General features: G+C 42.7%; 1 protein-coding gene across 2 annotated transcripts; it reads right to left on the bottom strand.

The window, feature by feature from the left end:
- Positions 1-20,635: 20,635 nt before the first annotated feature.
- Positions 20,636-69,169, bottom strand: PLPP4 (phospholipid phosphatase 4). 2 transcript variants are annotated; one of them, XM_069863800.1, is made up of 7 exons: positions 69,048-69,169; positions 47,944-48,052; positions 44,136-44,226; positions 41,318-41,381; positions 39,093-39,217; positions 23,784-23,954; positions 20,636-23,343 (listed from the first exon to the last, which is right to left on the bottom strand). In XM_069863800.1, exons 1-7 carry the CDS (start codon positions 69,101-69,103, stop codon positions 23,144-23,146), a joined length of 816 nt encoding a protein of 271 aa, XP_069719901.1. In that variant the 5' UTR covers positions 69,104-69,169; the 3' UTR covers positions 20,636-23,143. The 2 variants fall into 2 exon arrangements, with proteins under 2 accessions (XP_069719901.1, XP_069719900.1); XM_069863799.1 differs by lacking the exon at positions 69,048-69,169 and adding an exon at positions 67,320-67,466.
- Positions 69,170-72,089: the final 2,920 nt, after the last annotated feature.

The raw sequence follows: 72,089 nt of genomic DNA, 5'->3' as shown, positions 1-72,089 counted from the left end.
ATCTCATCTCAATCTCCCCTCTTTCAGGTGAAAACCATTCCTCTCATCCTGTCACTCCAGGCCCTTTTAACAAGCCCCTCTCCAGGTTTCCTGGAGCCCTTTTCAGCATTGGAAGCTGCTCTAAGATCTCCCTGAAGCCTTCTCTTCTCCAGGCTGAACCACTCCAACTCTTTCTGCCTGTCCTTATATGAAGATGCTCCAGCCCTCATCATCTTCATTGCCACTCTCTGGGTGGGGTCTCATGAGAGTGGAGCAGAGGGGCAGAATCCCCTCCCTCGCCCTGCTGGCTGCGCTGCTTTGGATGCAGCCAGGACAGGGTCGGCTTTGTGGATTGTGAGCCCATGTTGCTGGCTCATGTTGAGCTTCTCATCTACCAGCACCCCCAGCTCCTTCTCTTTAAGGCTACTCTCAGTTATCCAGCCTTTCCAGCAGGGATCATGACTTGCACAGGCAATGGAAGAGCCTGGCACATTCAGCTGGTGTTGGAACCTGCTGTTCCAGGAAAGGGACTTGGCAGCTCCATCTTATCTCACCCAGCACTGCTGCCAGGCTCTGGCTGCAGCCTCGACAAGATATCTGGAGTTAGTCAGGGGTTTTTATTTCATTTGTAAGCTATGGTTTCAGAGAGATGAAATTGAGATGCTAGTGCTAAACATGTCAAACCTCCCAGCTGTGGGTTGTTGTTAGGAAAGAACCAAGAAAAAGAGGATGAGAGAGATCATAAGCAAGGGAATCCTGTTGCGAGAAGAAAGATGCTGTCATATCCCATTTGCTGTTACATGCCTATTCCTGTTAATGCGTTTCCATCGCCTTCAGAGATCAAAGAAATCGTTGCAGGGACTGGGGCAGAAAAATATTGAGCAGGACCTCATCTGTATGCTGCTGTAGTGCCCATGCTTGTGTGGCAAAGTCATGTCTGTACGTAAATGCCTTTTTAGCAATGTATTTTGGGAAAATCTAGGTAGCTTTCCCATATTGCTTCAATGGGAAAGTGAGAGAGAAAATCATGTGTATCCAGAGAACATGCAGAGGGAGCTGCAGCACCCAAGGGTCCCTGCCACAGGACCAGGCAGATTTGTGGGTGTGTTATGGGCTCTTTGAGTTTTCTGAAGGTGAAATTCTCAGCCAACCATATTATATTTTGGTGATCCCTGCTAGGCTATGGAGAAGTGTGTCACAACATACCTCAGCATCCAAGCTAGACAGGATGACTTGTGATTTCTTCATGCTGAGGGCAGGGAGGCCCTGGCCCAGGTTGCTCAGAGCAGTGGTGGCTGCCCCATCCCTGGAGGTGTTCAAGGCCAGGCTGGATGGGGCTTGGAGCCCCTGATCCAGTGGGAGGTGTCCCTGCTCATGGCAGGGGCAGAGTGAATCTGGGTTATCTTTAAGGTCCCTTCCAACCCAAACCATTCTATAATTGTCTGATTAGCTGCCATATTTCCTCCTATAAACCATGTTGTGCATGAGCTTAAACTGCCTGGGTCCTCTTCTCTCAGTCCGGTGCCTTATTGTTTGTGAGTATGGACAGGGACATCCTTCAGTTAACTTTAGCCTTCACAATCCCAAGGCTTGTCCTAATATTTGAGTCTTCTCCAGTGAACAAAAGCTTCTCTTCTGGAGTTAGAGGGCCAGCAGACATTTTGTCAGGTTAATTAAATCCAGCAGTGCTGCCACTGTCAGAAATTACAAAGAACCAGGCTTGCGTCAGCCTGGGGAATCAGTAAGGTATTTTATAGCTTATACAAATTGTTCTAAGGAAAAAGAAAAAGCAAGAGGCCAAAATGCCTAAATGAAAGAACTTTTTCTGGCTGAATCAAACATCTTGCTGTGAGCTTGGTGAACATCCTTTATAAAATCATAGAATGGTTTGGAAGGGACCTCAAAGCCCATCCAGTTTCGCCTCCTGCCAAGGGCAGGGACACCTTCCACTGGATCAGGGGCTCCAAGCCCCATCCAGCCTGGCCTTGAACACCTCCAGGGATGGGGCAACCACCACTGCTCTGGGCAACCTGGGCCAGGGCCTCCCCACCCTCACTGCTTGAAAACACAGGGACACTAGAGCATCACCTTGTAATGTGAATGCATTAATCTATGTCAGTGAACTTCGTCTAAATGAAGCACCCTCATTTCCATAGCCCTTATTGGAGATGGTTACTTAACATTTTAGTTAATATTCCATGTAAATTAAATAGGCTGACAGGCTCAACATCTTTTGCCTCTCCTCTCTCCTTTATTAAAGCAACTTTGGCCTCAAGACAGCAAAGGATTTTGATACTCAACACAAGCATCATTACGTATATTAAGCCTTATCTCATCAAAGAGACTGTGAATATGCAAATGGTTTTATATGAGGTTTCCTCATTCAGCTCCTAAGCAATGCAATTTATTTCATTATGTTCAGTGCAGTTAATCTGGGGAGAAGGATAGGTGGTAGATTTTGGATGAGAAGCTCAACAAGAACCAGCAATGTGCACTTGCAGCCTGCAAAGTCAACCGTGTCCTGGGCTGCATCCACAGCAGTGGGACCAGCAGGGAGAGGATGGGATTCTCCCACTCTGCTTCGCTCTGATGAGACCAAACCTGGAGTCCTATGTCCAGTTTTGGAGTCTTCAACACAGAAGGGACGTGGATTTGTTGGAGTGAGTCCAGAGGAGGCCACAAAGATGATCCCAAGGCTGGTGCCCCTCTGCTATGAGAAGAGGCTGAGAGTTGGGTTTGTTCAGCCTGGAGAAGAGAAAGTTCCAGGGAGAACTTAAAGCAGTTTCCAGTACTGAAAGGGGCTCCAGGAAAGCTGGGGAGGAGCTCTTTATGAGGGAGTGCAGGTACAGGAGAAGGGAGAATGGTTTTCAGCTGAAAGAGGGGAGATTGAGATGAGATCTTAGGCAGAAATGTTTTCCTGTGGGAGACCCTGCCCATTGCAGTGGGTGAGACTGGATGGGCTTTGAGGTCCCTTCTCACACAAATCATTCTGTGAGTCTGTAAACTGATGATCTATTTTCTTCCATAAATCACTACAGCATCTTTGCCTATGGGTAACACACACATTTATAAATCCATGGAAAACAAAGCAGAACCTGTCTGTGAGCAGCAGTGCAAGAAAATCCAAATATCATTAAAAACCCAATTTTCACTCACTCTGTTTTTTTAACTGATTGTGTTACAAGCTTTTAAGGAAAAAAGTTTTAAAAGCCCCCCTCCCAAAGCCATTCCCAACACCTGGAAAAGAGCGGGATATTTAGCAAGGATAAAATTAATACCAATAGCTTTGTTTAACACTGTCACTTCCCACGATTGAGGCTTTCCTGGCCAGTGCACATTCATTTCCCTTCACAACCAGTACAACCAGCACAGACTTTACAAGCAGGGCTGAATAAACACAGACTTTATAACCCAATGCCATATCATGCAGCCCTTGAAATACTTTTCTTCCATGAGCAGCAGCTCCGGCTGTTCTTTTCCTGCTGTACACACATGGGCTCCCGCCAGCAGCCACGGGTGCTCGGCGCTGGCCACAACAGCACAGTCTCCCCGATGCTGGTTGCATGCTGGGCATGTAATATCAGCCCAGCAGGTCCTCCATACCTTAGGCTTTTCCATTTCCAGCCTCAGTAGGTTCCCCAGAATAATTACGTGCTTGAAATGCTCGATACGATTCCCATACTGGGGTTGCCAGAGGTAAAGGCAGAAATCCATAGGCATGGCTACTCGATTGGCAAAGACATGGAAAACACCAACTGTTCTGGACCTGCTTCTGAACAGTGGGAATCATCACATGATGCAAAGGCTGAGTGAAACCAGTCCCACCCCCAGCTATGGGCAGGGACCCCTCCCACTGGATCAGGGGCTCCAAGCCCCATCCAACCTGGCCTTGAACACCTCCAGGGATGGGGCAGCCACCGCTTCCCCTGGAAGAACGCAGCAGCTCTGGTCACAATCCTTATTTTGGCAAGCGCATTACAGCAGATTTAAAAGTTAATTCTATTGAGCGAATTCAACCAGTATATCCGATTTATTCATTAATAAACCTCAAAATGAATAATTCCACATCTTACTCAAAAACAGCCTCCAGACATCACTAATAAAAAGTAAACCTGAGAATTGCACAAGCAGTTTACCAAATATAAGGAAAAGCAAGGCTCAGCTCTAATTGTATGATTGACAGCAAATTCCTAGATCCTCAGTTCTGTGGAATAACAGGGAACATTACAAAATCAGCAATTAACAACTGGGTTTGAGTATCAAGTGGCTAAAACTGAAGTGCTCATTTCCTTCCAAATGAAAAGTACTCCCCACCGAGTTTTTGGCAACCAGAGCTCTGAAGCAGCCCCTATCAATTATCGCAGCCTACCTGACACGTTTCTGTTAAATCAAATACCCAGAGAGACATTCTGGCTGTAAAAATGGTGTCTTATATAAGTTGCTGCAATTTTAAAAGTATACTTAATAGCTACCATATAAAAATCTTGTAAGGTATATTCAAATTAATAAGTGTAAATAAGCAGAGAATTTTTTTCTTTAACATATTTGGTTGTAAACTGGATTTCTTTAGCTTCTGGTACAATGCCTCTTTTTTTAATTGCCTTGCAGACAATTACATTTTTTCTATTATTCATCAAAGATTCTGTAATAAGAATTTAATGCTTTCAATGAAACTGTATAGGACAGGAAAATAAACAAGCTTATCTTTGCATGAACATTTAAATTCTGCAAGGATGAAGGGCACTAGGACATCTTACCCTGTGATATGAACCAGAGAATTGAGTAATTGAGACACTAACATGTTTTTGGTAACTCCAAGCTGCACATTTGGACTACTTAGTAGTATTAATATTGAGATATTAACTTAAACATGCAAAGAAATCTCACCTTTGCATAGTATTAATTCATTAAATGAGCCTTATTCAACCTTATTGGATGTACATAAGGTGGTATTTTCCCCACAGACAAAACATAATTATATGCTTGCAGTGGGAATAATGCTCTATGGTTTGAAAGGAAAGTCATCACCAAGAACAAGCCCAGGTTCTCCAAGACAAATTACACACTATATGACTGCTGAAAACCCGTGAAGTTGACATGAAATGACATGCAGGTCTGCATCTGCTCAGAGCCGTGGTACATTTTTATCTGGGTGAAACCTTTGCTTGGTTTAAAATTGTGCTCACTCAGAGGGTCCTGTCACCACTGCCTGCCTTCCTGTCCATCCTGTAAATTATTGCTGCTGTTCAGCACTTCTGCTTAATAGGTTCAGGTTAGAAGTACAGATTGCATCCTATCGACTGCACTGGTGGAGCAAACACTGAAATGTCAAGCAAAGAGTTCAGTGAGAGAGGCAACGAATGGAGTGAGGGAACTGACTAATCAGACCTGATTTACCTGGGCTGCCTGTACTCACACTGGATGTTCCTGAAAACACCTATAAAGACTCAACAGCTCTGAGCTATTCTGCTAGGCAATGTGCCCGCTTGCAGACCTTACTCAAAAGAGCTCTGTGGCCAGGCTTAAAGAATGTAGCTTCTGTATGTTTGCTTTACAATTATGCTTTAATGTATTTGAAAGCTTAAATGTGCTAAAGAGATAAAAAAGCAGTGGCTGGGCTATATTTTAATATTAATTGTGAAAGTTAGTGTCCAGCTGCCAAATAGAATATGATCTTTCCCTTCAAGTTTGTAACAGTATCAGGTGTGGTTTGGTCTTTTCAGGTCCAGATTTCTTGCATGGCTGCAGAGTGAATTGTTGCTGTTATTTGAAACATATGATCATAGAACCATAGAATCCCTAGGTTGGAAAAGACCTTTGGGATCATCAGGTCCAACCATACCTATCCACTACTAAATCATATCCATCTACCCACCTTTTAAACACCTCCAGGTATGGTGCTTCAATCACATCCCTCAGCAGCCTGTTCCACTGCTTGAGAACCCTTTCCATGAAGAAGTATTTCCTGATGTCCAAGATGTGTGAGGAGATCTGTTCAGATGACCTACAGAGTTCTTTCAGCCTTTGATTCCCTGGAACACCAAACGTGAGGTAGACAATGCATTGCCTGGGGTAGTGGGGATGGGGCGGATGGAAATAAAAAAGACAAAATAAATCAAGGCGGGATCTGTATTGCTTAAAGATGATGAATCAATGGTCAGGTAGTTTAGATGGAGAAGATGGGAATAGCTATCTATTAGCACGTGACCTTTGTCGATGATTTCAGAATAACACAGTATGAACACAACAAAACAGGTATTTAGGAGATTCTTCTTTGAGAAGAGTTAGGAGCTCTGAAAAGTTAAAGTTTTTTTCTGGTTTCTATGTATTCTGCCTGCTGTCTCACATTTTTATACTGTTCCTCATCCGAGAGTTTTCCATAGTATACAATTACTCTGATAAAGGGGACTCTGAAGAAGCTGGTCAAACCCTCGTTTCCCATAAACTTACAGCAGCTCTTGACTCTTAAGAATTAAAAAAGAGTAATCTGGCACTCAAAGCAGAGCTGAAAATAATCTGAGCAATGTTATCTGAAGGCAAAAGCATTTTTTAATCTTTCCAATTAAAGCAAAGCTGAAGAAGAAAGTCAAGTGTTCCCGACCTATATCTGGTCATCATTTTTCAGTGTCAATGTAACAGAGTTCTGATTAGTACATTGCCCTCATTTCTTCAAACACTATTTTAGTCACTGCCATATCGTTGATTCATTATTAATATGATAATTGCTTGAAAGGGACTGACAAGAAACAAGAAAAATCAAGACGCATTAATATCACAGTCTAATTATTTCTTAACACAGTAAATACTTAGCAAGTCACAGGCCAGCTCCTCTTATCTAGGTCTGAAGATATGTGGGGTGTCCTGACTTTACAGGAGCTGAGAAGGAGGCATGGAGGTAGCAGTAGGGAAGGTAGGTATGAGACCTTGCTCTTTGTCCTGGCTGAAGAGAAGAACTGCTCTTCCAGGGTGTCACCAGCCCAGAGATTGTTCACTTCTAGTATAATTTCTTCTCTTTTCATGTTTGGTCCCGACTTCTCAGCTTCCCCTACAGGCTTTTTGGCTGATCTTTCTCCCTCTGTGGACATGACAGCTCAAGTAATTGGTATTTCCAGACAGCATCATAGATCACTGCTAGATACAGCTTTTGCGACCTAAACTCTTTGACATCTGTTCAAAGACCTGTGCAGGATGAATCACAGTTCTTAGTGTCTAGTAAATAAGCCTGCACCTTTCATCACTGCTAAAGTGGTGGTGTTAACCTGTTACTCCAGGTTAGCAGGATACGCTGATGAAGAAACTATTCATGGTCACTCTGACTCTCCTGGGGTCACATAGTCTCCTTCCTCTGCCGTTGTTCTTTTTCATTAAATACACATGGTATTATAACTCCAGTATTGTGAGAAGGCACAAAGAGAAGCAAGGAGGCTCCCAGTCAATCCCCTAACATCACTGTGAAGCAATCCTGCAACGTTTGATGAAAGATTATATGCTCGCCGAAGGGGACAGTGGAAGAGATGGATCAGAGGAGATGCAGAAGGCAAAGCTTGATTCCTCCATTCACTTCCTAGAGCTGAAGCTTCCTTTCTTTTATCCTACTTAAATATACTATTACCTATCAACCCAAATCTACAGGGGAATAATCTCTGTTGTTTATCCTTTTCTTATTTACTTGGCCAAACAAAACTTTCCTCACTACCAGTTTGTTGAACTGGTGCAGTTGCACAGCAGTTTTAAAGAGAGCTTAGCACTGTGCACGGCTGAGGTCACATCACATTTGAACCATTTTTTGTTTCCACTTGATAATTGTTTATAGTTGACTTTTAAGGTCTGTCAGATGTACACAGGACAGCTGTGAAATCCATTGTGAAGACTAACACATGGGGCTGATACATCTGTTTCGGTATCATCACTTCAACCTGAACTGGTGTGTTTAAACCTGTGGCTTTAATGGACATGTAGAGGGAGGAAAGTGCAAAATAAGGTTCTTTCTAATTAGCAACACGTCAGAGCCAGTAAGAAGGAAGAAGAAACTAGTTTGGCCAAGCAATGGATGAAATGGCTCCTCTTGTTCCCAAATACAAACCCTGCACTGCCTGAGATTTGATCAAGTATTTTCTAGTTTCCCTTGGAGTCCTAGAATCATGGAATGGTTTGGGTCCAAGGGACCTCAAAGCCCATCCATGGGCAGGGACACCTCCCACTGGATTGGGTTGCTCAAAGCCCCATCCAACCCGGCCTTGAACACCTCCAGGGATGGGGCAGCCCCCACTGCTCTGGGCAACTTGGGCCAGGGCGTCCCCACCCTCATTGCAAAGAATGTCTTCCTAAGATCTCATCTAAATCTTCCCCCTCCAATTTAAAGCCATTCCCCCTCATCCCATCACTCCATGCTCTTTTAAAAAGCCCCTCCCCAGCTTTTCTGGAGCCCCTTTCAGTACTAGAAGCAGCTCTAAGGTCTCCTCAGAGCCTTCTCTTCTCCAGGCTGAACAACCCAAAATCTTTCAACCTGTCCTATCAGCAGGACTATAGATTGAGATATCCTGGCACTGTTCTTGTGAAACTAAAGGAAAAGCTCTAGAAATACCGGAGAAAGCTTTCATTATTTCCCAACTATATTTTAGACTGTTGAATATCAGATTTAAGATGTGCTTAAGGTTTCTACAGAAAGTAATTCAAGAGTTCCAGGTGGGAATTTGAACCTGATATAACGGTCTATAAAAGTCAGAGATGTTCACATCCTTGGTTATGCATAATTCCCCTCTGAAGTCTCTGTTAACTGATTGTATCATACGTTTTTATTCACTGGCTATCAAACTGGATTTACTTTTTTCTACTTCAGAGATGAAAAGAGTGAATGTAAACATGATAGATTTTCACCTATATAAAACATTATTGAAAGAAGAAGAGGTGATTCTTCCCAAGTACCTTATAACATAAGAAGTAGTAGCTTTAAATCATGATGAGGAAATTCAAGGCAAGGTAAAAGGAAAAGACTAATAATAGCGAAGCATGTGAATAGATTGCCAGGGTGGTTGTGGTGTCTTTGTCACTGATGGCTTCCAAGAAGGTGATGGTCTGACAGGGAAGTTTTATATAATAGTCAGTTCTGCTTTGGTAGGGAATCACAGAAAGTTTGGGTTGGAAGGGACCTCAAAGCCCATCCAGTCCCATCCCCCTGCCATGGGCAGGGACACCACCCACTGGATAAGGTTGCTCCAAGCCCCATTCAACCTGGCCTTGAACATCTCCAGGGATGGGGCAGCCACCACTGCTCAGGGCAACCTGGGCCAGGGCCTCCCCACCCTCATCATGCAGAATTTCTTGCTAATGTCCAATCTCAATCTTCCTCCTTCCAATTTAAAGCCTTTTTCCTTCTTCCTCTCACTATGTGCCCTTGTAAAAAGCCCATCCCCAGCTTTCCTGGAGCCCCTTTCCATACTGGAATCTGCTCTAGGGTCTCCTCTAGACCTATTGCAACTGTTCCACGTCCTTCTGATGTTGAAGATTCCAGAGCTAGACACAGCGCTCCAGGTGGAGTCTCACCAGAGCAGAGGGGGAAGATCTAGTCCATCTGCTATGATTGTAGTAATGTCAATGTGGTTCCTCTTTCAAGGGCTGAAGACAAAGAGGTCCATGTTGCCACATGGACCAGCACTGAAACTCCCAGTAGCTGCACTCATTATCGCAGCATCCCTGAGCTGTGCACCCAGACCACCTCTTGGGTTCCTTGACTTCAGTGGGGTGGTCTTATCTCCGTTGGCTGACACACACGCTAGGATGTGATGTTTACAAAAGTGCTACCGCTTCTGCGAGTGGAATGAGTAATTGCTGAAGGCAGCTGCTCTCTGCACCACAACAGCAGCAGCAGCCGGTGCAGTTTCACATTTGATGTCATACCATGATGACCATCTGACAGAAATGTCTTCTAATCCTAAATAGGAGTGCAAATAATGAGGTTAGAATCTCTTACGGAGTCATAAGAAAATACAATCCTCTGTGGTTCCATCATGGAATGAGAAAGTAAATAAGTAATTATACATCACATTTGTTTGTGCTTGTTAGTATTCATTTTCATATCTACAACTGGTTTTTATTGAATTTGTTTGCCATTGAAATTGAAGTTATACCTGATGGGTTATAAATCAAGGGATAATGATTTAATGTCCCTTTTTAAGAAAATAAAACTGGTAGCTGGAAGTACTGATATCTTACAACATCTAGTAAAATGGATCAGACATGGACCAGCATTTTCAGAAGTGATTGCAGACTCCGAGCATCTCATTAGGGAAATCACACCTAGCGTTTTATGAATTGCATGCTGCTTCATGGCTGAGGTTGGGTATTTAAAAGTAAGATATATAAAAATACCAGTTGCTTGGGAACTGTATCATGACCCCCAGACCTCAGGGGAGCAAACACAATCGATCTGCAAATCCATATCTCATTTGAAAGAAATGATCCCACAGAAATTTTTGCAAGCGAGGGCCTCTAGGCAGGCACAATAATATATCATGCTGAATGGATACCTAATTATGTAATTATGGTATTTATCTACTCTCGAAGTATCTTTCATTTCTAAAAGCAACATTGTTGAGCAAGACATGATACAGCAGAGCTCTCTGCTTTGGAAATGGTTCACATCTGCTGTGGACCTTTGATTTTTCTCTACTGTGGTGGAATATTAATAGCTAAATTAAAAGGTAAGCATTTTGAGTGTAAACAATTCATAGAATGGTTTGGGGCAGAAGGGACCTTAAATTTTGCCCATTTCCAACCCCCCTGCCATGATCTTGTTTTGAAAGGGATTAAAAATGGCAGAAAAAGGCAGACTCTTTGGAATCACCAAACTTTCTTTGCAAAAATATCCATGTCTGCTCTTGTCTCACTTTCGATTTCTGTTTGGACAACAGCAACTGTACCTGTCCGCTACTAAATCATCTGCTTAAGCAATTCATCTCCCCATCTTTTAAACACCTCCAAGGATGGTGACTCAACCACCTTCCTGGGCAGCCTCTGCCAGTGCTTGAGAACCGTTTCCATGGAGAACTTTTTTCCTAATGTCCAATCTGAACCTCCTCTGGCACAGCCTGAGTCCATTTCCTCTTGTCCTATCATCTCTCACTTGGGAGAAGAGACCAACACCCACCTTTCTACACCCTCCTTTCAGGCAGTTGTAGACAGTGACGAGGTCTCCCTTTAGCATCCTCTTCTCCAGGCCAAACAACCCCAGTTCCCTCAGCTGCTCCTCATCAGACTTGCTCTCCAGCCCCTTCCCCAGCTCCGTTCCCTTCTCCAGACATGCTCCAGGACCTCAATGTCTTTCTTGTATAGAGGGGCTCAAAAACTGAAACCAGGATTCGAGGTGTGGCCTCACCAGTGCTGAGTACAGGGGCACAAACCCTTCCCTGGCCCTGCTGGCCACTCTCTTTCTGAGACAAGCCAAGATGCTATGGGCCTCCTCGGCCACCTGGGCCACTGCTGGCTCATGTTCAAACTCTCCCCCAAGTAAGACTTTTAATTATCAACAGATTAAATTTATAACTGATAAAACGTAAAGCTGGAAACATTTGTGTACAGACTCTGGCTTAAAGCATACATAAAGGTAACAGCTTGTATAAATAAACAAGCTAGTATGGTAACTGCAGCTGAGGTAAAGCAACACATGTGATATATCTACATCTTACTGAATCCAGGCACTGGAAAATCCTTCTTCCTTTTAGAAACAGTACTTCAGTTGAAATTTCAACATTTCAAGACGTTGCTCTTGCTTCAAGATATTTAACCTGCACTGCCTGCATCAAATGAGCAACTACTTTTTTAGATAGCATTGCCTTCGATTGGTACTCTCTGGCCTTTTAATTAGATGCTTTCAAGTATTTTTAATTAAACAGAGAAACCTAGGTAATGCTTGGCAATGCAAGTTCCTCATGGTTTGGTTAATTCAGTCTGAGACTAGTTGTTGACTATAACTAAAAATAGCACAGATTATAAAACCATGGGAGAAGAGACATGAGGGGAAACAAGCCAAGCAAAAGTGTCCCTGAACATTAACAACAAATGTTTTGTTGATAAGGACACATGATTAATGATGTTTTGTTAGTCTATCAATTCACAAGGAATAACTGTGCTTTAGGAAAAAAATAACCTGCTACTTCTTAAAACCATCTTCTGCCTGTGCAGAGTCTCCATAATAATCCTGTACTGATTTGTGTCTTTCTACAGGTGATTGTAGGCACATGAAGTGAGGAACTGATCTGTTCCTCTCCTCCCGAAAAGAAGCAGAATTGGAAAATGCCGTTCAGGTATTTCCCAGGAAGAGGAGGGAGACAAGGAAGGGCTGCTTAATTGTAAATAACTAGATACAGAAGATCTGAAAGAGTGGAGCAAGAACATCTTTGCTAACATAACTATTAAAGTAATAAGGAGTGTCTTAAACAAGGTCTGTGGGTGATGGAGACCAAAGGCTGAAGAGAAATGGAGCAATGGGGTCAAGAGGCAACTTGTGTTGGAAAACAGAGCCAGATGAGGTGAGAGATGACAGTAAAATGACCTGACTCTATGGACATGTGGTGAAGCAAGGGATGTAGTTTCAGACATTGGGATAAAGCACTTTGGTGTGTTTTAGCACTGGAATGGAGCCCAGACAGGCTGTAAAATCTCCAGCCTTTAAATACTGAAAGCTTGGCTGGACAAGGACCTGAGCTACCAGATCAAGCTTGAAAATTGATCCAGCTTCAAAACTGACTCTGTCCTGGGTAGCTGGGACTTGGACACATCCTCTGGGTGTTTATTCTAATGATTCTGTGACAGAGATCTGAAATTGCAGCATTGAATCTGGACAATGTGTCTACACATGGAATAAAATCCTCAAACATTTACTTCAGTGATTGTAAGTGTGGCCTCTAAGAAGGATTGGTGTCTGAAAACAAACCCTCTCACATCAAACTAGGTTTGCATTTGATGGAACAAGCCACACAAGTCAATAGCTTATGATATTACATCTGTAAGGACCATTCAGACACCTTGTTACTGTGACCCTGGAAAGGGTTAATGGGTGAGATGCTTTTGCTTTGGCAATCACACTGCTGCAGATGAAGAGCCCAGGCTCAGATATCACAGAGCCACCAGGGACCTCCAAGTATCAAGGTGGCAACTTTCTTGTGCAGCATCAAAGGCTTCTGTTGTAACAAGCACTGAACAAAGAAGGAAGAGGAAAACAGCTTCTGTGGAGTTTACAGGCAGAAGAGCAAAAGGAAAGATGAGAGCGATTTTTATCCCTCAAGCCCTTTCATGTCCTTCATTGGATGTTATCAGGAATAAGACAAAATAAAATACCCTTTATGGGTGATTAGAAGTGATTGAACCCCCTGCGCCCCAGTGATCCCTGCCTCCTGCTACCACTATCTGAGTTTGCTGTGTGGCAGGAAAGAGCAAGAGATTGTACCAGAGCTCGAGTATCCGTGTGAATAATTGATACCAGGAGTTGTTGGAATGGAACAGTTTGACTGACTCACTTCTAGATTTTAGGGAAGTTTATCTCCTGTAAAGAGCAAATTTGAGTTCAGGATGACTTGTTTGAGAGCATAAGCACACTGACCAGCTCACCTTACACAGACAACTTTAATGATAGAATTCCCCAGCTGGATTTGGTCTCTATTGGTTTCAGCAGTGACCAAAGGAAGTTATTTTTCTCTGTGACCAGTAGTGACATTAATTTTGGTATAAACTTTTCTTTATCAAGTGCACAGCCTGTATTCACTCTAAACAGGGATTCACCTGCAGTTGGAGTTGGAACAGCCTAAGTACAGAATGGTCTGTTGGCTACAGAGAAAAGCCGGAGCCACTAAGCCTCCACCGGTATTAGGAGGACCCTGACTCAAAGTCGCTTTCTATGACCTAGTTCCAGCTTCTCTGGATAAAATCTGAGCTGCTCATCTCTGTGCCCAGCACCGCTGAAAGCAAGAAAAAAATATCTGTCATTTAACTGAAGTAGAAAGAACCAGTGCTTTGCAGAAGAACCTCAGTTTCTTAACTAGACACCTTTGGGAACACTGTTTAATAAAAGCAAGCAATCAGTGCACCCAAAAGATACCGAGAGCCCATTAAAAGAGAAAAACTCTGAACAAAATAAACACCCACAACTAAAAACTCAGCTTTTAGCCATTTTTTCCTCTGTACTAGCATTAACTCTAATTACTAGCATTAACTTTTGATAGGAATGGTTGGACTCGATGATCCGGTGGGTCTCTTCCAACCTGGTTATTCTATGATTCTATCTCACTAAAGTTCATGGTAGTGCTAATATAAGTATTTAGAAATGACCCAAAACATAAACACACAATTTAGCCTGAAGGAAGAACGTGGTGTTCTATATGAAAACACATCTCTGGACTAGAGAATATCAGTTGTGATACTCCATAGAGAAGAGGAAAGCATCTGTGACTCTTTTTCTACTTAGCTAAACGTTGTGTGATCAGCTTCCCCCTCTGACTCCAACCTTTGTTCCTTTAACATACTAAGAAGAGTCAATTATACCTCTTGCCCTTCTTTGAAACTAAGTGAAAATCCAGCCTGATGGGGACGTGACGGGAAAGCTTTTAGGCAAGTTCAGCTGACAAGATGATGGATTTTTGTCCTGGTCTCTCCTAGCAAAGCCATTGCATTTCAGGTCACAGGATTGGTTTAGACCAGATTGCGCCTGCTAGTTCTGGTGTTTAAACAAATTCTTCACAATCTCGATGTAACTGAGTGACAGCAGCAGTGCTACCAGAGAAGATTTAGGAAAGGAAAAGCAAGCTTATAGTCCTTACTGGAAGATTGACTTCACTGGGTTCTGAGGGTGTTACACCTCAGGTACAATTCTGAACAGTAACACTAATCGTGGCAGCGACTCTAGCTACTTAGTGGATTACCGCAACATAGTGGGGCAGTTTCACTTATAAGCGCCTTATTTCATAGCTACATTAATGACATCACACAATCAGAAGCATTTATAGCCCTCATTAGTGCCATTAAACTCAATAAACCACCCTGCCTAGACTACAGTTTCACAAGAAAACAGCAGTAGAAATAATGTAAGTTTTCCTCTTGCTTTTAGCAAGGACAATGTAATAGCAAAATACATATGTACCTGCATAAGAGTTTTGTAAAATCCTTTAGAAACTACTATCAGCATTAAAGAGAAAGCAGTTCAAAAATAAGTTGACGCCTTCAGAATAATCATTCCATAAAAGTAAAGATCAATAGCCTTGATGGGCGATAAGCTGGTACACTTTGAGTTAGCAGCTACCCTTTATTTAATGGCAGAGAGGGATACGCTTAACAACACAGTAAATGGAGAAGTACCAAGGTTTAAGAGCTAGGAAAAAAACACAAGGCTGAAAAAGTTCACTAGGTAATAAGCTCCAATCTTCCCTCCTGCAGAAGCCTTCCACCTCTTTCTTATTCAGGTTGCCCAAAGCCAAAGAAGTTGTGGCTGCCCCACCCCTGGAGGTGTTCAAGGCCAGGTTGGATGGGGCTTGGAACAACCTGATCCAGTGAGAGATGCCCATGCTTATGCCTATGGCAGGGGGTGGAACTGGATGGGCTTTGAGGTCCCTTCCAGCCCAACCCAACCCATTCTATGATTCTATAACTAAGGGCCATCAAGAAACTAAGTCAAATCTTCTACACCCCCCCCACCCTTGTCCATAACAAGAAGCTGTTCCACAATTTCACTGTGTTAAACCATGCAGGGGTTAAGCTTTGCAAATTCTCAGCTAAAATGCACTCACAACAAACTGATTTCCACTTACCTTGGAAATTCCCAAAGAGAACAGAGACTGTTTTCCTCTCTTCACAGGAAACGTAAACCTCCTTACCAGTCAAGAGTTTCTGTAGCACCTTCTCTTTCACCACAAGCCAAAGCCCCATCCTTTGCCTACACTTGCCAGCTCTTACCTAAAATGTTGGTGCAGGAGGCTGGGTTTGTCTGGGATTGTGCTTGTTCAGAATTGAATACTCAGATCAGCTGTGCTCGACTCTCTAAGGGCTTGTAGCACAGGAGTTTTCTTTTAGTATTAAAGGAGATACAGCAGATGCATAAAAAATAAATCGGTCAAAAATTAAAATGGAACAATTTCCCATCAGAACAATTCACAGAAACAGAAGAGTTGTATTTTGGGGAGGTTTCTCAGACCAGGATGGAATTTATGGTCAGATTAGGAAGGAACAAATGGCACACTTGAGAATAAACCAGCTATTACAAGCATTTGCTTGATATGAGTGGGTTTGAAGCCTCAAAAGAATCACAGTATCACTAGGTTGTAAAAGAGCCACAGGATCATTGAGTCCAGCCATAAAGAGAAAGGGTGGAAATCTTTCTCTCCATATGCTGGCAGAGAGCTTTACACACAGAGCTGCATCAAAAGCACAGTAACCAGAAGGTTAAGGGCGATGTTTCTGCCCCTCTTCTCTGCTCTCATGAGACCCCAACTGGAGTCCTGCATTCAGTTCTGGAGTCCTCAGCACAGGAAGGACACGGAGGTGTTGGACTGACTCCAGAGGAGGCCACGGAGATGATCCTTTATGAAGAGAGGCTGAGGGAGTTGAGGTTGTTCAGCCTGGAGAAGAAGAGGTTGTTCAGCCTGGAGAAGAAAAGGCTCCAAGGAGACCTTAGAGCAGCTTCCAGTACTGAAATGGCTCCAGGAAAGCTGGGGAGGGGCTCTTGATCAGGGAGTGCAAGAACAGGATGAAGGGGAATGGTTTTCAGCTGAAAGAAGGGAGATTGGGATGAGGTCTTAGGCAGAAATGTTTTGCTGTGAGGGTGGGGAGGCCCTGGCCAAGGTTGCCCAAGCAAGTTGTGGCTGCCCCATCCCTGAAGGTGTTCAATGCCAGGTTGGATGGGGCTTGGAGCCCCTGATCCAGTGGAAGGTGTCCCTGCCCATGGCAGGAGGTGAAACTGGATGGGCTTTGAGGTGCCTTCTGACCCAAACCATGCTCTGATTCCATGATCATAAGCTTTTTCCATTGAAATAGTCCTAAAATTCTGAGGTTTATTAACATGTGGAATTTAAATTATTTTCTCACCCATCATGTGCTTGTGAAATGGAATTCGTATTTTCCAAGAAAGCCTGGGAAACACGATTTCTAGTCCTTTGTTTTGTGAAACGATTCATTTGAAGAGGGCATCTCCACTCTTTTCCACACTCACTGATACAGGGAATGGTTTAAGTTGCTTTGTCTTTGTTGGATAATGCAGCAGGGATTAATTCCGCCACATTCACTCCATAGACAAGCTTACACCTCTTAAATTAGCGACATTGCCATAATATTCTTTTCTCCTTCCTTTTTTTTAGAGTGTTATATTGGTTTCAGTAAGAACTTGCATCTGAATCTCTTATTGTGGCTTCAAGCTGTTGGACTGGAAATGAGGATGCGATGCAGTTTTGTATAGACAAATGCTGTTATGCTGATAGGAAATGATGTGCACAGAATAGAGACTGATACAATAGTGTTGTGTATTCAGCCTGTCTGGTAAAGGAGATAATTATTGAACGAGCTGTTGAGTAACACTAAATCATCTGTAAACATCATGCGCAATAAAGTAGGGCCTCTTGCCTCCTAATGACCCCGATACGGGGAATAAATCCAAAGCTCAAGGAGATTTTTGACAATAACATCACTCCTGGGAGCCTTCAGCGAGAGTCACCTACTGTGTGTGCAACCAGGGGAATGGGCAAAGCTCTTGGAACTGATAAAACCAACATTCCTTTGTTTAGATCTCTTCCGGGAATTAAGTAATGGGCAAGTATCTTAACTGGCATCTCTCGACTCTTCTTCCTCTGCCTGCGGTCAGAGGCATTTTGAGAGGGTGATGCTGACTAGAAGAGTGGCAGAATCATAGAGTGGTTTGATCTTTAAGTGACCTTAAGAATCATCTAATTCCAACCTCCTGCCATGGGCAGGGACACCTCCCACTGGATCAGGTTGCTCCAGCCCCATCCAACCTGGCCCTGAACACCTCCAGGGATGGGGCAGCCACCACTGCTGTGCGCAACCTGGGCCAGGGCCTCCCGACCCTCATAGGGAGAATTTCCTCCTTCTGTCTAGTCTAGATCAGTCCCTCTCCAATTTATAGCCATTCCCCCTAGTCCTATCGCTAGAACTGGCCTTGGCTATGGTTCTCATGCAAATGGTTCCCAGGACAGCAGACCAGCATTGTCTTTATTTCACAGATTGGTTCCATTCTGCTGCTGTGGCCATGCATCCAAAAACTGGAAGATAGAAACAAGCTACTGGCAGCAGGAACGTCACAGTGCTGGAACTGCAGAATAAGGGGGATCACAACTCATTTTTCAAATCGTCTGTTTTACTGAATAATGCACAGCTTAGTTTCTTCAGGCAGCGGTCTGAAGAAGAGCAGCTTTATCAGCATGCTCTTGTCTTCTGTTGAGGTGGCCACCTCAGGTTTCATGCTGTCATAAATGGATGATAAACCAACACCTGTGCCAGGCTGAGGGTGTTTGATATGGGATAGACTAAGCTTTCTGTATCTCAAAAGGTTCTTAGAAGTGAACCCGTAGCCTGCTGTGAGTGTAACTGTGTTGGCTGGCTGCCTTCTGAAGGTATCACAGAGTAACCCCACCTATTCCTGGAAACTGGCTTGTTTCAGACCATGTGAATGGAGTCTTCATATCAAGTGTTAAATTCAAGTTGGTCGCAGCTGTGAAGCTGCCAAGGAAATTAAGAGGTTTTTTGGCAAACTAACAGGGAAACTCAGTACAAAGGTTGAGGGTTTATGGAGCTAGTTGAATTGTGTTTCATGCTTGACATTCTACAATACTCACGAACTGGTCGACGCATTGCTGTGTTGTTTTGATCAAGTCAAAGCACTGAGTGAGGATTTTCCATTTCACGCCCCATTCAGACCCTGCTACGCAGATTGCATAATATGTGCAATCCCCAAAGGCTTTTGCCTTTCCCTTTGGAAAGTTTCCTCAGAAGCTGGCAGCAAAATAATAACAGGCAGATCTTTACTTCTATAACTTCACCATAAATCTAGAAGGCTCCGAAGTGACCTTAGAGCAGCTTCCAGTGCTGAAAGGGGCTCCAGGAAAGCTGGGGAGGGGCTCTTGATCAGGGAGTGCAGGGATAGGCCGAGGGGGAATGGTTTTCAGCTCAAAGAGGGGAGATTGAGATGAGATCTTAGGAAGAAATGTTTTGCTGTGAGGGTGGGGAGGCCCTGGCTCAGGTTGCCCAGAGCAGTGGTGGCTGCCACATCCCTGAGGCCCCCTCCAATCTAAACCATTCTATGATTCTATGTTTTTATGACAGTCATCTAGGTTCAAACCAGATCCAAATCTGACCGGAATGGTGATTTCTTTGCTCTCTGACAGTTTAAGCAAAACCGTGTATCACTCAGCCAATGAACCAAGCATCTGTACAATGAATCCCTGTTCAGTTCAGTTCAGGGTATCTGGAATTATCTGCCCTTTGCTGTTATTTTGATTTTATACATCTTAAGCAAGTTTAAACTTAATGGCAAAATGATGTCTTCTCTCTGTTCAGAGCATGTTCCTGAGCAGGGAATGACTTGTGCACTTGTAAAACAAGAGTTCTCCATATAGTAAGCTGTATGAAATGGAGTGTATCCTACTGGAAATTTAGGTTTACCCTCTTAGGAGAGAAAAATAGAAATTCTGCTTACCAGATGAGCATGGAGCATGCTCTAGGACAGTCAATGAGATCATGTATTACACCTTGTGAGGACAGGAGAGAGTAATACGGAAAATATGCTTGCAAATAATTCCTTTGTGTGTTAATCTGAACTGTACAACAATATGGTCCCACTTAGCAATTTTAAGACATGCTTTAAACTGTGTGATTTAATATTGTGTTTAAAATAGTCTCAATTACCTGAGATGTGGGACTCGACGGAGGAAAGGGATCTGTTGCAGCATAGCTGGTTGAATACCTCAAAATCTCATTCTGCAGACTTACACTGCATGTTTTCCTGGAGAAAAGTTGGATATTCTGGTTAAAGGGGGAAGGCTGCTCCATTTCAGTAATGACTTTTGGAATTGCTGTTGTTCATAAATAATGCAGTTACATTAGGGCTTGTTTTTTTGCAGTTCTCCGTGTGGTTCATTAATGAAACCAACCTCGGAACTTTCACAGAATCAGAGAATTATCAAGGTTGGAAAAGACCTTTCAGATCATCCAGTCCAACCATCAGCCCAACCCCACTGTGGCAACTAAACCATGTCCCAAAGTCCCACATCTATACACTTTCTGAACCCTTCCAGGGGTGAAGACTCCACCACTACCTTAGGCAGCCTCTGCCAGGGCTTCACCACTCAGTAAATAAACCTTTTCTAATATCCAATCTAAAATCATAAAAAAATGATAACACACAGATGTACAAACCCACATTCATGTGTTGTTTTATTGGTGTGTAACAACATTACATCTCCTTCACATTGAGAAAGCATGAGATTAAAATACATAGATCCACAAAAATGCCTTCCCTACGCCGACTCTGCACTGGCAATTACAGCGCCTACAGATCACTCCACAAGTTTCACTTCATTAAGTCTTTCATAATTCTAATTACACTTTAATCAACGCTTTTACATTGTCTATTTTATGACTTTCAATTTAATTATTCCCATTAAAATATGTTATTCTTTACTGCTTTGTGAAGTTCACAAATTACTCCTGTAATGTAAGAATCTATTCTGCATTACACTTTATATTCCAACCTTTTAACAGCCACTACTCGCTCAGGAGCTGTGTAAGGATTCCCCAGCCCAAAGAAGATCGCTTGTTTGTATCAAAAGCCATTAAAATACCAGGAATGTGTACAGCACAGTTCGGAGGCCTTGCTCATTTTGAGAATAAGCCAGATCTATATAAAAACATGCAAAATGTTCTATGCATCCATATTAAACTCTTCATTTTGATTTAAGATTTGCATATAACCTGGAAGACTAGGGTTCCTGCTGAAAGAAAAAGCTAATGGCCAAGCCCTGTACGATGTAAGGACATCATGCTCTCACTGCAGGGCTTTCGTTAACCCTCTTGTATGAAGTAATAGAAAATAAGATCCCTGTTACAGAGTCCTGCAGGATGGTTTAAAAAGATTAACCCTCCACTAAACTGTATGGGTTTCTACAATATGACCAAAATTCCACTCTCAAATCCAGTGCAAATGCAATGCCAGGATAATTTTGCTTTGCTGATTTTGGTTTGGTGCACTAGCACATATACACGAGCAAAACACACTTACGTTTGGGTCACTGTCTCTATTCTAGAGCTCAGATTACTTTATCTGTCAATAAAAAATCCTGTCTCTAACTGACGTGGTATCAGTTTGACAAGTACATCATGCCTAGTCCCTACAGCCCCTCCTGAGTTCACACCTATTACATTCTGTTTCTTAATGTCATTTCCTATTTTTAATTATCTCCAAATATCACATAATTTTATACATATTAAGCTTGCATCCTCTTGAACGCAATTATTACATTTGCTTTTAAAGGGATTGTAATTTACTTGCTTTCTATAAAAAACAAAGAGTTGCCAATTAAGAAGTAGCTCTTCTCAAAAAAATCTGCAACTCAGAGAGAAGTGAATGACAAGTCTTACATAAAGACATCGAGCCATGTGAATCACAAAATGCCTACAAGGCCAATATATATTCCAACAGGAACACATAAATTAGAATTATGGCAGCAGTCTCCTCCAGTCTAAAGCACCGTAATAATGATCGTTGATCAACGCTATCTTGATCGCTTTAACCAGTGGTTCTGGCTAAGAAATGTTCAACTGTCTGGAACACCCGCCTGTATTTTCACAAGATATCTAACAAAAAAAGCTCTGGAATCTTGACACTCTGCCATCCAAAGGTCCATCATTTCACAGGAATGTGATGTATACTGCATAGTGCATACATAACAAAACAGGACTCTACCTGGAATAAATTAGCTAACGCTGTACACTCAGTAATCTTCTCCATACCAGCAACGTTTTGATTCGGGTCAGTCTCAATTCAGGCACCAAGCCGATTGCAAAAACCATGCTCAAGAATATGATGAGCTGGAAATGTGGAATGGGTCAAGTGGAAAACTGCCTCCAGCATTCCTCTGGGTATGTTACAGTGCTGGAGGGCACCACAAGCATTCATGGTTGTGCTCCCCAAGTCACAAATGAACATCTTAGCATTTCTTTAGATCACCAATGCTGCACTGAGTCACTACACAAGAATGAATACAGCACACCTAGATTCACAGAAAACACTGTTTCCTTATCCTCACAGGTTTAGGACTTCTAAAAACTTGTTTTAAAGATGTCAGCTTGCTGAATGTCATGGGTGTTCTTTTCTTTCTTTTTGTTTTGATGGTATTTACCACAGGAACTCTAAAAAAATTGTTCATGATGTCATAGTGAGTTCCTAATCCAACCTATGAATATATGCTAGTGTAAGCTAATATTTTAAGTGTGGGATTTCTTGGATGTCAGAATCATCTATGGAACTACTAATTCACGAGGCCTGGCTTTTGCAAACACAAAACCATTCATACCTTTTGGTTGCTTGATCACTAGTAGCTCAGAATGACCTTGTCAAAATGTGGCAATTAATACAAAGTTCTACCAGCACATGGAAAACTTTTTATGCTAGAAGGCAAGAAGATAAACAGAAGGATGATGCTTTAATTTCTCAAATTACAGAAGAACTTCTGGCCAAACCAGATGCTGAACATCTGGTAAGCAAAGTGCTATGTGTACTCACCACCCATCAAAATCAATCAGTGCTGAAGACAAACAGAACTTTCTAGGAGACACTCAGTGCTTCAGAAAATCTGTTATCAGATCTACTCAGCCACATCTTCTTAAAGTTACTCTCTTAACTGTTCACCATATGGGATTCTTTTCATTAACATTCTTTCCCCTTCCCTCAAGCAGTCTGTTTGCAGTAGACTGAAACCAGATAATTCAGCAAGTCAATATGAACTGAAAATTTAAAAGTATGATGATATGGCATTAAAAATAAAATTTTATTTTTCTTTATAAAAAAAGGAAAGAAACAAAAGAAAAGACACATACAGTAAGAAACACTGTGTTAAGAGAGCAGTTTGGAGGAAATGTGAGGAAGCTAAAAGTTCATTCTACACATTTCTTTAAGTCATACAGGACCTTCAGTGATCCCCTCTAAAGGCAGGCCGGTAGCATTATCTGCTGTAGGTCTCTCTTCTTTCTTCACTGAGTTCTGATCTAGCAGGCTGACATAAGATTTATGACAAGCAGTATTGCCCAAGGGAGGGTAGTGCTGTCTGTAGCAAATATAAGCAAAAATGAGGCCAATGATCCCTCCAACGAAAGCATCTAGATAAGAAAAGCAACAAAATCAGAAGTGTGTCACCATGGAAAGGACAGCCAGTAGCGACAACTGCAAATACAAGATATTTGGTTGACCTGTTTAGCCTCAAAAATGTGAACATTAAATGTTCATAAAGAATTTGGAGCCAAACACCACAATCACATAGAACGCATAAAATCAGTATTTTGCTGGGGACATCTCCAACATTTTGAATGCCCAACAAGTAGGTGGCTGGCTGTGTTTCAGGAGATGAACAAGGGAAACATGGAGCATTAAACATTCATGATGTTCCAGCTCACTGTTGACCAGCGTTTGTGGACAGGCACACATCCACAAAGGTTATGTGGCTATCTTGTACGAGATCTTGTATCATCTTTCAATGAGAAAAAATCCACAAATAAGTAGAAGGCTAATATAGAAAAAAAAAGGTATCTCCATGGCTCACCTTGCCAGTGATGTTTGTAATCACACATACGTGACAGAGCGATCATCATGGCGCAGTAGAGTGGGAGAATCGCCGCACAAAGCCGCCAGCTCTTTCCCCGGCCGTTTTCCGTAAAGCAGTGTAACTTCCCAGCTAAATAGAAGGTGGTAAAGCCAAGGCCTGAAAAAGCAACTGATAAAGAAAAACACATAACTGGAGTATCTTTGTCACTAACACCACAATAATGTCTCCAGATCCTTTAAGATAAGGATCTTCCTACTGTAGAGAAGTCTGGGACTTTTTAGGGTGATCTTAGGTGCTAAGGTAAATTGAGAAGCCCCATCTGCAAGAACCTGAGGGAGTTTCCCTGAGCAGCGATTCTTGTGTAATTATATTAAGGATGCTCTTATAACTTAGTATTTTAAAGGGATGTAGCAAAATGCTGAGGTAGACAGGTTTGGTTGGTTTGCTTTGCTTTTAAAATAAAGCAATCCCAATCTTATAAACATTAAAATCACAGTACTTTGGGGGGTCCCACGAGATCCACAATGCAGTTTGGTCTCCACAGCAATGGGGTTATCTCTGTAGCAATGCAAGCAATCAGGCGAGTAAACACTGCAAAGCAAATTGACTTCCTTGTCACAGATACTCAGCTTTCCCATCATCTGACACCTCTGCAAACACTGCGCTAACTCTAGACATTCATCTACCCAACAGCAATTGAATTTTTTTTCCTCTAGCAACTTACTTTTTCCCTCCAGGGGCCCCATGAGCAGTGGAAAGAATCCCTGGTTTTATTTGCACATTAAACATTTAGGCAAATTTTACAATTGAGTCACAAAAGCTCTTTCATGCTTCACCTTCAGCACGTCTTTCCTGATCTTAAACCTATTCTACAGAGTTAAGGTTGAAAGCAGAAGAGGATTCAGGCCGTTTGCACTGCAATTGGATTACATTTAAATGAGATTTGTAGGTTCCATTAACCTGTTTCTACAGAACATGCTCAGCTGGCAGCGACACCAGAACTCGGGCACCAGGGGTCTGTTCTCAATACTTTCTTCTTACAGCTTTTCATCTTCCAGAGAGATGCTGGATGGATTTTTTCTTTTTTTTAATTAAAAACATTTAAACTTTTTTTTTTCCCTGTACGAAAACTAGTGCTGAACAGGTAGCTCTGTAAAACTTCTCTTCTGTCTCGTCCACAAATATTATACTCAGTTTTGCTCCTGAGTGCAGAGAACATAAGCACAAAAACCACAGGTAGCAAAATTGTAAACACTTATCCAAGCATTTGATATCCTTTTTCTGACTACCTTTATAGTTTTAATAATTTTATAATTGTAAGAGATAATAGGTCACATTTATAATACAGAATCCGGTTCCAATTCTGCCATTGGTGAATTTAAAGGTAAACTGGCCATCAGTGCTGGGTCTGAACTGCGTCCTCTCCTACTAGGGCTTCTCAAATGCCCTTCTCCTCATGTTACTGAATGCTAGATGCGAGAATTACTTTGTGTTCTGCTGATGAACCTCAGGGATGCTCAGTTTTAGCTGACAGTACAATGGAGTGGCTTCCCAAGTTCATGCTACCCAGCTGTTTGAATGCAATTACTGAAGATTTGCATTTCATCTTCAAAGACACAAAAAAATCCCTTCTTCAGACTGGTTGTGGCAAAGTAAGACAGAATGCAGATGAGTCATCAAACCACTATCCCTAACTCAATATTTTCCTAGAGGCTTTTCCAACCAGTGCCGATTCTGTACTTAAAAAGACAAACATCAAAATACAAAAATCCTGAATAACGAAAAGATTTCTTGCAGACTGGGCCACCTTCTTGTGTGCAGAACTTTGAGAGCTATCCAAACTTACTCTGCCTTTCAGACTATCAATCAGACAAGAAGAAATAATTTCTTCTGATAGTTCATCATGGTATTCTTCAAATGTAAGTATTGTCCTAGGAGTAACCACTTCTTCTTTGTTCCTAGCGTAGATGTTCTCTTGTGCCTCTCACGTTTGCTACATCAGTCACTGGAATACGACACAAGACAATGCTGCTCTTTTCTACACTCTTCCCATTGCACTAGATAATTTTTGTGGCATTGTCTTCTGCATCAAAGATCTGCAGCTCTAGATAAGGTTCTTCTGATGGCTAGTACCACCCAGTCACATCCGTGTTGTCCGTCCTGTATATCTTTGGAACTAGAAATACATATAAACTTATCTGAAACTACACAGACAGGACTCATCTCCATCATTCCACGTTCCAGTTGAGTAAACGCAGTGAGCAGAACAAAATCTGCCTTTGACATTGAATATCAAGTGCAATCCTGGAATGAATCCTTTCAAATACTTCCTCTCAATCATTAATCTTATTTCTGTTTTCCATCTCAAGTTGTTATTTTTTAGATCAGCAAGGCTTTTCAACAGCCTTCCTACAGTAAGTGCTGTTCCTGCTTCAAGTACACGTGGAATTGATGTTATAAGCATCTACTGAGGTAGAAGCAAGAGGAAGCACGAGAATATGTGTTCATACTGTTACAGCAATGACATGGGCAAAATACTTCAAAGCAAAACCCAACAACCTGCCTTCTACCCATGTATGCTAAGCCCTCATCCTGCGTTTGGATCAAAGGGTGCAGAACCTTGCCACCAAGAAAATCTTAGAAGGGAAAACGCACTCTGTGAAGGCACCATGTCCAAGCCTTGCAGAGCTGATGAGTGAGCAACCAGCAGGAAGAGTCAATCCCTGCCTCAATGTAACAGGTTTTTAGAACTAACTGCATCATTGTAGACTCCTGTGTGAAGACAAGAAAGTATTGCTTTGACTTCTATATTCTAGTGGGTCAGCAATTACCGACTTCCTTGTTTTGTGTTGGTGGGGTATCTGGAACTGCTGTCAGGAGGCACATTTTTAAACAATGCCATAGTGGTACTTGAAGCCTGTCAAAACCAGCTCCTCCTTGGGCTTTATCACTACTGGAATAAACAAAACTACATTACACTCAACCTTTTGGCTTGTTGTTATCATCTTCTTTTAAAAAAACCCAAAACAATTCACAGAAGAAATAAGGAGGATGACAGCATCTGGAGAGAGTGCAGACCCCATCTTGACACCTGATTCTCTCCAGACTGGGGATGTAAGCGAGTTTAAGAACCTATCTGTACAGGCCAAACCCATTACCAAGCTGAAATGCATGAAACTGTGAACAAGAATCTGATCTAAAGCACCCCAAATAAATTATTCATTATAAATGTAATTGCTTTTGTGAGTGTTTTCTGGAAATGAAGTTACCCCATGAGAGCCTTCAGCTCCTCAAGTTCTAACAGATGCTTTGCTGATCATACATCACACTAAGCAGTTTTTGAGCTGAAGAAAAAAAACCTCAAATTTAAGTTGCAACAAATTATGAAACTGCAGAACAACCATTCAGTCAGAGAAAATGATCCATCTCTTTGTAATGCTCTATACTTGCCACGATTACTCTCTCTTTTCCAATGCAAACACATCCTATTCATCACCAGGATCGCACAGCAGCCTCCTGCAGTTTTTGCTGGGGCTACTGGTGAATGTTTTCAGCCTCACACTGTTCAAAGACTAAAATATTTATCTTTCCTGAAGGAAAAAGCATGATACCAAAAGGCTGCATAAATTTTAATGCTGAAATTCAATTCAAAGAGGATTTTAGATAAGTACAATTCCCAGAGAACGTTTTGAGCTTATGATCACAAGCAGAATATTGTGGTTTTTCTTCCAAGTGGAGCAGTCAATCACCTTCCCTTTGTGAGCTTTATTAATTTCTTCTCACAAAGAGAGACAGTTCAGCAGCAGCAATATGAAAAGCACATCACAAAACACAAACGTATGCAGGGACTTGGGAAACAGGAAGGAGATATCAGAGACAGAGGCGCGTTAGAACAAACCCACACCTATATTATCTCAAAAGCAAGGAACTAGAGTATTAGTCACCAGGTTGTCTTAGCAGGACTGTCACAGTGAGTTCTCATTAATCTTTTTGTGTGTTTTCTGATGTATTTTCTTTTCATGCACTCTTCAAGAGACCTCGTTACACCTGAACCACCTGAAGCAGTCTCAAGCGTATCTCACTGCTGTCAAAAGTGAGGACTTAAGGTCTCATCTGTTCAGTTAATGATGCCGTTCACAAGAAGCCCTGAAAGTGGACCTGCCCCTCAACCTGTTTAGCCTCCCAGGTAAGGACAAGCCTACAGGGCTCGGATTCTGGAATTACTTTGAAGAGATGAGGACAACAGTCAGGCTGGAATCAAAGCAGCCTTAGCAATAATATAAGCTACAAAAGACTGTCTACTAAACTCAGCCCTAACCATATGACTGTATGTGAGTAAAAAGACACCTTTCTTTGCAGGGTATGTTCTTCACTCTTCACTCACTGCCAAGGTCTTCATGCTTCTCAATATCTCTTGGTGAAATTAGGTCCAACTAATGAACTTCTATCAGATTTAAACCTAGGACAGAACGATACCAGGATGCAAGCAGTCCTTAAATGCACCCAGAATGGGGCTGCTCTAGTGGGGTCTCTGCTTGAGATCACCATCTCTCCAACTGTAACACAAATTATTCTCACGGAGGGATTTATAAGGAATCTCATTACAAATAATCCCTGTCAAGAGCAATTTTTCCTTTCCAGTCCAAAATTCGAATATACCAAGTCCCACAGACTAGATCAGGGTAGCCTCTTGCTTCCTGCTTTGCTACCCATATGCCACCACTAGCACCCTTGGTAACGGATCACATCCTGCTCAACTACTCACCCTTCCATTCACCACGCCAAGTATTTGTATCAGTCCCCACAAAAGCCTGTCCAGGTCCCTCTTTTCTCTTACATATCTAAGAAATGTGTTCCTTATTTCCCCGGATTCTCCTTTAATAGGATGAACTATTTCCCAACGGCACTGACATACAGCTGTTAATTAAGAGATTTATCCTGAAAATAGGGGGGCAGCAGCAATTACCACCAAAAACCTGTGCCTTGTTACTTAAAATGTTCACTTTCAACTGAAGGAAATATGATTATCCTCCATGAAATTGCTAGCTAAAGATAATTAACAGTTCAGATTTAGATATTCAACTGTAATGATATGTGCTGCAGTAATATTTTATATAAATTATCACAGGAGAGCAAACAATTCTATTGAAATTCAATAATTTCTTCACTCCGAAGCACATAAATAATTTCAATTTTTCAAACAAATGAATGTCTTCTAAAACGTAAAAATCTTTCCAGTTTTACAACTGACTAATTTCAATTATTTAGTGAAAAAGGGGAGGTGGAGCTGGCTGTTCTCTGACTCTAAAGATATAATATTTTCCAGTCTCATTTTTATTCTTTTTAGACGCAGCAAGACACACCACGAAGACTACATTTATTTAATTAGTGCTTCATCAAGCAAATCTGGTGCAAGCATGAACCGCATAATTAGCTTTGATATCATCAGGGAAGGCAGCTCCTCAGGGGTGACACAACAGCAATGCACTATACAGTGACAAACAACACCGAGTGGGACAGTTAATTGTGGAGATAAAAGAGTAAACAGAAGCATTTACCAGTCAGCCAGTCAACAGCAAAGGTGCTGTTTCTTGTCAGAACTGTTGGAGCAGTTCCTACCTGTCCAAGATGACAACTCACACCACGGATACTCCTAGTCTGACTGTCAGAGGCTTTATAACTGTTTTAGAGAAGGAAAAAAAACTAAGAGATTTCTCTCTCCTTTCCCCAAAATCAAGTAGTGGACCAGACAGAAAACTCATTTAGGAGTAATCTTGAGAAGACTTTCTGCCTGCATAAGCAGAGCTTAGCCAGAAGGAACGGGACACATCCAAACAAATGCTGACACTGGTATGTAAGCCCATTAGTGAGACTATAATTGCCAGAAATAAATAAGCATTTCTAAAGTATGTTATGGAATGCTTTTTGGTGAGAGCATCAAGACTGGTTTCGGTTTTGGGCCCCTCACTGCAAGGAGGACATTGAGGGGCTGGAAAGAAGGGAACAGAGCTGGGGAAGGGGCTGGACAACAAGCCTTAAGAGGAGCAGCTGAGGGAACCAGGGTGGTTCAGCCTGGAGAAAAGAAGGCTGAGGGGAGACCTCATCACTGCCTGCAACTGCCTGAAAGGAGGTTGGAGCGAGGTGGGTGCTGGTCTCTTCTCCAAACTGACAGGCAACAGGATGATAGCACATGGTCTCAAGTTGCAGCAGGTGAAGTTTAGATTGGATATTAGGAAATATTTTTTTCATGGAAATGGTTCTCAGGCCCTGGCAGAGGCTGCCCAGGAAGGTGGTAGAATCCCTGAAGGGATTTAAATGACGGGCAGATGAGGTGCTTAGGGATCTGGTTCAGTAGTGGACAGGTATGGTTGGACTCCATGACCTCAAAGGTCTTTTCCAGTCAATCGATTCTATGATTCTATGAATAGGTCCATCCAAATTATACACCTGCCTCTCATATTTTATTCTTCCAATCTGATCAGAAACTTCTGCTGTACCCATTCTCCAAAGGTTTCTGGATGTTTAAACAGACCGTAGGAACCTCAGGCAGAGACTTCTAAACCCACCGTCTTAGTTCAGATTGAAAAGAACAAAAACTGAGTCTCAAAAAAAATCACCAGAGGAAGCAGCTGATTGCAACGAAGTTTTAATATTTAAAAATATTTTGCATAAACATTTTTTTTGTGTAGGTTTCATTAGATAAAAAGCTGACTTCAGTATTTGTTCAGTCCTCTGTCAAAGAGAGGGGAAAAAAATTACCTACTTTTCCATAATAGCTGGTGCTTTCTTCATAGAAATGACAGTAACAGCAAAATCCCCACGAGGCTTTCTGCAGGTGTTCTGTACTTTTCTTTCTCTGGTATAAATAAAGTGCTTGATTTCCTGCACATATCTCAGCTTTTATCTCAGGAGACTTTAATATCCCGTTGTTTTCAAGAGATCTAAATTAATGTTTTCAGAAATCTTTACAACTGAGATTTCTGCAATTTGATAAATCGCTCAGCCAACTTTAAAGAAAGGTGCGCAGCTTTTAAACGTTATAATTCAATTTCAAGGCTTTTATTGATTTAGTTTTCTTTCACTTACAGCAGAAATAGCAGTTGTTAGTCTTGTTTATATTGAAATCATTCTGGATTGACTCAGGGTTATTTGCATTACAAGAACATGTACTTATGTGATTGAGCTCTATCACTCTTGCTGCTCAAAAGGGGTTTGAAGTCAATCAGAAGCACTTGGAGACTGATCCATCCCGCTCTTGTAGAGTGGGAAACACGCACCTCAGCTCATGAAGGCAACCAACATGTAGACACACTCTAAGTCCCCATGGAAACAAAATGGTTGGTTTTACTTCCAAGTAGCTCTAGTCTTGGCAGAACATTCTCATACATGCTCTGATTCACTGTTATTAGGGGCTTGAAGTCCACACCATGATGTGAAACACGGTGTGCTACTAGAGTGTCATAACACTGTCATCAACAGTGCTTGCCTGATCAGAATTAAAATGCTGCCATAGAAAATCATACCTGTAGTCTCTACAGATGTAGAAAATCACCCTACCAACATTAAGAGCAAGGACTGAAGGACTGCTTCTAGCAGTCACTGCTGACCGAACCTGATCAAAATGTTTCACAGCTGATGGGACTAGAGGTAAATTCACACACAAATATCAACTTGTAGTTATCAAACAGGAATTCTGACTAGACCTATGATTCTCTTCTCTCTGCAGAGGAGGATGAAGGGATATCCAGCCTTCAGGGGGCCAGGGTTTGACGTGAAATTAAAGTTAGAATCATAAAACCACTGAGGATGGAAAAGACCTCTAAGCTCATGCAGTCCAACCATCAGTCCAACACCGCAATTCCTACTAAATCATGTCCCAGAGTGCCACGTCCACAAGCTTTTTGAGCCCCTCCAGGGACGGAGACTCCACTACTACCGTTGGCAGCCTCTGCCAGGGCTTCACCATGCTGTTGGTAAAGATTTTTTCCTAGTAGCTAATAAACCTAAACCTTCCCTGGCACAACTTGAGGCCATTTCCTCTCATCCTATCACTTCGCTACTTGGCAGAAAAGAAACATGTTCACCCAGTAAATACAATGGATATGTAACCAAGCTATGGTTTGATGGGGCTGTTCATCTGCTTCTCATGTACTGTGCAGTAACCAAGCTTCTCCTACTTCCCAACTGCTGCCTAAAACAGCCCACTGTTGAGCTTACCCACCTTAAAGGAAACCCTATGCTTAAGGACAGTACTAAGGAAAAGCCAACACACCTGATTTAGAAACAGAACAGATCGGGTTGTTCTGACACAGAAATGCTGCACAAAATCATACCGAATGGATTTTAGAGTGCACCATCAGCGCTAGGCTGCAATGGAAATTTCAAGCCATCTCAATATCTATTAGGGCTGTAATGAGTCCTTAAACACAGCCAGAAATTGATGTGCCAGCCTCCTCTGTCTGAGTTGAGTTGATAGCCATCCACTTTCAAATTAGCCTTGAGCTTTCTGACCCATTTTGCTCCAGAGGAGAGCTGTCACCGCAGTTCACAGATGAAAATTAATCTTTAGATCTCAAAGACCTTTTAACTGAAAAGGTCAGTCAGAAGAACAACGGTCTTTGCTTTACATACAGCTAACGTCCACAACATCACAGCCAAGTCTTCTGCAGGCCATGAAATCAAGAGTAAACCTTAACCTTAGCTTATGGATTTTACCTGAAAAGCTAAACTTAGGTAAGTGAAAAGGGAGAATTAGACTGAAAGGCAAATAAGCTTCTTCCCTACACAGAAGAAAGCAAACTGAACAGCTATAACCAAGAAACAGCAATAGCTGCTGGGGAAACTCTTTTATCTAGATTTGTTCATATTTCCAACTGTCTTAACTTCAGCTCTCCAGCACTTGAGGACAAACCATGTTGACTCCCAAAGTCATTCATTCTATTCTTCAATAATAGCCCAGGATTCAAGATTCCATGGTTTTTGCTTACTCTCCACTGAAGTCTCACTCTTCTCGAGTATGCTGGGGAACTGGTCTCCAGAATAGCAAAAGCAAAACCAAATAAAAAAAGCCCCTTTTGGTGTTCTACGTGAATCACAAATCACACATTTCACTTCAGAATTCTGAATAAATCCTCTGATTTCTTCAGCTGTATTCCACAGTGATCACTACAAGGCTCCTTCAGCCAATATAACACAGAGAAGAAAGAAAAAACCCACTCTCCCCCCGCAAGCAATAAAAGCTCTTGCCCAGTACTATGTTAACATTCATTCTGGAAGCTGTACAACTCAAACTGAGATGTTATACCACAAAATAATTTCTTCAAACCTTCATTTTTCCTTGTAAGAGGAACCTCTGGCATCAATAAAGATTTCCATTTAAAAAAAAAAAATAAATCAATGACAATTTAGCCAAAAGTTAACTTTTCAAACTAATTTAAGTAACTAAAATGCAGCTACAAAAATAAAATTGCATGAGTATTTCATTTATTTTGCAGCTAGTACAGAACTTTCATACAGAAAATGTGGGGGGTTATTGATTTTTATCCCCATGAATCTATCCAATCCAACAAGAAATTTTAAGTTTAATTATCTCTGCGCAGTGTTACTTAATTGATTCCTTTCTCTCAAGTTTGTTTTTCAGTCAGTTGATGTGAAATCCACTAGAATCAACTGGGATCTTTCTACTAGGATCAGGGTCTGGGACACTAGTCTTCTGAGGAGTAGCTGAAGGTCCTGGTGCTGTATAGTCTGGAGGAGACTGAGGGGAGACCTCATCGCTGTCTGCAACTGTCTGAGAGGGGGTTATAAGGAGGTGGGTGCTGGGCTCTTCTCCCAAGTAACAAGTGATGGGATGAGAGGAAATGGCCTCAAGTTGCAGCATGGGAGGTTTAGCTTGGATATTAGGAAAATTTCTTCACTGACAGTGTGGTGAAGCCCTGGCAGACTGCTCAAAAAGCGTGTGGACGTGGCGCTTCGGGCTGTGGTTTAGCAGGCACGGTGGGGTTGGGCTGATGGTCAGAGTGGATGAGCTTAGAGGTCTTTTCCAACCTCAAAGATTTTATGATTCTATTCTATAATTCCAGTAGCCAACACGAAACTCCTGAAGCTGAGGGAAGTGCAAAGTTCAGTGTGAGGGCAAGTAAAGCCTGACTCTCCCCAGCAGCAGCCAGTAAAAAGTGAAGAGAAAACAGGCACGAACTCCAGGAAATTGCATTTAAACACAGGAAACATTCTCACTGAGCGTGTGGGCAAACAATGGAATGGGCTTCCATATGAGAAAGCTTGTGGAATCTCCATATTGAGTTACTCACAAAACTCAAATGGACACTGTCTGGAGAAACCAGCTCTCCCTGACCCTGCTTTGAGCAGCAGGTCAGCACTTGATTTCCAGAGGTACATTTAACCTAACAATTCTGCGCATCAAACACTAACAAACTGGAGTCAGCAAGTGATTATTCATTTATTCATAGCAGACACATCTAATTCAGAATGCACACACAGGTATTCACAACAATCACAGGCTCAATCTGCCCCTGACTACTAACACCAAGCAGCAGAGGCTCCAAGAAGGTTAAATTAAACCCTCACCGAGCCATTCCTTTGTTCTTTCAGCACGAAGATATTAAAACCAGTTCCATGCAACATCCTCCAATCAATGACAGCAATCCTCGAGCTGAAAAACACAGCTTACATCGGTCTGAACAATTCAGAAATAACACATTTAAAAATAGTCATTAAATAAAGCTGAGGCCAGAACTGTGGCAACTGCAATCTGCTTGCAAATGTGTTGAGTAGCATAAGAGCCTGAAGGGAGTTATATTATGATGAATTACCCATTTCCTCTAAGAAAGCAAACAGGGTCGAGGATTTGGCATTTCATTCACACAGGATTGTTGGCATTTCCAAATAAACTGCATTGTGTTACTATTATTTACCCACATTTGCTTGTACAAGGACTTCATTACTACAGTCATGTCAGTACAGGAGATATCCAACTGTCTAGGAATTATTATTATTTTTTAACACAAATAACCCATTTGAAGCAAGTCTGCATGGCTGAGTTGCTCCTTTTTTTCCTAAGAAACCTTCGGGAGATAATCCACTCAGAAACAGTTTACATGGCAAGCAGGCAGAACACAATGCTGGGGGTCTTGCTGCTGTTACAAAGCTGTTTTAAGCTAAAAGAGGGGAGATTAAGATGAGATCTTAAGAAGAAATGTTTTGCTGTGAGGGTGAGGCTGCGCAGAGCAGTGGTGACGGCCCCATCCCTGGAGGTGTTCAAGGCCAAGCTGGATGGGGCTTGGAGCAACTGGATCCAGCGGGAGGTGTCCCTGTCCATGGCAGGGGGCAGAATTGGACAGGCTTTGAGGCCCCTTCTAGCCCAAACCATTCCATGATTCTATGATTTGGATAACAAGCTTGCAAAATACATCCAGAACAAACCCTGAAGGGTACACGTGCTTACTGCACATAACCTCGTGGCATCCAAACCTCTCAAGGTATCTCGAAGGCTGGCTGCCTGAAGGTCCTTTGCAAGACAACTCTACAGAAGACACACCAGAAGGACACAAATAGTAGGAAAAAACCACTAGAACTCATGATCTACATAAACATAATTCTTTCAATGAAGTATGGACACAGAGAAGCTGCGTGGTACCTTCACAAGTAGCAGCTTTGAAGAGCATAAAATTCCCAATAGATTATAAGACCATGGATATAGTAAACATGGCAAGATAGACCTACCTTTTGGAAGCATTTTCGTGATAATAGCTACATATGAACTTGGGACTCAGGAACACCTCTGAGCTATTGGATCCAGGCAAGAGTCTTTGGTCCCTAGACCCAAATGTTGGTTCCTTCAAGCAAGATACACTGGTAGTTCAACTGGAAGAGGCAAATATGCTCCAAACAATCCAGAAGGTCCAGGAACTTCTTTGATCCAGTAGAATATGCACTACTGAGAGATTTTCAGTGGTGTCACTGGAATCTTGGGTTGTGCTTCTGTAGATCCTAAACTCAAGTTGCTGTTAAAAAAGTCATTCAGGCGTCACCTAACTTCAACAGTCTTTCCAGAAAAGGACAATAAAAGACAGAGGTGGGAGCCAGCAGCCTTGAATGAGATGTGCCAGCTCAAAGTATGTTTTCTGCAGCCAGTGCGAGCTGAGTTTTGCTCCTCATTCAGAGAAGATAGCAAAACCCACACTGTCTTTGTGTAGGTCAGCCTCCTGTTCTGTCCTTCAGAGCCCAAGCTGACTCTCAAAGCGGAAGACAGGTAGTTCCCAACATTTTTATTGAGTACACAAGGTCAGGTCAAGTGTCAGTTCTGTCACTCTTGTTACACAACCCTACACTTCACTCTTGCAGCACAGCATTCACAGCGCCCCAGACTTTCTTGCTAAAGGCCTCATTTTGCATGGATGAGGTTTTAGATCCTGGTATATCAAAGCTTTTGATTGACAGCCTGTCCAAGGAATGCCCTAAGAAAAACTGGTTTGAAGATAAAAATGGCTCTTGACTGAAGCTTGTAAACTCTCTTTAGGAGCTGCCTGGCAGCTTTTACTTGTGATTTATTTTCTTCATGTGTTCAAGTGAAGTAGAAAATACTGAACTGAAGTGGGCTACTCGTAACTATCACTCCAAGAGAGGCACCGAGGCACTACAGTTCATGTAAAGTCTCACACCCCCATTTACATTTCTGCAGCCATGAAAACAGAAAAAGAAAGACAAAGAGAAACAAAAAACCTCTTTTTGGTGCTGCTTCATGAGTTCCCCAACAAGCAGAGGAAAGATGCCAGAAATCTGAAGAATGGAACTCAGTTTTACCTCATGGCAATCTTATACTGAAGGAAAGGAGAAAGGAGCCAAGAAAAGATCTTGAATTGAGTTTATGGAAGGAAAGTTTGCAATGACCTATACATGACAAAGATAGTAAGGACAGCTTTTTAAAACTGAGGTAAGAGAACAACTCTTCACAGGGAGTGGGAAGTATCATAGAATCATTTGGATGGAAATACCTTTGAGATCATCAAGTCCAACCATACCTGTCTACTATTAAACCAGAATTACAGCAAATTTCCCAAACATGAATTATTATATCCTCAACATCCTCACTGCTTCAGAGCTCCAGGAATGTTGCATAATGTTGTGTTTCCCATAATATTTTTTTGCTTTTCACTCTTTATTTTAGTGGGGGATAAAGTAACAGCAAGAAACTAAATTTATTATCACAACTATGAACTATTCATGATAAACGAATACTGACAATCCTTGTAATCCAAATAATTTTGCAACACAGAAGGAGAAGAGGTCAGTGTTGTATGATTATCAAATAAAAGTGGTTTTCCTTCTCCATTATGAGACTAAGATATGTATGGATTTTAAGGCTCTAAAGCACACAGTCTTGTCAGAGGCTTAGATATTATAACAGCAGGCTTCAAACAGCGCATTACATCCAGCAGCTGCAGAATTGCCTCACTCTAGCATACACTTACCAACAGATAACAATTACTGTGAATATCATATCTTTCCATGCTTATCACTTTGTAATAAAAGGCTTTGTGGTGGGAAATCCAGTCAACTCAGCCACATGCTAATATTCTGTTAGTCAGCGATGGAGAAAGCCATTCTCATAATTCTGATCTAAATACTCTGGGCCATCATTCTGGTCCAATTTAATTCTGTTTGAGCTGCAGTAACGTAACTCGGAGCTCATAAAACCAATACCAGTTAAAAGTAAAATCCCCAATCTACATTCTATGGCTGCCTCACCAGCATAGGGACAAAGCACCCATCTGTGTCTCAGTACTACTACTCCTTTATGTGTTTCTGGGACACAAACAAGACAAAGGGACCAAGATCCACTAAGAATTTCATTCATCTCATTACCCCATTTCATTTGCAACATATAATTCTGCATAATTAGCCAATTTGAAGTTATTACTTAAAAAAAAAATAAATCAGAAAACCAAATTTCAAAGGTATGACTTAGTGATACTCAGCTGGCAGTTCTTAGAAGCAGAAAAGCACAAGGCAATGAACAACGGTGATCAATACCTCCCAAAAAAAGCTCACAGTAATCAAGTTATTTTACAGATAAAAAAAAAGTTTTATTAGACACTTGACATAAAACACTCAGCTCTCAGCTCCTCAAGACAGAGAAGGGCACTTTTGGAAACATGAGCGTTAATCTAACTAATCAAATCAGGCATACAAGCTTTTGCAAAGCCCCTAAACATCTGTCGGGATACAGCACAAGCTAGAAGTACCTGATCAAACCATCACACCTACATGGAGGACCACCTCAAAGCCAAACAAAGCAACAAATGACCGTGCTGTCCTAGGAGCAGACAAGAAAACACAGGAACTCCAAACTGTGCCCAATTTACCTCTGTGTCCTCTCCACCTGCTCCTCTAGGTAAGATACCATTGATACAACAGTTCCCTCATTAAATGCTACCTCTGTGCTCCCACGCTGACAAAAGCCAGGATGTTTTACCTATTCTCCTCTGCTTGTTTGAGCTGGAAACAGAGCTACCATGTACTCCTGCCTGCACCCAGCCACAACGGTCCAGTGGCAGGAGAGATACGAACATGAAGTACAAGAACCACTCCAAATTAAGGCCCACACAGACACAGATCCCTCTTCAGCCACAGCCAGTGGTGGATGCTGTCAGAACAAAGAACGAAAGCATCATTCTTCCGCTGGCATAACAACAGCTACTAGTGCCACAGGGACTTCTCAAACTTCACTTTTTATCCAGTTCATAAGGATGAACAGTATCAAATGGTGCAACATGATCTCCCCCCTTCCACCTTCAAGCACACAACCTCCCATGAAGAAACCTTAACAATAAATGCAGTTGAACTGTCTTTGTGACTTGAACTTTGCTTCAATAGATCTAGTACTTGAAAGATATTAACTAGATCTTCTTGAAACTCTGAGGGTCAAACACGCCCTGCCACATTTCATACTTCAATGGAACACAAGAGACAAAGTTTGCACAGAGTTCTGCATTAGGGAACAGATCCTCCCTCAGAACCACACCATTTTCTTTAACCTTGGTGAGTGCTCCACTTTACTGATAGTCCTGCCATGGCTCTCAGTAAAGTCAGGTGGTTCTCAAGATAAGGAAGGGTCACAGGCTCACAATTGTATTCCCAGAAGGAAATTTCTGGCAGCGTGACCCAACACAGAAGCCCAGGCCCCACCAGCAAAAATGAGGTTCATGATCTAACAAAAAAAAGCAATTCCAAAACTTCTACAGGATAGCTTCTTACGAAAGAGGCATTGGATTTAAATGAACTTACAGGAGGAGTGGATACTTGGAAAGCTTTTTCTGCCTTCAGACACGAGATCTGGGTCACCTGTGCAGTGCATTTCAGAGTTCATTACTCCATCTGGAAAGCAGCGGTAAAAGAAATCGGGACGCGGTCTACAAGAAACACCATGGATATTAAAAATACAAAAGCTGTAGGAACAAATGAAGTTATTATTACATTTACTGCTCATTACACACAAAGTTCATTTCTTTCTGCCTTAACACAGCAACAGAAATGATACATTGGAAAAAACCCTATAAGATCATAGAGTCCCACAGTGAACCTAACACTGCCAAGCCCACCACTAAACCATGTCCCTCAGATCAAGGTCACTTCTTTTGCAAGTAGCTCTCTCAGAGAAGCCTCCAGTGTGCCAGTGGCAGCTGTCTCTGAAAACAAATATGCAGGCTTAGTCTTCCCCGGAGCAATCAATCTTGCACAGCACTTCCAGTGACAGAGCAAAGCAGTGCAGGCGCCCCACGGAGCTGCACAAGTCTTGTCAACACACAGAATCACAGAATGGTTTGGGTCGGAAGGGATGTTAAAGCCCATCCAGTTCCACCCCCTGCCATGGACAGGGACACCTCCCACTGGATCAGGGGCTCCAAGCCCCATCCAACCTGGCCTCGAACACCTCTAGGGGATGGAACAGCCACAGATTATCTGGGCAACCTGGGCCAGGGCCTCGCCATCCTCACAGGAAAGCATTTCTTCCTAGGATCCCATCTCCATGTCCCCTCTTTCACCTGAAAACCATTCCCCTCATCCTATCCTTGCATTCCCTGATCCAGAGCCCCTCCCCAGCTTTCCTGGAGCCCCTTTCAGTACTGAAAACTGCCCTAAGATCTCCCCAGAGCCTTTTCTTCTCCAGGCTGAACAACCCCAACTCTCTCAGCCTCTCCTCGTATGGGAGGTTCTTCAGCCCTCGGATCAACCCTGTGGCCTCCTCTGGACTCACTTTAACACTTCCTTGTTCTTCCCGTGCTGAGAACTCCAGAACTGGATGCAGGACTCCAAGTGCGGTCTCACCAGAGCAGAGGGGCTGAATCCCCTCCCTCGCCCTCCTGGTCCCACTGCTTTGGATGCAGCCCAGGATAACAGGGCTACAACTGTGGCTACAAGACTGGCAATAAAACAACCACCAAATTCTCATGTCAGCCTCAAGGCTGACTCTGCACCTGCATTAAGCAAACCTCCAAGTTTCTTTTGACCTTGCTCTGAGCTGAATGCTAGCACATAGGCCTGACTGGTGGTAGACTGATCCTGAGCTAATCAAGCAGGTAGAGAAGCAAGGCAAACGACCGCAGATTCACAGACAAGCTGACAGGGCAACTGGCTGGCTTGGAGTGCAGGCAAAATGAGCTCATGTCTGCCTGAAGACGATGGTGCAGACATTCTTAATTACATTTCGAGAGCCCACTTTAAATAAATTGCCAAGTACCAGTGCTGTCAGGGCATCAGTATTGTAGCAGAGAGGTTTTCAGCAGCAAGTGAGCACAAACTGTGCTTCTTCAATGCTGCAGCACAGGTGAACAACAAACACAGCACTGGACTCTATTAAAGGATTCAAGTCCAATATATATTTTTAGCAGAAATTACTCAAAATTTTGATAAAGAGTCAAAAAATACCTAAAAAAATTACTTTGCAGGGAGTTTTGCTTGCTAGTATTTTTCTGAGTCCTTCATTCAAATTTATGCTTCCTTAAGAAAACAGCCGACCTAGGAGCGCACTTACTGCTTAGCTCCAAGGTTTGTTCTGCCATGGATCATCACGCTACCTGGAAATACCACATTCAGTACATGCTTCACAAAAAATGCAGGCACTGGTTATAGACAGACTCCACTGATTCCTATTTAATCAGACGGCACTGGCATCTAAACTTCCACATACTGTGACTCTTCCTTTCTGCGCTGCCAATTTAATAAACTGATTTCAGCTCACACTTCCCTTTCAAACACCTCGTTCGTCTGGATCCACCAACCGGTCAAACAAATAGCAAAACACAAGGGCAGAGATTCCCACCGCAGCTGGGTGCCACACAATGAAGTTGTACAACATCTGCCCCAGGGAAAGGACAGCTTGGCAAAGGGCTGTTTTAATTTAACCTGCTCTGGAGCAGCATCAGATTTTTATTAAGCTGTATTGTGTTTGTCAATCTGTCTTTGTTGCTCTTAACAGTTAGAGCTATCAGTTACAACACGACAAGACTTACCTTCCCACTATTAATTTAATGGTATTTGTGCAGACACCGTTCAGCGCTAGAGCCAAGGAGACAGCTACAAAACAGACAAACAGAACAATAACAACTTAAATACCATGCTTTAATTGCAGAATTACAGTATCTGATTTACAGACTGAAAGCTTTATTGTACTGAAAACTGAATGATTTTTGCAGTATGTTTTAATTAGTACTCAGACCCCACAGCATTGTAATAATCACGACTGACTTGGTTCTGATTTTACTCTTGAGAAATCTTATAGAATCATTAAATGGTTTGGGTCTGAAAGGACCATGATGATCATCCAATTCCAATCCCGTTCCATGGGCAGGGACACCTCCCACTGCGTCAGGTTGCTCCAAGCCCCATCCAATCTGGCCCTGAACCCCTCCAGGGATGGGGCAGCCACCACTGCTCTGGGCAACATGGGCCAGGGCATCCCCACTCTCATCGTGAAGAAATCTTATTTCCTTACGCAGATGCAGGTTTCCTGTCACGCCATTTGCACAGGCATAAACCATCAGATGGAAACAATTCTTAGAGAATCAAGTGCTGTGATTTACTACATGAAAATCGTACATTCTTTGGGTCAAGAATTCTTGTACAGACCCATATGTAAGATATACATGCACAGATGTGTTTTTATGTATATAAATGCACATGTATGATGCAATCAAACAGCCCACTTTCAGGCTAAAGAAATGCCTTTTGGCTAAAACTGGAATTGGATACTTCTTTTCTTTCAAAAGGATGTGGATGTTTTGACTAAAACTCCTGATGTTGTCCCTTAAGATTTGCTCCCAAGATAAATCCATTTTCCTAATAAAATTGCATTAATAAACAGGAACTGCCTAACTAGGGATGACTGAATCATCAGACTTCCAAAGAATCCTCATCAGAAGCCTACAGAGATCTCTGCCTTGAGTTCAGCAGCACCTGGATCCACTGCATATGCTCCTTTTAGATTACAACCAATTTAACAGTGCAGTCCGCACTATAGATCCTTTCTACCACACAAGAGCCACTGAATTTTATTTCCCATCAGAAAAAAGATCTAATTTCCAGCAGAACAGTTACAGTGATATAACTTCTGGTTCTGACAGCTATACAAGCTCTTTTCTCATTGGACTGCTGCCCCGGATGTTGCACTTCAGCAGCGCTCATCCTGCCTCCATAAAATCTTTGCCTGAGGATATTGCAGATCATAAAAATGTGTTATAGGATCTATTTTTCTTTGCATTAAAAAAAATAATAAAGAGGTCCTCCATCAAAATAAGAACAAGGGTCTTCTCAGACTACAGCTATAGCTGCCGGCAAAAATAAAAGAACAAGTCAATTCTGGAGACACTGATATTGTTCAAACACTCTTCCACTTCCAGCACCTGTGCTCACAGTGACTGCTCAATCCCACACTCTCTTTTTTCCCCCCAATTGTTTCTCTCAGTTTTTTTTATGATGATTGCATGGTGAGATCTTCCACAAAGTCAAATGCATACAAGTCCTGCATCACAGCATTATGTTCTCCTTTTTAACAAAGGGAGACGTAAGAGGTATCTGGACCCTGAGACATGTGGTAAAGGTTATTCTCTTCATCGAGCTTCGTCTTGATTGCTCACTGCACATCTGACCGAACCATTCCTTTACTGTTGCATATTCATTACAACAGCAACCTAAGCATCAAATGACATTGTGGATGCAAGCAGGTGAACAAATTGCATTTGCTCTCATTTTGTTTCCTTTGGGACAGATTCACACTGCCACCAAAAGCCGTGTCACCCAGTCAGTAGAGAGCTGTAGGCACTTCCAGGGGAAGGACTAAGGGCACCTCCATTAGGAATGATAGAATGGTATGAGTTGGAAGGGGCCTTAAAAATCATCTAATTCCAATTCTTCACAATAAGGGTGGTGAGGTCCTAGCCCAGGGACTGTGGCTGCCCTATCCCTGGAGGTGCTCAAGGCCAGGGTGGATGGGCCTTGAGCAGCCTGGTCCAGTGGGAGGTGTCCCTGCCCATGGCAGGGCGGCTGGAATTCAATGATCTTTAAGGTCCCTTCCAACTCACACGATTCTATGATTTGCAATTCTCGGTGCTTCACAGCACCCTCTCCCAGTGAAAGTGCTTTAGTCAATGGTCTCTGGCAACAGCTGTGTAAAAGGAACACAGGCACATAGAACTGAAAGATTTTAGAAGACAGGCGCAGCCACAACTAGCTGAAACAGTTCAAGGCTTGTTTACCTGCTCCCCTCCTGGAAGCTCCTGCCTACAGCTGTAATGAGAGCTCACCCACAGCACAGCCAAAGCTGCTCACAGTCCAGGACTAACTGCACATTTAACTCCACTGACAGCTGAAGATGAAACGGCAGCTTGTGATTGGAAAAGTTGAGCCACGAGCATGGTTTTTGAAATAGGGAACAGTGAACTCCAGGAGAAGTCAGAGAAAACAATGAGGAGTCATGTCCTACGCTAGGCAGCTGAGTCTCACGGGACTTCCCAGTCAAACCCTTAATTTAGAATAGCTGCACGTGTAAATAAGAAGTAAGTAATGGCTTGGCTGTGACAGAAAAATATATATCTAACAGTCTCTTAGATGGTTTTGCTAGCTAGATTGTGGAATTAATGCACAGAATTTGTACAGCTGGAAACATACACGAAAACCAAGACTTTTGCGAGATGGCTCGAAACTCTAACTGTAATGATAACTACTGTAACAGACTCTAAAGGAGACAGGTTTTCTTCAGGGCTTAGACTACCATTGGAACCAATCTCTGAGAGCCATCACACATTTTCCATCATGAAGTATGACATACATTACCTAGGAAAGCCTCTTTAATTTCAGTCTTGTCTGTTCGACGGATTATTTTCACCACAAAAATGACTGCAAGTGGCGTAAGGAATGAAATTGCCTGTAAGAAATAACAAATATCACATGTGAGAGCATCAATCCCTTTTCAGTCCAACTGATTAATAATCAGTTCCAGTTAGTTCCATTTAAACTGGAAGGCTGAATGATCTTTATCAAACTCTTGACCTTAAACAAAGTGGGATGATTTGTCTTTGCAACTACAGAGCAACGAATACATTAGAACTGCAATTTAACTGTGAGTTATAACTGATACGTGATTGCCTGGAGCTGCGCTTAAAACGTCATGAAATCATAGTCACAGAATTATAAAATCATAGAGTGGTTTGGCTCGGAAGGGACCTTTAAGCCCATCTAATTGTGAACCCCGCCATGGATCAGGTTGCTCCAAGCCCCATCCAACCTGGCTTTGAATGCTTCCAGGGATGGAGCAGCCATGACTTCTCTGGGTATCCTGGGCCAGGGCCTCTCCACCCTCACAGCAACAGTCTAAAAGGTCCACAAAATTCCTACACTGATTGATACAGGTCTGTACATTCCATCACCACTAAGCATTGTGGCTGCCCCATCCCTAGAAGTGGTCAGGGCCAGGTTGGATGGGGCTTGGAGCAACCTGATCCAGTGGGAGGTGTCCCTGCCCATGGCAGGAGTCAGAACTGGATGGGCTTTAACTTCCCTTCCAACCCAAACCATTCTATGATTCTGTGATTGCTCCAGAGGGCAGCCCATCCAGGCTCTGCTCTTAGTTAGACTGTATTCAACACAGCAGACTCCAGCACCAGCTTCTTGACATTTCAAAATGCTCCTTATTTTACTTCTGTTTTCTTTTCAGCTTTCATTCTTATACGCATTGAGGAGATCATCTTTCATTTACAAACGTCTGGACATGAAGTGAACAGCTTGATTTTGTTCACCAACAGAAAACCCCCACTTGAACACCTACGAGCACACTCGCTGGTGAAGCAGAGCCGTAGTCTTTTATTGTCAGTACTTAGGACAGGATTCCTGCTGCAAGTAACCTGAAATGGCACCTGCCCATCAATGCACACGCTTGATGATCATGAATAGCATCTCCATTAACATCAAATGACTTGGTCTATGGCTGATGTAAATGTGCCGGTTATCCCAAAAGCATCCTATTTCGTGCAGTGTCTGTACACTGCAGCCTGTCCTTCCAGAGCAGGTATTTATTGCCTTTCCCCAGGGAGACGTCTCAGTTTCTCCCAATACCAGGTCTTAAGCAAGATTATGCTGTCTTTCCTGAGGCTGAGCAGTGCCTTATTTTGTAAAACAGCCCAGCTGAAATAAAAAACGGACAAGATAGACATATTACAACAAAAGATGTGTGACTCTCTTCTTCTTGTAATATAGATCAACCCCAGTCCTCATTTTATGCTTTCAGAATATCTGAGTAAGGAACAACAGCAAAATGCACTCTATTTGTTATTTCCGCAGTGTATTTTGGATCAGATTCCCCTCACCTGCATCTGCAAAATGTTATCTAACTCAGTGAGCCATACAGATTAAAACACAGTCTGGAATCTGCTCCTCTTTTTTTTCACAACTAGAAAGGCAGGCACTGTGTTCTGTGCAAAGAGATGCACCATTTCCACTTAGAATTCCTTTCTGTCTACACTGCGTGTGAGATTCGAGCTAGGGTGCCAGCGCCACAGCACTGCTCCGGAAATATTCACTTCTCTTACCCTCAGCAATAGTTTAATTTCTGCTTTCAGAGACAAAGATTGGAACAAAAAGAAAAGGTTAAAGCAAAACATTGAATTATTACTTTTATCCTAAAAAGAAAGGATTGCCACTAGGGAAGTAAAGAAGAAATATCTGCATTCCATGGTTAAAGTACACATAGAAATACAGCCAGGCTGACAGGCTTACAGTGGTGCTTTGATGGAGTCAGAAATCTTCTGAACGAGCAGGAGCATCAGAAAATATCAACGAAGAACAGAATCCAAGTGGCAGCTTGTTCCAAAGTGCTTCACAATCAATCTTGAGAAACCTAGTGAAGCTGCAGATTTCCTCATGTTTCACAAGCATATGGATTTACGAAGAACTGCGTTTGCAGTACAGTGCTGTTCCATATACAAAAGCTCAGCTGGAAGGTAGTTTTTACTTTGCAGCAAAATGCACATATAAAGAAAGTCTAGCTTGCTAAATACTCCTTTTTCTTTATTTTCCACTAAGATCCTCTATGGCTCAGACCCATAACAGATTTGGCAACAACCTAATGAGCAATACTCGCCTTAGATGCAGCTCAGCAATGTTTTCTTTTCCCACAGTGAAATATTCCAACATTGCCTCAATTTGTGAAACATGGGCAAAATCTCTCTCATTCATTATCTTGGCAAGCCAGAGATATGGTAACATTACAGGGACTCCCACACACCTCCATGCATTCAAGAGGTGTTGACAGTACCTTACACTTACCAAGAGAAGGAATATCATCGAATCATGGAACGGTCTGGGCTGGAAGGGACCTCAGATCCCACCCAGTCCCACACTCTGCCATGGGCAGGAACACCTCCCACTGGATCAGGTTGCTCAAAGCCCCATCCAACCTGGCCTTGAACACCTCCAGGGATGGGGCAGCCACCACGGCTCTAGGCAATCTGGGCCAGGGCCTCAGAATTGGCTTTGTAGGGTTCTTTTCACACAACTGTCCTATGTTTTAGGAAAAAAATAATTTTCACCCATCCAGACTGAAAATGTCCTTCTTAAAGCAATATAAACAGTATGTTGCTGAATTTAAAACTATGCCATCAACCTCTGCCTTAGAAGGCTGGAATATATCGTCACCTCATAAACAGAAAGCTCTTTCAAGTTGTTCTTGAAGTTTCCCTACCTGAAGGACTGAGCCTTTAAATAAGAAAAGCACTGAAGACAAACTATGTAACTGATCTGCATTATTCTGAATTTAAGCCTTAATCCAGAAAGTTCAATCCTGGCTTCACTGAATACGCAGGAGAAGATGCTTTGCCATAAGTGTACAAGGTTTTGACCTCACTGCTGCACCCATTCCTGCAAAATCTCCAGTTTGGCAGCTGAAGCCCTTGCAAAGCCTGACCTACTTCTTTTAATAGCCTGAATTAAACCTGGAATTCCTTAACATTTCGGTAGCTATCTTAGTGCACTCATAGGTATATGTAGATTATTACGATTGTTCATCATTGCCAGTGAAGGTTATTAAACCCATGAATTTTGATAACTAGATAAATCAGCCAGCAGGCCTGCATATCAACACGAGCTGGGATGAGCCAGAATGGTGACAGCAGAGCAGCCTAGGGATTTAGAACACTAGTTGGCAGCAGCTAAACCAAAAGTTTTGTCTACACTGAAAAAACCCTCACGTACTAGAGGTCAAACATTTTGGTGCCTAATACTCCTAAAGCAAATTGGATTTCGAAATTTAAGCACTTACCCTAATAAAAGCACAGCAAGGTTTTGGCAGGTCACCCAATCAGCTAATTCAAAAAGCTTCTCTAATGACTTGTCTAGCATCCCCCAAATTAACACTCACTTAAATCTTAAACTGTAAAAATCAACATTCACCGAGTCATCTGGTGATGCTGCTTTTAAGAAACTCCTCATGATCTCCTATATTTTGCCATTCTGAATATGCCTGCTTTGGAAAACAGCTGGCATAAGAATTAAAGGAACATCTACTTCTGAAAGATCCCCTACTGCTTATGAAATGAAAGTGTTCTTTGTTTACAGCCATCAAATGACCAATAAAAGCTTCAGTACTTACAAACATAAGACGTGTAGGTATGTTGTCTGATTGCACCAAAGGATTCTTATACAGCCAGATCTCTTCTGGCTGGATAACCCGCTGGAATGGATCCAGAAATTCTGTAAAACTGAAAACAAAAACTAGAGATAGCACTTTTTCCACAATTTGAGATGATGACCAAAAAGCCCGGAAGAGTCCTGCTGACTGAACACTTCCCTCAGAGTTAATTATGGCAGCATGCATGAATTACCCTTAAAATACACGGCTATCCTACCTCACTGCTTCTTAGTAGTACAGTCTTTATCTACATATCCTTAGAAGAATGATTTTTAAAAGCCTATATTCTACAACTTCACAAAGGTTGTACAAGTTTAATGTGGAGAATAAATTGTTATTTTATCTTTTGTGTGGGAAAAGTGTGCAAAGAATATTGTGGGACTAGAAAAACCCCATAGCAGACGTTTTCCACTGAAGAAATTATACACCAGATCTCGAATACCAAATGCGACTTTCAAATGTCAAGATCCAGACTTTGAGGGATGACAGTTGTATTTGCAGGATCACAAAGCAGAGAAAATGCAGCAGCCCAGGCAATTCCTTTTACTGATAGAAAGGACAGATAACTTCAGAGAATATCTCCAAGAGAGACTTATCCCTAAAACAGGACGGGCTCATATTTTGCCTTTTTCAGACTGCCAATGCAGCTGTCAGGCTTAAGAAGAATCTCGCTCTACTGAGAACATCTCATTCTACCAAACCTGACTATTCTAATTTCATTCTCGTATCATTCTGCTTTCTTAAAAAACAGACCAAAAAATGAGTAAAACAACAAAGCAACCAACCAAAAAGAACCCCCATATTTGTAATAATATTATTTTGAAATGAAGAGCATCAGAAGAAAATATTGAAGTTGTACCATTATAGCGAAAGTATATTATTTGTGTGGGTATCTTTTGTCCAGCACTGAAAGAGGACGCAGAAATTACGATCTTCACTGTAGTAAGGAGTTTTGAAAGCTTTTTAGGGCTACATAAATTGTCTCGCTTCATTTAAACCGTACTCCTTTTTCCATAGTCCTTCACCGTCCTTTTTAGCTTTGAAATCATTTCAGAGTTCCTGGCAAGTTTTGCCTTTACTTTACATTACACATTTTGAGGCTGGTTTACTAGGACTGAAAGAATGGCTGTGGAGAGAAGGCACAGTAACTGATTTTCTGCAGATTGGTCTTACCTAATCATAGAATGGTTTGGGTTGGAAGGGACCTCAAAAGATTATCCAGTTCCAAATCCCTTGGCATGGGCAGCGACATCTTTCACTGGATCAAGTTGCTCAAAGCCCCATCCAACCTGGCCCATGGAGCCAGAATACAGAGGGATACTGGTCCAAAGCTTTTTTGACTGTAAATTTCCCAAAGCCAAGGGCATTAAACGCCTCCAAAACCAGGTTTTATACAAGTAATAGCTACAACAAATGACTTGGTAAATGGACAAAGTTCAGACCAATTTGAAAACCAGTGTCAAATTAAAACATACATATGCAACTCTCCCCTTTGAAAACAAGGCCTCAAATCTAGCCAGGTCAGTGATTTCATAAACAACAGAAAGCCTTATCCAGTCTTCTGGGTCTTAGGAAATCCTTCTTTTTATCCCTTCTGAGGGCTGACCAGCTGTTCTTTGTTTACTCACTGCATTCTACAATCTCAGCACTAGCTACAGCCTCCCATGTCCCCAGCACACAATTCTACTGATAACTTTCACTGAGCATACTCACACAGGTGGGACAAAACTGTCTGCTCCAAAGAGTCTCTTCTTCCTAAACGAAAGCAACAAAACCTAAGAACCAAACAAGTCAAACACACTCCTCTCACCTGTACCGACAGATATGCTTCCCTTACTGACCGACAAGGCAGGGGGAGTGGAATTAGATGATCTTTAAGGTCCCTTCCAACTTCAACTCCTATGCCCCTACCGGGACAACCAGGTTCTGGATAATTAAGGAGTTGAGTATATGTTATGTTATACAGTTGAGTACATGTTATACTCAGCTTTTTCAAACCCAGAGTCTGACCCTGCTCTCCAAAGAAGGTGCAAGGTGAGTTTCAGAAGTGTCAAAACACTTTGATTATTGTTTACAAACTGAAAACTTGAATCTTGAACAAGCTTAAAAAAGAATTACTTGGTCAAGACACAAAAAGAGTGAAACATTTCTAAAGACCACCATTCCCAGGAAATAAAATACCTCATATATGGAAAATTCATTTTACAATTTTCCTCTCCAACTAGAAAAATAAACGTTCATTTCTAGACATTGCAAGAAAATTTGTTTCCAAATTTCAGCTGTGTATCCTAAAGTGTATTATTTTTACTTTCAGTCTTTAAAAACACTGGTAGCAGCTAGAAGCAGTTAACTGCTGGTTGGAAGGGTTCTGTTGCCAAGTAAAGTCACAGGCTCTGGTATAACATCCAACACGTGCAATCTAGGAGAGCTAAATTATCGACGTTCACTCTGATACTGTCCAGGACTCGACATTTGTTACAGATGTAATAAAGGATTCACAACCAGGAGGTATTTCACCACTGCCATCCAAATATAAACAAATAGGTAAGTACACGCATACAAAAACTTAAAGACACCAGCTGAGTTTCAATGACCACATCTTTCAGCCAGTCACATCTTTTCTGACACACTGCCCCAGGTATCTGCTGCTCTGTGGACCGTTTTGAGGAAGTTCTCAAAGCACTGGGGGGACTGATGGATAAGCCTAGGCACACCTTGAAGCAGAAACATGTTCTTCAATGCATCTGGGCCTTGAAGCGTCTCTACTAACTGTAAAAAAGGGTGCACAAACATTTATGCTTCAAGGCTATCATAGTATATCCATGCTCCTATGCACTTTTGGAAAACATGTCACATTACACCAGAGATTTAGTTAATATGACATTAAGACATTCAACATTATGAGCAGATGCCATCAGAGAGAAAGGGTTGGGTCTCTTCTTGTTATTTCATTTTCTGTCTCCTTGCAAAGTAAGAAAACTAGAGTTGTTTAAATCTAAGAAATTAAGCAAAACTTAAATTCATCCCCATCACAAAAATCACACTATGACACTGCAAATACAGACTAAGGCAGAAGATTTAATTCTCATAGCGTAAAATAACACATCTGCTAAAAAGATAAAACTATACTAAATAGCATAAATAGTATCTGATTCCAACTGAAGACTCATTTTCTGATTAGTATATACTTGTTATCCTTGTACTCTTCTAAAGATTAATTTCAACAAACCAACCAATGACAGTAACAATTATTATAATTGTAACTTTATCTAATAACAGCAGGTTTGTATTCTGTACGTATTAAATCTCATTACGCATCCACTTCTGCCTCTGACTCGTGTTCTGAATGTCTTCCAAGAACAGTGTTCAAACAGGCTGAAACAGAATGCCAAAAAAACACTGAAACCTGGTGAAATAATTTCAAAATCACAACTGAAGGAGAAAAAAAAAAACAGACGTAGAAGGCAGCAGATCCTGTCTGAGCGAACAATACATTAAATATAAAGTAAACAGTTCAAGAAAGTGACTATATAAAAAGAAATCGCTTTCTTCATTTTCAGAAAGATCTCAGCTGCTAATTACATTTTTATGCCAAGACTCATAAGAGAACAATTGTCTTCTTTTTTTGAAGCATCACCTACAGGTGACTGGGTATGAGATATCCCTAGCTTGAAGGCAGTTCCCTTTGTACTCTATTAAACAATCATGAGGGCACACTGGTTTCTAAGCTGCCTGACACTTAGTGATTTATGTTCCTCCATTCTAACCAAAAGTACAGCCCATTACTATTCATGAGCCAGCACAAGCTTATTTAAATGGCTAGATGTTATTATAAAAGAATGTAGCCCTTGGATGAAGAAAACTGGTTCCTGGACATGGCTGAAAATACAAACTCGATTGGGTAACGTGCCCTGGTAGCAGGTGGGCAACTTGGGAAGCTTACTTCCTATTAGTACATAAAAGTTTAGTATTACCCTTTTGGCCTTACCTTTTCTGCACTTTTACCTATTCATCCACCATTTTAATAGTTTAACAAGCAAGAATTTGAGCACTTCAGCCTCATAATATATAATTAAGGCATAAAAGGACTTCCATTAACTTTAAGAGCCTGTGACTTTCAAAACAACCTAAGGTAAACAGGAGCCCTAATCCCATTAAAAACACTGATGAGAAAGAAACAGGTGCCCAAGAGCCTGAGGTTGGTTCAGACATCCCAACATCACTGCCTACAACACTATCCTAAATTCAATTGGTTTTTTTTCTGAGGATACAAGCAGTTCCAGGTTACGTTGACTTCACTACCATCAAATCCAGCCCTTTAAGATCATTTCTGTGCAAGCATCACATCACAGACGGATCAGACTGTTTTGTGATAACATAGACTAATAATGTTTTTTATGAAACCATGCATTGGTAGTAAATCAATCAAACATCGCAGAAATAACTTCTTTGACTTTTGCTTCCACCACGGTCTTCATCTCCTCTAAGTATCAGCAAGGTATTGTTTAGCACCACACCTTATCGTTTCAAAAGCAGCATCAAATCAAGAAGCAATGAGCTCTGGAAGTTGCTAAGATCAGGGAAGAAGCAATAAGCAACACTGCACTGGTGAAGTTGGTAAGGTAGAAACTTTCAGATTTTAAAACAGCAAAGGATGTTTCCTACCTAGCAAAAAGAACAGGACAGGAATAGGACAGATGGGTCCAACGTTAGGGTTGCATTGTTGTGTCTTGTTAGCGCAAGACGAACACCCAGCACCGCAATCATGACTCATATCCACCAGAGACGCACCTATGAGCATTACAAGGACTGCTGCTGGCCAACAGCTCCATTTTCAGAGAGTAACAACATGAAATCACACAGGAGAAGACAGGGGGACTTGGAGACCTAGATACCTTCTCAACAAGAAGTGTTCACGATACAGTGAAAGATTATAAATTGCTTCCTGGTTTTGAGCATCAACTAAAGGACGTACAAGTGCGGGGCTGCTTGGTTTTTTTCTGTGGAGGGTTGAGGTTTTTCCTTTTTGCCTTGTCTCTGAAGAATTTCTCTTCTTTGCTAATGCAAAAGGCTTGTTCCAAGTAACAAGTAACAATAACTAAGAAAGGAGAGGACAGAGAAGTACACATGGCATGGTAAAGAACCAGAAGAGAATGTAAATAAGCTCGTGATACTCAGTTTATCATACCAGATACCTAATGACCAACCCTCCTCTTCTCTAAGCAATATCTGTTGATAAGCAGATCTGAGTCTAAAATGGCTTTGCACACAATTCCTCATTCGAGCAAGTAATGAAGACTTAGCAGCAAAGCCACAGATGTTCATGAACATCACTTAAAAATCAGCTCTAAGGACTTGTAACAAAAACAGTTTGGCTTTGACCGCCATTCCCTAACAGCAGAACTCCTGGCTGCCTCTCCCACAAACAGATGAGCCGCAACTGTGCTACTGCAACTCCATCCTGCATTTTCTTACATGGATATTTCCCTGAGTATTCCCCAAACCAGGTCTCCAATCTAGTAGCAAAAGCTTTTATGTTGTACCTGCCATGTTAAATTGTGCAATCCGTTGTTCTGACACTAAAACTGCATAGTTGTGAGCACCATTAGTGATGTTAAAGTTGGTAGAGCTCTGTATAGGTTGGCCTAATTACAGGGTATTTACATAACTCAGTGAGAGATTCTCACACAATTGATTTTCAGCCCCAAGAACTTGAATGCAGAGCCATGAAGTAGAACATGCCATTGGTCACAAAAGCTGTGGAGATAAGAAAGCTATATTCTGAAAGGCACAATATAGTGACCTTCTCACAGGTTGTCCAGAGAATTCATGGTTGCCCCATCCCTGGAGGTGTTCAAGGCCAGGCTGGATGGGGCTTGGAGCAACCTGATCCAGGGGGAGGTGTCCCTGCCCATGGCACAGGGTGGGACTGGATGGGCTTTGAGGTACCTTCCAACCCAACCCATCCTATGATTCTCCAACCTAGACTAAAAAGAGCAAGCCCAGGGTTTACACTGGCTGGGTGCCTTCCATTGAATGGTACTTACTCACATCACTTTTGATCATACTTGAATCCAAGACTCCAACTTATCCATTTTGACACACACCAACAGCGAGAAAAGCATTCACATTGTGTTATTTGGTGTACCTGGAGAGAATAACTTACTGTCACCCCATGAGAAAACCTAGTCTTATTTATTCCCTACAGGTAATATTAAGGGAAAAAAACGTCTCTTTTTAGTGGTTCCTTCAGAAGCTCCTGAAGAGACAGACAAAATATGGAAAGCTTGAAATTACCTATGGATGAAATGCAAAATTAACAGAATTGAAGCAGGCAGGATGATGATGGGATGAGATAAGAAACAGTTGTGGATTATAACCACCATTCTGGTCACTACATGAGTGCTGGAGGAGTTCGGTTTCTGAAACACTGCTGTTCATGCAGTGATCGCAACGAGGTAGCTTTGCATTAGCTCAAAGGTTAGCAGAAGAGATCCAAGCCATTTGATTTCTATGGTCGTTTGGGAAACCCCCAGTTCCTTGAGAAGGGAATTACGTACTGCGGTACAAAAAAAATATGACCAGTTAATGATGAGCAGCAATTTCACCAAGGAAAAAGCTGACATGAAAAATATAACTCCAACAATATAAAGTGCAGTCTTGCTAAAAAGAAAAACTTTCCCTATAATTAAGGCGCAACACTGGGTATCAAGAGATTTTTTTACATTTTCTGCTACTGCTTTACAAAGTTTTAAGCACCTACTGTGTACTGGTTTGAGTTGGAAGGGGCCTTAAAGCCTACCCAGTTCCAACTCCCCTGCCATGGGCAGGGACACCTCCCACTGGACCAAGATGCCCAAGCCCCATCCAAACTGGCCTTGAACACCTCCAAGGATAGGACAGCCACAACTTCCCTGAGCAACCTGTTCCAGTGCCTCACCACTCTCATCGTGAAGAAATTCCTCCTCATGTCTAGTCTAGATCTGCCCCTCTCCAGTTTACAGCCATTGCCCCTCATCCTGTCACTCCATGCCTTTGTGAACAGTCCCTCACCAGCTTTCTTGTAGCCCCTTCAGGTATTGAAAGGTCCCTATGAGGTCTCCCCAGAGCTTTATATGGAGCTTTATTGGGTTTGAGTGTCCTGCAGTAAAGAATGTCTTCACTGGAAGAGAGGTGAAGCATTGTGAAGAGGCTCCCTAAGGCAATGGTAGAGTCTCCATCCCAGGAGAGGTTCAAAAAGCACACAGATGTGGCACTGTGGGTCATGGTTTAGCAGGCACAGTGGGGTCGGGTTGATGGTTGGACTGGATGAGCTTAAAGGTCTTTTCCAACCTTAATGATTCTATGCTTCTTAACAGTTCCTGATAATATTTGAGATTCTAATCTGAATGCATACAGCTTTCCTCACTTTCACTTCTGTGGGTGTGCTTATGTGGGGAGGAGCCAAAAGTCAACGGAATTAAATCATGGGACAAAGGACCAGGGCAATATTTTTGGGTTTTTATTTAATGTCACTGGCAAGCAGAGAACTGGTTCTCAAGGCTAGGTTTGGCCTCAGATGAGTCAGTCTCACATGATGTAAAAGATTTCTGAATATTTTAAACTAGCCAGCAATTGCAGTGATACATTTAATTAGCACATAAGCCCACATTAGGCCTTCAGATATATGACAAAGCATTTTGATTAAGATGAAATTTAAAATAAATTCTGATGTGGTTTTAAAAATGTACATATAACCATGGCTGTCAGATGGCCCAGATGTACTGAAAGAGAAGTTCCATTATTTTTCCTCAGTCTTACTAGCAGGTTTCCTAGATTTCCCTCATATACCAACTGATTTTTAAGATTTAACAGATACAACCATAGGAGTGACCTCTTCCAAAGATGGAAACCTTCGCTCTCCTCCTCACAGCTAGCGCCCACAGCCAGGGTGAGCTGCACTGGGCCAACAAAGCCAACCATAGAATCACAGAATCATGGAATGGTTTGGCTTGGAAGGGACCTCAAAGCCCATCCAGTTCCAGCCCCTGCCATGGGCGGGGACACCTCCCACTGGATCAGGGGGATCCAAACCCTGTCCAACCTGGCCTTGAACACCTCCAGGGATGGGGCAGCCACCACTGCTCTGGGCAACCTGGGCCAAGGCCTCACCACCTTCACAGGAAAATGTTTCTTCCTAAGATCTCAACTCAATCTCCTCTCTTCTGGCTTAAAAAGTTCCCCCTCGTCCTACTCCTACACTCCCTGATCAGAAGCCCCTCCCCAGCTTTGCTGCAGCCCCTTTCAGTACTGGAAGTTGCTCTAAGGTCTCCCTGGAGCCTTCTCTTCTCCAAGCTGGACAACCCCAACTCTCTCAGCCTGTCCATGTTTGGGAGGCGCTCCAGCCCTCAGATCAAAGCTCCATGTCCTTCCTATGCTGAGGACTCCAGAACCAGACACAGGGCTCCCAGTCCGGTCTCACCAGAACAGAGGGGAAGAATCCCCTCCCTCACCCTGCTGGTCCCACTGCTTTGGATGCAGCCTGGGATACAGCTGGATTTCTGGGGTGCAAGCACCGACAGTTTCTTCAACAAGCACGCATCTAACTAGATGATGGAGTCTGTGCCAGTCAGTGTGTTTTAATGATTTACTGAGCTCTTAAGACCCTTCTCTGATGGAGCATCTGGGGCTGTACCTACACAGGCTTCATCGGCAGCGTCAGAGATTGGGCTCAAGTCTGCTACAGCACATGACTTGAACCACATGCACCCATGCCAAATATATGGACACAAACAGGTTAAAACCACATTCAAACTTGCTGCTCAAAGTTTCTTGTTTGCTTGGTCCAAATTCAAGAAACAATATGAATTAAATGAATCAGTGAGATGGCAACAGCTGGGGAGTTTGGGCTGACTTAATAGCTCAGCTCTTGAACCAACAACAATATGGATTCACAACAGGAGTCCAGCAGCTTACGGAATAATATATAAATGGTATGTAAATGTTCTTAGAATATCTAATACAAAATAGTGAACCAGCAATCTTTTCACCATGCTGAAAAAAACAAAATAGCCTGGAGTTTTCAAACCTAGTGTTGATCTCCTTTGTAGCTAAACTAGACTCCTCCTGCTTTCTCAATCCTAGGCATCTGAACTCTCTAGGTAAACTAAGTCCCTCCAGTAATATGATTTCAGTCATACTAAACCTAAGAGGAAAGGGAAACGGTTACCTGAGTGTGCATGAACAGCACAAGAACATTAACACAGCCAGACAGTTGCTCCTGCACACCCAGAAGAACCCAAGAACTTCCAATCCATACGTCCTCCTTGCTCCTGGGCCACGTGCCTTGAATAAACACTGCTGAGTATCATTTTTGCCAATGGGAAGTGACTGAATCTAGAAAAGTCCCGTTCAAAGGGCTTAAAAATGGGTATCCAGGAATGAAACTACTGCGCTAGCTTAGATACAATCTTTTCACCATCATTTCTTCCCTACAGAAGTGGAATATTTGGAAATGAGCACAGTGGAAGGCAGAAAGAGAGAGCAGCTGGTCACGCTGTATTGCAGCTTTGAACAGAAGAGCAGGAGACAAGACTGGCTATACTGAAAAACGAAAAAACCACTGCAAAATGAGTCAATATGGCACATTTCAGCTGGGTTTATGGTTTTAAAACTTTCTTTGACCTCATACTGAAATTGACTTTTGCATCTTTTGATCTCTGGTCAGCAGAATGTAAGCTAAGCTGTTCTGAAACACACAGATTTGTGCTGGCATCCAGCTGCTCCCGAGGTGAAGCAGCAGCTCAGTTCCTGGGATCCCTGCTCACATAGAGCAGCGGGGCACTTCAAGCCCAAGGCAAGGAGGTCAGGACTGCCTCTTATTCTGGCAGTATACAATACTTGAAGCACTCCAGTACAGCTGCACTGCTATAAAAGAGATAATCGACAGGGGCAATCTTACAGAAATTACAGATATCAACAGTGGCTACTGTTTTCATCGCTCATCTTAGTTAACAAAAAAGTGTGGTTTCTGGTATTAATTGTTGCCTTTATGCTCTATCTTTATTATATATACCCTACAATTACAGAATCATAGAATGGTTTGGGTCAGAAAAGACCTCAAAAGCCCATCCAGTTCCACTCCCTGCCATGGGCAGGGACACCTCCCACTGGACCAGGTTGCTTCAAAGCCCCATCCAACCTGACACTGAACACCTCCAGGGATGGGGCAGCCACCACTTCCCTGAGGCACCTGATCCAAGGTCTCCCCACCCTCACAGGGAAACATTTCTTCCTAAGATCTAACCTAAATGGTCCCTCTTGCAGCTTAAAACTGTTCCCCCTCATCCTATCACCACTAACGTAAGCTATTTCACATCAGCCATTTCCACGTGTGTGTGTGTCGGGGAGAAGCAGGTAGACAGAAGGAAATAATCAGTACCTGAACACCGGTGGAGCCATAAGAAGTTTCAAAGCAGGCAGTTATACATTATTCTGAAGTGAAAAACAGAATTCCCATCACAGGCTCAAATCACCTAAACACACATCTGAATAATGAACCAAAACACACTCCAGATAGGCAAAATTTGGCTTCAGATGTTTTTAAATGCTTGTTTTAGTCCATCCTGAACTGGTTTCAGAGAAATAACTCTCACTAATTCCTTGGACAACTATCCCAGCTTCTGAGAGAGCCGAGCAGTCTGATCAAGTTTCTCTTGTTTTCACACCCACGTGCCTTGCCCCTACTGACTACTGCTTTGGACCTGAAATGAAAGGCAGGGGTTAAACTCAAAGATGATGAGTTTCTCTAGGTGACCAAAGCCTTTCCTCCTTATTTCTATCCCTTCGTCACTCCTTCTCCACAATTCCCTTAGTAGCTCACTGTTCCCTCAATAACTCTTTAAGGTCTCGCTTGGAACAAGGTTTAATCCATTGGAAATGACAGCTTGGCCCCAGCAGCTTGTTCAGGAATGATCACCGAAACACACTCCTACATTATTCCCCACTGCAGGATCCCAACTCCATTCAGCCACCACTTCCCTAATCTCCTCAAAACCGACCACTTCCACACAAGAAACCCTCTTCCTCACTCACCCAGTTCTGCACTAGAATCTGAATTTTACTAATATGAACGACTTGATCATTTGCTGCCAAGTTGGTTTTAGCCTAGAACATATTTATTATTTGAATGTTTATGGGTTGTATTCCATTTGCTAAGCATGACTGTTCCTTTTAAACACACAATGGATAGAGACAGGACCTGGAGAGACGATCTGTATGGCAGTGAAGTCCATGCACAGACAGCACTGTACCTGAAGGGTATGGGATGAATACAAGTGAGGATTGAGTGGTCTCAAGCTTGTCCACACCCCAACCTAAGTGTCAAAACACATTCTCAGACAGTTTTTCACTGTCAAAACTCAGGCACCGGTATGGAAGAGGAGAGAAATAGTATAGCTCAATCTAGAAGGCTTGATAAAGAGTTTCTTTACGTGAAGTTAAAACATTAATTATCAATCAAGCAGCAACACATCATTTTAACCCAAACTGAAATGAAATGCTTTGCTTGGGCATCTATTAAAATCAGATTAATACAAAAATGTACTTTAAAATGCAAATTTTAAAATAAAACATTTCAATATTAATAAAGAGACATTTTTTTGTCCAAGTCACTTACTAACTGTAATACAAACGTCAAGTTATTTTGTTCCAGTTTTTCTTTCACACTTGGTTATGCAACGATTTCATTATTCTCTGGGAAAGAGAGACCTCCCTAATGATATTCACAATCCAGTCCAACTATATTCACGCCACTCAATCCAAAACCACTTGTATGAATCACTGCATGTTCCAGCATATTAATAATGATTGAAAATAAAAAAGTTAGAATTATGGGGAACAGGAATATCACTTTCAGTATTTTTTAGCCCTCACTGAAGTCCAATAGCAACAGTTATGGCCTGTAAAGCACCTTGGATGCAAGATGAACGAAATTAATAATGCCCCTCTGCAGGCTATCAGAGTCCAGCCAGGCTATTAGATCTCTTCTCCCATTCGTGAGAATTGGCAGCTAATGAAAATACAATGCTTGATATCAAATGATACTCTGTTGGTTTTGCATTGCAAGGCTTCACAACACTTGGCAGGGCGCCACACACCCTTCAAAGCTGAAATATTTCTGAGCTGACATTTACACCTCCATTATAAATTCTAAAGTGGTAGAAACTTCCACGCACAACAGAGCAAAACGTTGAACTGCAAGACTGTAGAGCAAAACGTTTCACCTCACCTAAGGTTGCATTTCCCCCACAATCTTGTCAGTGCAGAATATTCAGAACACGACATCTGGCAAGGCATTGCCCTCCAGCCAGAAGGGTTCATCAGCTCCTGTTCAGTCTCTGCTAAAGCATTCTCCCCCTAACTTGAACTGGGAACACCATTTCCTTTTCTGGCAATCAACAGGGGCTAAAAATCTCTCACAAGAAATGTTGTTTTAGTGTCTCTCAGCCATGCTCCGGAACACTCTCGGGTAGTATAAACATCAGTCCACTTGGCTGACTCGTGCCAGCTGACAAGAGCATCTCATCTGCTTCCTCGCAGCCACGCTGCAAAGCAAAACCATATGTAAAATACTCACAAGATATTTAGGTGTAACTTGCTTTTTAAAACGTTCATTGGTGGAGACTATACAGCTGCTTCAGGCAATGTACCACAGTGCTCACATGTCCTTACAGTCACATTGTATCCCATAGAATCAAAAGAGCTGGAAAATACCTCTAAGACTTTGCTGACTAATCCACATCCTGAAGCACCACAGCTACATGTTCTTTAAACCCCTCCAGGGATGGAGACTCCACCACTGCCCTGGGCAGTCTCTGCCAGGGCTTCAACCACTCCTTCAATAATTTTTCCTAATATCCAATCTAAACCTCCCCTGGCCATTCCCTCCCATCCTATCACTTGTTATATGGTTGAAGAGAACAACACCCACCTCTCTACAACCTCCTTTTAGGTAGTTTATAGAGCAATCATCTCCCCACACTTAGCCCAAGCTTCCCTTGGTTAAGGTTGCTGCAAGGTTCTCTTGCTCCAAGTTTAAACCTTTCCTTTCTGTACAATTCCCAAAGAACATGAAGAACAATTTGCCTCCTTCATACATCTTTACAGCAGCTGATTACACGTGAAGATTTCTGCCATGTCTCCTCAGATTTCTAGATGAAACAGAAAAGCCATTTTCTCCACCTCAATTCCCATCTTTCCCAACCCTCTGAAATCCACTTCCATCAGCAATCTTCATCAGCCACTTACTATGAAAACACCACTTGTAAACCCTGTTACACCTGCCCACAGGCAAACAGCTCTAGCTTATTGCAGTTTATCGATACACCATTTTAATTAAAACCCAGTGTTTTTTTAACAAGGAAAATATGCAGCCCTTTGGGTGGTAAAAGTGTTTTGTAATGCAGAGAAGTAAACAAATAAGATACAGGGTGACTGCAGCAATCTGATTTACAACAAACATTCCTAGTGGAGCTGGAGCTGTCTGCAGAATCAGAGATCACAGTTTCTTGTGTAGTAGTGACTTGTGGTCCAACTATCACAAATTTACAAAGCAAGGGAACAACACTAAAGGAAAACACCTTAAAATCCACACAATTATCATAGAATCAGAGAATAACCAGGTTGGAAGAGACCCACCGGATCATCGAGTCCAACCATTCCTATCAATCACTAAACCATGCCCCTGAGCACCTCGTCCACCCGTGCCTTAAACACCTCCAAGGATGGTGACTCAACCATCTCCCTGGGCAGCCTGTTCCAGTGTCCAATGACCCTTTCTGTGAAAAATTTTTTCCTAATGTCCAGCCTAAACCTCCCCTGGCGGAGCTTGAGGCCATTCCCTCTTGTCCTGTCCCCAGACACTTGGAAGAAGAGGCCAGCACCCTCCTCTCTACAACCTCCTTTCAGGTAGTCGTAGAAAGCAATGAAAAGCTTATTTCAAGTGTCACATCGATGACAACTTTGCCTCTACAAAGACAATCAAATTGGATCATCTGCAGAGCAGATATTGTGACTCAGAACCCAGTGACACTTTCCTCAATCATTCAAGCGTGGGTCCCTGATGTTTATTAGTGGATCACGACCAATACTTCAATACGTGACACATGTATTGGCTGCAGCTTTCACTCCCTGCCCACCAATCTGTGCCAATGCAGATGCAGCACTCAAACATCCCCTGTTCAGTATCAGTGCAGTGCTCACTACAGAAATGAGGTACAAGACCCACTAAATGTGATCCTTAATCCACTTTTAGTGTCAGTAATTCTGCCAACTACTTCCAAGGACCCACTTCTACAAGTCACCAACAGACTGGGAGATGATAAAGATCTTGGTTTACAGTCCCAGGTATGACTGCATTCTCAGCAGTAAGACTGTACTTTTTATTAAAGCCTTTACGATGACACAGTTGTGCCACAGCTTGACTGCGCTTAGATCAAAGGATAAAAATCAATGTTTTCTTTAATAAAAATTTCCCTTATATAAACCTTGCCAGTAGCGTTCTCACTAGAAAACATCCTCAATTTAGGCTGGAAGCAAACACAAAGTGCCAAAGTCAGTGAGTAAATAGGATTCAACAAGAAGAGACACAAAGTCACCATTTACTCCTCAAAAATCTGGAGCAGATGCTTGGGCATTTACAATAACATCCTTTTTTTAGCATGTATTCAGCTGTGAGTTTAGCCATGGGACATCAGCTGTAAATCCCATCCTATTAACAGGACAATTAGAATTCCTGCCATTAAATCTCCTTTCCACCCCCCTTGGAACTCAGAGAACACAAATAACTTAGTCCCACAATCTTAAGATCTAAAAGCATGGATACAGCAGCCTGTAAAACAATCTCTGTGGCACAGACAAGTCTGCACAAAAGGACAAGCACACTTTCTCCTGAAAAAACGCTATCAAAGTCAGTAAAACCCTACTCTAGTTTCAATAAATGAAATAAGAAAACAATGGGAATAGAAGCTTCAGCTCAGGGGAACATCAAGTACCAAATGTCTCTGTTAGCTTGGTGATATTTCATAGATATTAGGACAGGCACGCGGTCATTTTGTCATGTGCTTCATATTACACCAGGTATAATAGGTATTTATGGCCTTTTGTTTTCACAGTAACCTCTCAAGGACACAGCGCTGAGCAAAGCTAAAATTGGGGTTACTTTGCAGTATATCAGCTGCATTCAGCAAGCTACAGCAGCTCCACAGCATTCTAATTCTTCCACCACTTCAAAGGCACAACAGACTCTGCTGAGCAGTGGAACAAGCCTGTTGCTTGCCCGTGGAGCTCTATATGCAACCTTTGATATATGTTCTCAGATCCTCAGCACCAGAGAGGCTGAAGTCTTCTGTAATAGCAGGTCTTTCCCTTAACTGTGCATTAACCCTACTTGGTGAACTAGACTTCAACCTGGGCCACATAAACAGATCATTCCCTCGTTTTTTGTATCATCTAAACAATGCTTGGCAATAGAGAATCTGTATATAAACAGGTTTGCAATCAAAGCTCTTGTTGTCAGTCCCTACTATTATTATTTGTGAAACTAACAGTGAAAAAGCACCAATCATATTCAATATCCAATGGGTTTGGCCACTGTCCATCTACTTCATAACAAAGAAGTCATCAATTAAATGAACAAAGAGGGAGAAAAATAAGTACTGCTCTCCCTTTCTTGATGAGAGATTAGGGTACAGAGGAATGAAACCCAAAACTTTTAAAATTAGAAACTAAAAATCAGGTTCCAGGCAAAGTCAGAATTATAGGATGTTCAAATCAAGAATGTAGGACACAAGAAGACTAAGCAGCTCTCATGGCCAAATACCTACTTAGCTTTGAAACACTGAGCTAAAAAGCCTAGGCTTTAAAAGTGCTTTGAAATCCTGGTCCAACTGATTTGTGTAATTTGGCAGCGTTTATGCCAGCACAAGTCAACAAATCTTGATGTCTCAGACTGGTGAGTTCCCCTCAATCCCACTTTGTTTGTATCACCCACAGATCTCTGACAGCTCATGACACTCAGCCCAGCCTGTCCTCCAAAAATCCAGTAGACAGAGCACAGAAAAGGCAAGTGCAAACTGTGAGTAAAGCAGAACTGCAGCATTGTGGAATCTCCTCAGCTAACTGATTTTCTGTCTGCGTTAATCAGACAATACAGGGTATCATTTAGGAAGGCAACATATGCAGAGTAGCTACAAGATCACCCCCCATGACAACGAAAGCTACTTGAAAGAGCTTTCCATGCTAAATCTTTCCATGCATATTTGTAATTTGATTAAAATCTTAACATTGTAAACTTGGAAGAAATTCAACATGCACGGAATAAGCTCTTATTTACATAAACCAGTCTGAACATGGCCCACACGCTAAAGACGCCAGCATCAGTCAATACTGTACGCTCACATGTATGCAATATATATGTTAGCCTGCAGATAAACATTTATCCCCCAGAGAGGCTGCTAATGAGACTGTGCTAGAGGGAAGATATCCAATTACTCTGAATGACATTTAGATTTTAATCACATCACACTCACTGAAGAGCTTAAGGTTTGATGAAGCAATCCTTGAAAGACTATCTTTTTAATCAATTAGATGACTCCAGAAACATCAGCAACAGTGCTGTTGACAAGCCATTGGCCTAAATATACAACACCACACACAAATCCTTACGTCTTCTTACTAAGACAATGATGTGGTCTTCTAAAACTTCTGAAGGAAACGAAAAAGCTTTCTTTGTAGGAGATGATACCTAACCCAGAACAACATGTATTTGGCTAAGACATCCCTACCGGCAATTACAGGCTCACTGAGAGAGGAATTCTTTCAGGGACAGATGAAGAACATCGTTTTAAGGGCATCGCTTCTGTGTAAAGATATCAGACTTGCTCACAAATCTTCTTACAATTGCCCTAACTGAATAAAACCAAGTCAGCCAAAACAATTTGCTTTCATTGAGCATTGAGCAAATGGTAAATGCCACTGTCCACATGAAGCAGATGAAAGACTGGCCACATTTAACGTGGTTTAGCATTCATCAGGCATCTTAAGATGCTCCAGGTGAGAGGAATAAGTACAAAATGAAGAAAACAGAGATGCAAGACTCTTAATTCTATCATTCTTCAAAGCAGTGTTTGATTTTTTCTGTAAACAAAGTATACCAGAGTTAGACGTGTTCTCTATATATTTCTATATCTATAGCTTGCATATATAGCGCATATATATATACGCTCACAGCCGTGATACGAAACAACAGACCATTTCTGCTTCTGAGACCTTGCATGAGTAATTTCACGCTAAAAAAATCCAGTTCTGTACTCACAGAAAATGAAACCAAACAACTCTAAACAAACAAAAATATGAAGTGAGAATTGATTAAAGTCAAGGTTCAATTGAAAAATATTTGAAACTGCATAATGTAGTAATAATGTAATGGCCAAATGATAGTGTAAGACTTTTCTTTGACGATGGAGGAGCAAACCAGCTCTGCTCATTAGGCTCAGTCCAGCCCAATCAAAAGGTGCAAGGCTAGATATTTTGAAAACTAAAGATGAATATGTTCCCCCAGTTTAGGAACTGGGGGAAACTGCAGGGCAGACCAAAGATATCAACTGTTCTCCTTACAGTTTGAAACTTGTGACTTCAGAGGTATTTTGCTGAAGGTGTTTAAAGAACATTTATTTACCTTCCAGTAGCATGCATGAAGCATCATTTTGACTACAAGCAGTTGGTTGGTTGGTTGTGGTTTTTTAACTCCTGCTTCTGAATTTCAGGCAGCTCCTTCTTCAGGGAGTTCTTCTAACAAATGTCTCCTAACTAATCCTTCCTTCAACACTTGTAAACCCTAAGGGCTAAAACTCCCTTCAGCACAGACCTTTGTAAACTGAAAGAAGCTTGAGCTGCTTAATTTCAATACCTTAACCCGTCTTTAATTGATGATTGGCCACTTAGCAGTTGCTAAGATCACAACATCTAGAATGGAGTCAGTTGTCACCACCGATTGTAGAATCCATCCAGAGCAAAAGGTGAATTGCTTGCAATGGTGAAACTTATGGATAACAGAAAAGAACATAAATAACACGGATGTATTTTTGCCTTAGGAGAAATGACTGGAGTTGATCATTACGGCAAGTGAAGGAGAAAAACTTTGCCATATAGAAAATACCGCTGTTGTCACTGTAAAATACAATCAAATGGGCAATACATTCAACTTCAGCAACCATCAACATAAGGTTTCCCACCTCTATTTTTATGAAATTACATTTATCACCAAGCAAAACTACAACAGGGAATATGCAAGCTTTTTTTATGCATTTTACGGTACAAAACATGCCAGTATATTACTCTGAGTTATATTAATCAGCAGGTTGATGCTACAAAGACATCTGGGAGGCACAGATGGTTCACGATTGGGAAATAACTACAGGAACCATTACCTTCAAGGTCAGATTTCTAAAACTACAAAGGCTAGTAGTGACCCAAACTCATCAAAACCTTTTCAAAATGAACTAATTCTCTTCAATCCAGATTCTGTCACTCACAACAGAGATGATCTCCGACCTAGCTTCAACTCACTGAAGTCAATGGCATTCCTTTCCAAGGGAGGTGGAAACCTTAAAAGCCTTTTTACTCCTAGAAGTAGCTTCTGCATTTTAGCTTAAGTCGCTTATGCCTCAATTCCAGTCTTGGAGCTTCCAAATTCACCACTAACTGGTCATATTTGACAAGGTATTTCAGTTAATGAAACGGTCCATAAAAATCCTTGCCCTGGCTGTCTACAAAGCCACAGAAAACCCAGTATTTGAACTTCTATCACACAACAGTTCCAAAATATGAGTAACTGCCACTTTGGAATAAACTGAAATACTAAAGACTATTTCAACAGTGACAGATTACTTTGGTGTTCAGATTATCTGAACATAATCTGATTTAGCTAGAGATCATATTTTTGCACTCACGACAAAACAAAGCACAGGTTTTATAAAACTGGATGTGGATTCAGAATACTACATATCTGATGCTTTTTACATGTGACTGAATGCTCCAAATGACCTCCCAGAATGTCAGAAATACTCCCCAGCACTGCAAGAAGGACAAAGCTGAGCTATGTGCAAATGTAACAAGTGCTTGTGTAGTCGTTTGCCACCACTCAGCTCTTCCAAAAGCATTTCCTTTAGCCACCCCTCAGCTGATTTTAGAACCGCAGCATAAAGAACAGTGAAAATCACAGCATGTTTCAGGGAGGAAATGAGGACAGAAGACAAGCACAACCTAGAGACTGCTACTTATCACAGGGTATGATTTACCTGTCATGGGAATAAACTACATGAAGAGATCTCTCACTGGATGCTGCGAGCGATGAATTACACATGCAATCGTGATGAAGGGAAAGGTTCTGATGTAGTATGAGTTTCTGAGGTCTTTGCTTGCTCTGTAATCCCACATATTCCAGAAATGAACAGGTCTGCTTTCCAAGTAAGATGCAACTGAACCGAAAGGTATCAAAGGCACCTTATAGGTTTTTGAAGGTATCAGAGTTCATCCTAAAAGGAAGAAGATGACACTTGCCAAACATGTTGCAAATCAAAAGATTTGCATCAATATTCAAGAGAAATGAGCACTCAGGAACAACTCCAACACCAGTAAATTGGACAAGTTATTCATTAATCATGAGAGGTTCAGAAAGGAATGGCATCAAAGCACTCCAGCATCACCAGCTGAAACTCAGTATCACGGCTAGAGAGATGCCCTGTGCTGTTACTACCCACACCTGAGACCATCAGGACCTGAAGAAACGGCAGCAAGACCTGCTCTAGTTTCTGTCAGACACGACAAAGATTGGGAATATCCGTCTTTAAACACCACACAACCGAAACGCAAACTTAGATGAACTTTAAATTGTTCAAATGCACAGAAAACACAAAGTCACAGAAAAATAAAACGGTAGAGCCTTGAGGAGAAGAGAGGGGAGCCTGCCTGAAGTACCCAGAGCAAAACAACAGGCAGCTGCCTTCTGAAGCGGGCGAGAAGAGAGGGTGCTCCTGCAGCCCCAGCTGCAGCCCTGGGCAGCCGGGTCTCCATCCCAGCACCGCTGGCTCTCCCCAGGTCTGTCCCAGCCCTGACACCAAAAACTATCACCGGCCACGCCAACCCAGCAACCCTTTGCGGGTTGGTTGATTTTTTTTTTTTTTTGTTATTTATTTTTTTATTTTTCGTCTGGTTGCTTTTTTCACGTTTCTCTCAAAAACTGTAGCTTCTCCGACTCGATTTTCCCGCAGGTCTTCAGTCAAAACCAAAACTCAGGGCAGGGAGGGCTCGGCCCGGGGAACATCACCTGCTGGGGAGGGGGCGAGGGCGGCTGCCCCTGCCCCAGGGTCTCAGCTTTCCTTGCCTGGGGCTCGTCTTGCAGCAGCCGAGCATCACGACCCTCCTCGCCCGGGGTCCCAGATCTCTCTGCCCCAGGCTCCTCCTGCAGAAGCCGAGCATCTCGACTGCCCCAGCCTTGGGGTCTCGACTCCCCTCGCCCGGGGCTCCTCTTGCAGGAGCCGAGCATCTCGACTCTCCTAGCTTGGGGGTCCCAGATCTCTCCGCCCCAGGCTCCTCCTGCAGCAGCCGAGCATCTCGACTCTCCCAGCCCGGGGCTTTCCCAGGGGTTCCGACTCCTCCTGCCCCAGGGTCTCGGTTCTTATTTGCCACGGGCTTCTCCCGCAGTGGCCGAGCATCTCGACTCCCCTCTCCTTGGGATCTCGGCTCCCACTCCCCCCACACGGGAGCCGGGAATCTCGGGTCCCCTCGCCCGGGGGTCCCAGCTCCCCAGGGCTCCCCCGGGGGTCCCGACTGTCCTCGCCCGGGGCTGCTGCGGTGAGGGTCGGGGGTCCCGCAGCCGCCCAGCATCTCCGCCCTCCCAGCCCGGGGCTCCCCCAGCCCAGGGCTCCTCCTGCCGGAGCCCAGCATCTCCCCTCCCCTAGCCGGGATCCCGGCTGCCGGGGCTCCCCCCGGCCCCGCTGCGGGTTCCCGGTGCGGGTTCCACTCACACGAAGACGCCGAAGAGCGCGGCCCGCACGCCGATCTCCAGCGCCAGCTCCCGCATGGTGCGCGCCGCTCATGGCGCTGCGCCCGGACCCTGCCCGGCCCCGGGACGGGGATTCCCCTCCCCTTCCCCTCTCCCCTCCCTCCCCGCTTTCGCTCCTTTCATCCCTCCCTCCTCCTCCCCTTTTCTCCCTTTCACCCCCTTCTCTTCCCTCCTTTTCCCTCGTTCTTCTTCCCCTTCCCCTCTTCCCCATCCCTTTCCTCCCTCTTCCTTTTCTCTCCTTTCATCCCCCTTCCCTCTCTCTTCCTTCTCCTTCATCCCCCTTCATCCCTCCTTCCTCCTCCCCTTTTCTCCCTTTTACGCCTTCCCCTTTCTACTCTTCTCCCCCCTTACTCTTGCCCTTCTTCCCTTTTCGCTCCCTTCATCCCCCTTCCCTCCCCCTTCATTCCTCCTTCATCCCCATTCATCCCTCCTTCCCTTTCCCCTTTTCTCCCTTTTACCCCCCACCCTTCCCTTTTACCCCTCTCCTTTCCCTTTTACCCATTTCCCTTTTACCTCTTCCCTTTTACCTCTTCCCTTTCCCCTTCCCCTTCCCACACCCACTCCAGGCAACAAGCCCTGCTCTTTCCCCCATGCCCCTAGCTCTGGGGAGGGGTCCCTGGTGCCCTTTGATGCACAAGGGCTTTCCTGCCTCCCTGCATGCCCCTGCTCCCATCCTTGGCTGGAGGGCGAAGAACCCACTGCCCGTCGGTACTAAGAGCTGGCGTTACATCAGCGGGATTTCAGACCTCCTGGGGATGGGGCGGCTGGGCTGAGGAGCTGGGCTGGCATTTCTGGGCTCCGAATGGTATTGCAACACTGCGTTTCTGAAAAGATGGAGCAAAAAAATCAAAGTCAGGAGAGGCAGCATTCCTAGGGATCAATTGACTGGCTGAGAGAGTTGGGGTTGTTCAGCCTGGAGAAGAGAAAGCTCTGGGGAGATCTTAGAGCAGCTTCCAGTGCTGAAAGGGGCTCCAGGAAACCTGGGGAGGGGCTCTTGATCAGAGAGTGCAGGGGTAGGATGAGAGGAATGGTTTTAAGCTGAAAGAGGGGAGATGGAGATAAGATCTTAGGAAGAAATTCTTCATTATGAGGATGGTGAGGCACTGGAACTGGTTGCCCAGAGCAGTGGTGGCTGCCTCATCCCTGGAGGTGTTCAAGGCCAGGTTGGACGGGGCTTGGAGTCCCTGATCCAGTGGGAGGCATCCCCGCCTGTGGCAGGGGTTGGAACTGGATGGGCTTTGAGGTCCCTTCCAACCCAAACCATTGGGTGATTCTAGGATGATGGTGGCTGTTCATGAAGACTCAAACTGCTGGTCGGTCATGCAAGGGACATCTACCTGCCAGACCACCCCTGCTGAAACTGAGCTGGGTACATTTCTTCATCTTTGCATGAAGGGTTAACAATATTTGAATACTTTCTATGTTTATAACAGGCTTTCCACCTAGTTAAGCATTCTTGCCACTTTAAACTCTATTTCTTATTGTTAATGCAAATAATGCAGCACATTGCTCCTGCTTCACTTGGTCAGACGTTGTCCAGCGTGTGACACCATAGCCTAAACGTGTGTTTAGTTCAGCGCCTGTTCTTCCCAGCATGGGGTCCAGCTCCACAAACCAGCGGAGGAGGTAGTTATGTGGGACTGCAAATTGCCAGGATGGGAAAACAGCATCAAAACAAGCATGGCCTTGATTTACTCCTCTGATTCCTCCAACCCATCTTCCATTCCTTCCAAGCTCTGAGCCACACTAATCCTTGTATTGCCTTAGCCTAGTTTTGCTCAGAGTTCATTTAACTTCTTCTCTGCACGGAGGGATTGAATCCTGAACATCTTTATTATAAGAGAGGTTCAGCCTTAAGCCACCAAATGCAGCAAACTAATTCACATATAAATATATTTAATTATCTGCCTTCTTGTGGCCCTTTGAAGGGATGTCCTTCAGGAAAGTGTTCATAGCTATTAATCCTGTACATAGCTACAAAGCAGCCATCAGGACTGCAGTAGGGATCCAATTCACTTAACAACATGATTATTGCTAGCAAATTAAAGCCAGAGAGGCTTTATTAAACCTATCTGCTTAATATAACCACTATGCATCGAATGGAAGCTTTGAACTCTGAATTAACTACTGTGTAGTAAAACTTACATTGGCCATGTTTGTGGAAGATCAGAGGCATCAGCTTTGGTACAAACCTCTACAGATGGCTACCCCAGTGCTAGATTTGTTGTGACAGTGACTGGAGGCCAGAGAACACCGATGTGTGACTGGCACTGGAGAGAGGACTTCAAATACCAGAGTTAAATCATAGAATCATGGAATAGTTTGGATTGGAAGGGACCTTAAAGCCCATCCAGTTCCAACCTCCTTGCCATGGGCAGGGACGCCTCCTACTGGATCAGGCTGCCTAAGCCTCATCCAACCTGGCCTTGAACATCTCCAGGGATGGGGCAGCCACCACTTCCCTGGACAACCTGTTCCAGGGCCTCCCCACCCTCATCATGAAGAAATTCCTCCTTACGTCTAGTCTAAATCTGCCCCTCTCCAGTTTATACCCATTACCCCTCATCCTATCACCACAAGCCTTTGTGAACAGTCCCTCCTCAGCTTTTTTGTAGCCCCTTCAGGTACTGGAAGGTCGCTACAAGGTCTCCTCGGAGCCTTCTCTTCTCCAGGCTGAACAATACCAACTCTCTCAGCCTGTCCTCGTATGGGAGGTGCTCCAGCCCTCAGATCATCCTTGTAGCCCTCCTCTGGACCCACTCCAACAGTTCTATGTCCTTCTTACGATGAGGATTCCAGACCTGGACTCAGAAATGAGATCTTTCTCCCTCACATGACTTACTTCACTAATTTTCAAGACAGAGCTCGGTCAGCTGTTTATATTCTGGATTTTGAAAATATGATTCTGTGTCAGGAAACAAAGCTAAGGGGTGAAATCTCCATATTGAACCAGTGGTGAAGGACATGACCCCTTCCTTTGAGGACACTCCTTCTCTCGATATTG

The sequence above is a fragment of the Phaenicophaeus curvirostris genome, chromosome 9 (genome assembly GCF_032191515.1).
Source record: "Phaenicophaeus curvirostris isolate KB17595 chromosome 9, BPBGC_Pcur_1.0, whole genome shotgun sequence".
Lineage (NCBI taxonomy): Eukaryota > Metazoa > Chordata > Aves > Cuculiformes > Cuculidae > Phaenicophaeus > Phaenicophaeus curvirostris.
The sequence above is the reverse complement of the archived record's forward strand: the minus strand, read 5'-3'. Positions and strand labels throughout refer to the sequence as shown.

Bases quoted from the DNA above. Each gene is read 5' to 3' on its own strand.
- PLPP4 (XM_069863799.1), bottom strand. From the start codon at position 67,384: ATGTGTAATTCATCGCTCGCAGCATCCAGTGAGAGATCTCTTCATGTA. The intron at 41,382-44,135 runs GTAATGTATGTC...TCTGTTTTGTAG, and splicing joins AATTAAAGAGGCTTTCCTAG to CTGTCTCCTTGGCTCTAGCG. The intron at 39,218-41,317 runs GTAAGTCTTGTC...TGTTTCTTGTAG, and splicing joins ATTAAATTAATAGTGGGAAG to ACCGCGTCCCGATTTCTTTT.